Here is a 70,466-nt window from a genome sequence, read left to right on the forward strand (position 1 = left end):
GCTGGGTAAGAATTCAAAATCCGCGGGTAAGTACCCTACACTTTAGCGGACTCTCAATTCGCGTTTACAGTGCGATATCACTAACAGTCACCTGTCCAGTTTAATCGCGAACCTCGGAGCGAATGGTCGTATCCCAACTCGTTCCCTAAAAATTTCGCGTTCGGTAGTTTATACGCTCCCCTTGGACGCAGCGTAGTCGCGGCTTCCGCGCAAGAGTACCGCGGCGAGACCACCCTTCCTAGACAAGGTTCAACATTGTTTTGGTTGCATTGTTTGAGGTAGAGTAGGCTTCTAAATGTATCTTTTGATTGCTACTTATTATTGTGAATTATTTAAACGTATAATTTAACTGAATATGTGATATTTTAATTAGATTAGGGTCGTTTTTTGAATATAATGTCTAAAAGAGGCGTGATTAAGACTCAACGCCCTGTGTCCGAGATTTTTAACTTTAAAATTTTAGGTTTTACTTGTCAACGTCACAATCAATAATAGGTCCATTTGCCAGAGGCACTAGTGAAATTGGATTTTACCATGAAACTCACAGCACGGAAAAAACAAAACACGACCCTAAATGATTCGATTAAAATCGCTAAAAGCCGTTCCTAATACGCAAGCGGAAAGCGTATTTGGATTTCGTACGGTACCAACACACACGGTGTATAATAGGATTTAAAAATATATGAAATTTCGGGATCTAGGTAGTATAAGAAGCTTAGCAGATTGTGGAAGATTTCTAAGAAAAAATACTTAAGCTTTACAACGTTGAAAACTTTAGAATTTAACAGCGTATGATATATTTTAGAAAACTGTTATACATATTATGTATGTATATAGGGGTATATATAGGCGTGAGGTTATGTACATACAGGGGTAGGCAGAGACAATGGAACGCCAATTATAAAACTGAACTTAAAACTGTTATATTGATAGAAAATTGTGAAAATTGCATTAATTGAAATAATATGCAGAATAGAATAGTTTTGTTTAACCTAGAATAAATACGAAGTAAAAGTGCAAAATCATTAAACAATTCACGGTTGGAGCGCTGGCTGGGGAACCGGCTACCACGTAGGTAACATGTAGCTAGCGGGTTCGATTCCCGTACGGACCAACTCCACCAATGTTGTCACGCATGTAAACTTGTATATTTGTAAACGCACCCGACACAGAAGAAAATCCTAGGGTGGGGCAACGATTTTTTTAAACGAAACCTATAATTCCCAGTTATACCGTGTTAAATAATATTTTATTTTTAATGAAAGTAATTATTCCCTTTATTCTATTTCTTCTCAGTCTTAAATCCTGCAAATCAAAAATCAAAGTTTTGAGATCACTCGCAGTGGTGTTCAGATACGTAAAACTTTAAAACTTACTTCATCTACATTGCTCATCAGCATCTTGTCCTGTGGTCTTCGCATCCATCATTGTCTGTCTGCCACACTCAGAGACAATTAATAATTACTTAAATTCCTTAGTAACGATTTTGTCCAGAAAACAAATGCTTTTTTTTTTTTTGAGGGCGGAGAATCATCCAATGACTTCTCCCGCCTTGGGCGAGGCGAGAGGGAGTGTCAGACTTACTGACTAAAAACCACCCCGGTCCTTCTCCTGCTTTTCGAGCCGGAGCCCCGGTAAACCCGCTAGATAGTCCGCAGCTCCGGATCAGGCATCAGCCCTACTGGGCCCCATCTGTGGTGGTCTGACGTGGAACGCGACGCGCCGCATGCACGAGTCTGGTTCTGTTCGGGCGGTGAGCTACCCTTGCTCGCCGTCCGCAGGCCCGTACTTACGGTGGCCGGAGTTCGTCGCGCTATCCCCGTCGCCCGGAGTATCTCTCGCGACGGCTGGGGCGTGAGGAGGTTTGTTCTCTCACGCGCCCCGCCTCCTCCTTAGCTAACATGACTGCTTCGCAGAAGGAGGAGACGGCATCCCAGTCCCTCTCGCTCCGCATCATGGACTGAACCAGTGCCGGGCGCGAGAGGTCGCCGTCGCCGACCACGTCCCTGAGGACTTGGCGGTGCTCAGTCCACGCAGGGCATACCGCCACTGTTCCACCGTGTTCTCCGGGCGGTCCTCGCAGTGATGACAACCGGGTGTTTCCTCCCGCCCAATAAGGAACAGGAACCTACCGAAACTCCCATGTCCGGTCAGGCGGTAGGTGAGGACGCCGTGGCGCCTAAAGAGCGGACTTACCGCTGCGATGACAGCGAGCCCAGCCCTCGGTTGCGACAGTCGTTGCTGCCATTCCGCCATGAGATCGCGAGAAAACAAATGCTAAGGACTGGGTTAAGTAACCATTAAATGACTCTGAGTGCGGCGGTGTAGTCAGCTATCCCGAATATATTCTAGAGTTAACCATACATTTTTTTAAAGTTCTACGTATAAAAAAAGTCAAAGAAAATATATCTATTACTCGGTAAACTGTAACCACTTTCAAATAAATTAATATAGGCAATTATACTTTCGAACCGTTTGGGGTTGAAACTTTAGGGCCGTGGGGTCCAAGTGCACATCTCCTTTACAAAGATATTGTAAAGAGGATGGTTGACACTTCAGGTGACCGAAAGGCTGGCTACTACCTTGGTCAAAGGTTAAGCATTGCCATTCAACGTGGCAATGCTGCCAGTCTTTTGGACACCCTACCTCACGACTCTGATGAGGATTAATTATTTTTCGACGTTTTAATTTAGTTTTTTTTATTTCTTTTTAGGTATTTTTAAGTTGTAAATATTTTGGTCATAGTTATTATTATTATTTAGTTAATGTGATTTAGTATAATTTATAATCGTTATGATTTTAATTCATATTCATAACTACATGTTTTACATAGTTCATTAATACAAAGTTTAAATAAAACAATACCTTTTCAATCATTCTAATGTTGTACAGCAATTTTCATGGGCAAGGAAATAGGCACCATGTTTTAAGTACCATAATTTCCTTACAATTCAATATGAAATAGTCAGCCTGCTATCTAGATTCTACCTGTATGATATTGACCGTGTCTAGACATGACGCCACACCACATTACTTATAACTCACCCGATACCCACAAAACAACCCCTTTATGAAACGAGGTATTGATGAAGAGCTGCGGTTCACAACACTCGGTAAACATTCATTAAGGGTCATTATTTATACCACCTTTCATTCTGTATGGAGACCCATTGCTTTTTAAATTGTAAGTAATAAAAAAACATAACTAATGATTCAATATTGAACGTTACTGTAGTTAATTACGTTTTATTTTATTTAACTCGTCTAACTGCCTCACTCAGAGTCATTTAATGATTACTTAAAGTATTTCTTAGTAACGATTTTGTATGGAAAACAATCGCTAAGGACTGGGTTAAGTAACCATTCAAAGTCAAAGTCAAAATCATTTATTTCAAATAGACCAGAAAGGCACTTTTGAACGTCAAAGCAAATATAATAATATTAATAACGTCTGTCTGTCGGTCAGTCCTCTAGTGAAGCTATTTGCTCGTTCCAAAGTGTAGATTCCTATGGAGAAGAACGAACAAGAAACTCCATAGGTTACTCCTTTTCAATCAGATTTACAATACAATTCTTGGTTACATTGTTTTGATTACTTCAACTATGTGAGAACAATGTAAAACTAATATACAGTCAAAGTGACAGAAAAAGAAAATAACCTAGAGGACAATAAAAATTAATGCAGTCCGGAGCTGACCAGTCCCAGTTGACAGCGCCCGTTCACGAACATGACACGTACACCAGCACCGCCCAACTCAACCATGTTGCAGGGAATCGAGCGATCCAATGCCTGTGCCACCGCCAATGAGACCTTTGAGTGAGCATGACAACTCCAAGCTGACATAAATGCATTCTACTAGTCTAATTTGATTTTAGTTAATTACAGGGCTCTCACATTTACAATAATTGTATAACGTACAGAACACATCGAAATAACATGGTTATATTACAGAAATTTTTCGTTATCCTGTGGAGCCGGACCAGCTTGCCTCCAAGCATTTTTATCTTCTATGTAATCATTTACTTTGTAGTATGCTTGTCTACATAACGTTTTTTTAATACAAAGTTTAAATTTTGATTCATTCAGATTCTGTATTTCCATTGGAACTTTATTATAACATTTAACACAGAATCCCATAAATGACTTACTTATTTTTGACAATCTAAAAAATGGTTGACTTAATCTATCCTTATGCCTAGTTTGATAGTTGTGTCTGTCAGATACTTTCGCAAACAAATGTAGGTTTTTTCTAACATACATAAGATTTTCATAAATAAATTGACATGGAACGGTCATAATATTGATCTCCTTAAACTTTTCTCTGAGAGATTCGCGACGACCTAGGTTGTAAATAGCTCTGACGGCGCGCTTTTGTAGGATAAAGATAGAATCAACATCAGCAGCCTGTCCCCACAGCAAAATACCATACGACATGATGCTATGGAAGTAACTGAAGTATACTAATCTTGCCGTGTCTATGTCAGTTAGCTGTCTGATCTTCCAGACAGCATAAGCTGCAGAGCTCAATCGTCCCGCTAGCGATGTAATGTGAGGACCCCATTGCAATTTGTCATCTACAGTGATTCCTAGGAAAGTAGTCTCTTTTACAAATTCTAATTTCTGACTATTTAATAATACATCGCATTGTCTTAACATTTGGCAAAACAAATCTAATACATTTTGTCTTTTTATCGTTTAATACTAGGTTATTTGATGTAAACCAATTTTGAACCTTCATTAGGGCATTATTTACGTCGTCATAATTATTTTTTCGTCTATTTATTTTAAAAACTAATGATGTGTCATCAGCAAATAATACCATCTGAGGTTCATTCTGAAATAAATGGGGCAAGTCGTTTATATATGCCAAAAATAGGAATGGGCCTAGTATTGAGCCCTGCGGTACGCCCATAGACATGCTAGCACCCGGTGAGTTTATTTTATTTACTTGTACTTTAAGTTGCCTATCCCGAAGGTACGACTCCAATAGATTTAGTGATATACCCCGAATACCATAATGTTCCAGCTTCAGCAATAGAGTCTCGTGTTCAACGCAGTCAAATGCCTTCGAAAGATCACAAAATATTCCGATAGCATCCTGTGCGTCTTCCCACGAGGCGAACACCCGCTTAATTAGAGCTACTCCAGCGTCAGTTGTACAGCGTCCCTTGGTGAACCCGTATTGTTGATTGTGAAAGATAGAATTTGTGTTAAAGTGATGCAGCATTTGAGTAAGCATCAGTTTTTCAAACACTTTACTGAGCACTGGTAAGATAGAAACCGGCCTATAGTTATTGGGCTCCGCACTATCACCGGATTTAAACAATGGAACAACTTTACTATGTTTCATTAAGTCTGGGAAGATTCCTTGATCTACACTTTTATTAAAAATTAAAGCTAAGTAAGGTGCTATAGTCTCTATAAAAGACTTACACACCCTAACCGACATTCCCCAGAGATCTTCAGTTGACTTAACTTTAATATCTTTGAACGCTTTTATCACTGCTTGGGGGTTTGTGTGTTGAAATCGAAAATCTATTGAGCATTTCTCGACATTCTTTTTAAGAATATCTATAGATAGTGTTGGAGATGATTTCAAGGCTTCCGTAGTTTTAAGTGGAATATTTTTAAAAAAAGTTTCGAATTCCTGGGCCACTTTTATATCTGTAAAAATGCGTCCATTTTCGGTATTTAAATTAAATTCAGAATTACGTTGTTTATTATGCCATACTCAGAGTCAGTCTCTTTAAAATATATAGGTACCTATACAGTAATTATTTTTCGATACACGAAACTTTAGTTGCATTTCAATTTATAACTATACTACATTTTTATAGTAAAACTAAAAAATTGACCCATACACACAGACTACATATAGCGTAGGCTTAAAAAGTAATAAGTAAAACAAACAACAACACATCAAAAGTGTTGATAAACCGAAAACCAAAATTCCATTTCAATCAAATACACAAGTCCCTCTCCATTGAATGTAACAAACGCCTGAGGTTCCGGACCCCATACTATCCCCTATCATAACCGCAGAATCACCGGACATTTTCGGCGCTTTTGATTTTCCACTAATGAATTACCTACCCCAACATGAGATGGACGTCCCAATACCTATACACAGGTACTATGATGAGGGCTCATATTGAAAACTCAAAGGGAAAATAATTGAGTGGGGTGAGCAGCTATAATTAAAAAAGGGTCAAACCGCGCTTCATTTGTTTGGTTTCGACTTTTTGTTAACTTTTTAAACTTTTATTTTTTTGACAACTTCTGCTAAAGGCTTCACTCGGTCCCGTGGGGTGAAAAGTGTCCTAAGTGTTATTCCAGACCATAATATGCCCCTGTTCCAAATTTCATTCCGATCCCTTCAGCCATTTTGATATGATTGAGTAACAAACATAAACACAAATTCACAAACATTCGCATTTATAATATTAGTAAGATTTTTAACTTTACGTAAGTACACGACGCAAGCGGTGTTTCACGAAGGTTTTCTGTGAGGCCGCTGTATCAGTGTTCAAAAAAGTCTTGTTGAAGTATGGATTTTCCCGAAATTTTGGAACCGACATGATGACCATTAATTATTAGTGTGGGAGAGCCATACTTCGGCACGAATGCGCTGGCTCCATCGGACGGATACAACAGTTTCACAGAAAACCGACGTAACCGTGTTTCGTCGTATGAGTGAGGTCATCGGAGGTCCAATTACCAGTTCTCATCCAATTTCCAAATCCCCAACAATCCTCAAAATCCTAACCCCCACAAACTCTTAAGACTTCTCTGATGTTTCGCATGTCTCTATCAGCTCCATAGCTGATTGCTCACTATCATTACCGCATGCTCGTTTACCGGCTTATCTATCTCATAAACCTTCATCAAAAGGCAGCAAAAACTGAAGAGTGAAGGAAGTCAGTTCGGTGTGTGGGATATCACACAAAAATATTATTTGGGAAAAGGAGATACATAGCTACTTGCTATGATTTGCACAAAACATATATACTAGAAATAGGCACTAGCCCCCTTAACTAGAAAAAGTTAGTACTGGGATCTAGCTTATATGTCGGACCTGGCATCCAACGCCCCCCAATTAATACAAAACACAAACATCATCAAAACACCTCAATGCGGATTAGCGTTTGAACAAGAAGGATAGGTTCACTTTGGGTAACCTGATGACGTAAAAGAGGACGATCGAGTCATAGTGGAATAGTTACTTGGAATAGAAACTTGTTATAGCGTATTTTGATCCAATCAGTCCCTTCCCCTTCCCTTGTTATCTTTAGCGTGAGTTTCATGAATGAACATTTTACTCTCCATAATTTACTACGTGTTTATCAATATTTATTCTATCTAAAGCTTCTTATAGATAAGTACTTAACTGGCTCAATAGAGATATAAAAATAACGTTATTTTATTCATATTAAGAGAAGCTTTAAATGCGGGGGCTGTCTCGTCTTCGCTGGTACTAGGAGATCATAAAATAGAGGAACATTCCCAATTGTCCAATGTCTGTTCAATACTTCGACTGACGTAGGTTTTACTATAAAATTTATGACGTATATAAGTCAGTTAGAGACACAAGACCATTCGCTTTAGAGACATGTGGATTAAGGATCATGATTTCTCTTGATCTCTTGATTTGTCTGTTTTAGGGGGACACCATAAACCCACCCTTTTCACAAAAATGCTCTCCGGTTCTTTATGTTACTCGTACCGTCTTCCAAAATCACCCAGAAGAATGATAGTGCTATACAGGAATACTTGGACGTTAAAATACCATTTTCTATCTAAATATATAAATTGACAGACTAACATAGTGATCTATCAACGCACAGCCCAAACCACTAGATGGATCGGATTTGTTTGAAATGCGGTACAACGATGGTTGAGATCTGGGAAAGGACATTGGATAAGTTTTATCTTATGGGAACGGGCACTCTACTACGCGTATAACCCCTGTGGGATGGTTTATTTTTTATAACTAAACCACAGACATAATATATTACATTTTCAGGAAACATACTTAAATATCCGAATCGATTCTGATAACGTTTAGTACAACCGTAGAATAGTATAACTTGGAATAGACTAATTCAAAAACCCAAATTCTGCCAGAAATCATTAATCCACGCGGACGCACGTTCAACTTCAGTATTAAAAAACATCTTACATTACAAATAACATTTAAACAAAGGCACGAGAAAGCAATTTTCATGTGTTTTAATTTCACTATGGCGAAGATTTTATAGTTCTTCTAAGAGATGCGGGGGCTGGATTCTATGTGCTGGTACAAGGGTATCATAAAGTGTAAGAGATGTTCTTCGTTCGTAACAGCAAAATAAATAAACAAAGGAACCAGACTAGGTAAAGGACTCGAACGAACTTGTAAGTGCCAAGATTTATCATTCTTCTAAGAGATGCGGGGGTGGGAATCTCTGTGCTGGTACAAGGGTATCACACAGTGTAAGAGATGTTCTTCATTCAGAAATACTGAACTCGATGTTTCATACGGTCTATCCGATCAATACATATTTTTCTAAGTTCAAGCAATTTTAACTCGCAAAAATCAGTCTTTATGGTCCTTTATGAGGACTAGAAGTACCTTTGATCCACTATGCAATTCTATTCGCAAAATATGCTTTTCAGAGCTTAGTGTTAATCCGGTGTCCAAAATCATCCAGAAGAATTTGAGTGTTACCTACGCAGGAATACTTGGACGCTGCAGAATAAATCTAATTCATTAAAACAAAGATACCAGAACAAGAAAGCAATTTTTATATATTTAAATTATAATGCCAATGATTTATCGTTCTTCTAAGATGCGTGGGCTGGTTTCTCTGTTCTGGTACAAGGGTATCATAAAATGTAAGAGATGTTCTTCATTCAATACAATATATTGTTCCAAGTTCAAGCAATTTTAAATCTGGTTTGCTTATTGCTCCAAAAATCGTCTTTTTGGAGCAATAAACAATTTTTATTAAGTGGCCACTGCTGACCAAAAGCCTGTCACATGGAGAATAATGGTTTAATAATAATGGTTTGAGCATTACTCAACTACTAACGAACTTATATCAGTTTGCTAATTGCGCCCAAAATCTGTTTTAATGGTCCTTCATGATGAGTAGAAGTATTTTTGATCCGCTATGCAATTCTATTCGTAAAAGATGCTTTCCTGAGCTTAGGGTTAATCCGTCGTCCAAATTCATCCCGATGAATTTTAGTGTTACCTACGCAGGAATACTTGGACGCTGAAAAACAATTTCCTATATAGAATAATGCTTATAATCCGTATAAATAGTTCGGTAGGACTAGGTGAAGGACTCGAACGAAATTATAAGTGCCAAGATTTATCGTTCTTCTAAGAGATGCGGGGGCTGGAATCTCTGTGTTGGTACAAGGGTATCATAAAGTGTAAGAGATGTTCTTCGTTCGGTATTTCATACGGAGTTTTTACGATTAATACATATTTTTTCCAAGTTCAAGCAATTTCAACTCTAGTTTGATTGTTTGTTTGAAGTTCCTATGATGCGCTATCCCATTCTATTTACAAAAGATGCTTTCCGAAGCTTAGTGTTAATGGTCTGCGGGGGTGGGAATCTCTGTGCTGGTACAAGGGTATCATAAAATGTAAGAGATGTTCTTCATTCAGAAATACTGAACTCAATATTTCATACGGAGACTACGATCAAGCAATTTCAACTCTAGTTGCTAATTGCACCAAAAATCAGTCTTTATGATCATTTATGAGAACTAAAAGTACCTTTGATCCGCTATGCAATTCTATTCGCAAAAGATGCTTTCCAGAGCAGTCCAAAATTATCCAGAAGAATTTTGGTGTTAGGTACTTATGCAGGAATACTTGGACGCTGAATAACAATTATCTATAGAGAATAATGCTTGTTTAGACAAGCATTCATTAATCACATACATTTATTTATTGATTAAAAGATAACCTTTAAACAAAGGTACAAGGTACAGGTTTCTACATATCGGTATGACTCGAATGAAAATAGAAGTGCTAAGTCTCTTCTAAAAGATGCGGGGGTGGGAATCTCTGTTCTGGTACACGGGTATCATAAAACGTAAGAGATGTTCTTCATTGAATAATACCTAGCTCGGTATTCCAAATAGAATCTGTATGATCAATACATATTTTTCCAAGATCAAGCAATTTCACTCTAGTTTGGTAATTGCATCAAAAATCAGTCTTTATCATTCTTTATTTATGATGAGTAGAAGTACCTTTGATCAGTTACCTCATTTTATAAGCAAAAGATGCTTTGCAGAGCTTAATGTTAATCTGTCGTCCAAAAATCATCTAGAAGAATTTTAGTGTTATGCAGGAATGCTGAAAAGCTATTTCCTATATTGAATAATGCTTGTTTAACAGCTAAATAAAGAAACAAAGGTACCGGACTTAGTAAAGGTCTTGAAGGAAAGATTGATCGTTCTTCTAAAAGATGCGGGGGCTGGAATCTCTGTGCTGATACAAGGGTATCATAAAATGCAAGAGATGTTCTTCATTTAGAAATACCGAACTCAGTGTTTATTTACGGAGACTACGATCAACACATATTTTTTCCAAGTTCAAACAATTTTAACTCTGCTTTGCTAATGCACCAAAAAGCCGTTTTATGGTCCTTTATGAAGACTAGAAGTATCTTTGATCCGCTATGCAATTCACAAAAGTTGCTTTACAGAGCTTAGTATTAATCCGTTGTCCAAAATCATCCAGAAGAATTTTCGTGATAGGCAGGAATGCTTGGACGCTGTAAAACCATTTTGTATATTGAATAATGCTTGATTAACAGCAAAATAAAAAAGCAATGTTATCGGACTAGGTGAAGGACTCAAATGAAATTATAAATGCCAAGATTTATCGTTCTTCTAAGAGATGCGGGGGCTGGATTCTCTGTGTTGGTACAAGGGTATCATAAAATGTAAGAGATGTTCTCATTCAGAAATACCGAACTCAGTATTTCATACGGAGACTATAATCAATACATATTTTTGTAAGTTCAAGTAATTTTAACTCTAGTTTGCTAATTGCACCAAAAATCAGTCTTTGTGATCTTTATGATAACTTAAGTAACTTTGATCCGCTATCTCATTCTATTCAGAAATGATGCTTTTCAGAGCTTAGTGTTAATCCTTTATCTAAGATCATCCAGAAGATTTTTGGTGTTACCTTAGCAGGAATAGGACGCTGAATAACAATTTTTTATATTGAATAATGCTTGTTTATCAGCAAAATAAATATACAAAGGTACTGGACTTAGTAAAGGTTTTTTTGGAGATGCGGGGGCTGGAATCTCAGTGCTGGTACAAGGGTATCATAAAATGTAAGAGATGTTCTTCATTCAGAAATACCGAACTCAGTATTTCATATGGAGATTACCATCAACACATATTTTTTCCAAGTTCAAACAATTTTAACTTTGGTTTACTAATTACACCAAAAATCAGTCTTTATGGTCCTTTAGGAACCTTTGATCCGCTATGCAAAAGATACTTCCCAGAGCTTAGTGTTAATCCGTTATCCAAAATCGTCCAGAAGAATTTTAATGTTACGCAGGAATACTTGAACGCTGATAAACCATTTTCTGTATTGAATAAAGCTTGTCTAACTGCCAATTAGATGTATGTATGTCATTAAAAATAACCTGTTTTTTAAACAAAGGTACAAGAAAGCACTTATTATGTTTCAATTTGACTCGAAAAATATAGGAGTGCCAAGTCTCTTCTAAGAGATGCGGGGTCTGAAATCTCTGTTCTAGTACAAGGGTGTCATAAAATGTAAGAGATGTTCTTCATTCAGAAATATCGAGCTCAGTATTTCATACGGAGACTACGATCAATACATATTTTTGTAAGTTCAAGCAATTTTAACTATAGTTTGCTAATTGCACCAAAAATCTCTTAATCTGACATCAACAGCCTATAGGTGGCCACTGCTGACCAGACGCCTCTTCTAACACGGAGAAGGTTTGAGCATTACTCACCACGCTTGCTCAATGCGGGTCGGCGATTTCGAACCTATATCAGTTTGCTAATTGCACCAAAAATCAGTTAGTACTTTTGATCCGCTATCCGATTCTATTCGCATAATATGCTTTCGATAGCTTAGTGTCCGTTAATCCGGTGTCCAAAATCATCCAGAAGAATTTTAGTGTTACCTACGTAGGAATATTTAGACGCTGAATAACAATTTTCTATAGAGAATAATGCTTGTTTAACTGCAAAATAAACCTATTTCATTAAAAAACTAAGGCACCAGATTACCAGAACACGAAAGCTATTTTTCTATATTTAAATTATATATACCATTGATTTATCCTTCTTCTAAGAGATGCGGGGGCTGGTTTCTTTGTGCTAGTACAAGGGAATCATAAAATGTAAGAGATATTCTTCATTCAATAATACCGAACTCGGTATTCTAAACGGAATCTGTACATTCAATACATATTTTTCCAAGATCAAGCAATTTCAACTCTAGTTTGCTAATTGCGCCAAAAACATGTTTTTATGGTCCTTTATGACGACTAGAAATACCTTTGATCCGCTATCCAATTCTATTTACAGAGCTTAGTATTAATCCGTTGTCCAATATCATCCAGAAGATTTTAAGTGTCAGAATACTTGGACGCTGAATAACAGTTTTCTATAGAGAATAATGCTTATTTAACTGCAGAACAAATCTATTTCATAAAAAAACAACATTCAAACAATGGTAACCAGAACAAGAAAGCAATTTTTCTATATTACAATTTATACGTGCCAAGGATTTATCCTTCTTCTAAGAGATGCGGGGGCTGGATTCTCTGTGCTGATACAAGGGTATCATGATGTGTAAGAGATGTTCTTCGTTCGGTATATATCATACGGAGTTTGTACGATCAATACACATTTTTCCAAGTTCAAGGAATTTGATTCAAGGAATTTGAACTCTAGTTTGCTAATTGTTTTATGGTCCTTTATGATGAGTAGAAGTACCTTCTATCCGCTATCTCATTCTATTCAGAAATGATGCTTTCAAGAGCTTAGTGTTAATAAGTCGTCCAAAATGGTCCAGAAGAATTAAAGTGTCACACAGGAATACTTGGACGCTGTATAACCATTTTGTTTATTGAATAATGCTTGTCTAACTGCCAAATAAATGTATGTTTAAAAATAACCTTTAAATAAAGGTATAAAAAGCAATTTTTCTATATTCCAATTTGACTCGAATGAAAATAGAAGTGGCAAGTCTCTTCTAAGACATGCGGGGGCTGAATTCTCTGTGCTGGTACAAGGGTACCATAAAGTGTAAGAGATGTTCTTCATTCAGAAATACCAAACTCAGTATTTTATACGGAGATTACTATCAATACATATTTTTCCAAGCTCAAGCAAGTTTAGCTCTGGTTTGCTAAATCCACAAAAATCTGATTTTGTGGTCGTTTATTATGTACCTGTAATACCTTTTTCAAATCTCGAAAGACCAATTTTGATCCGTTTTTAGAGAGACTTAATAATTGTGTTTTCATTGTAACTTTCGTGAGACATACTAAATTAATTATTATGTTATCGGCTTACTCACGTAGTGTTTCGACAATCGCCGCGTCGTGTGTCGCGTAATGCTGCATGCAATGCATTTTCGGTTACAATACCTTAATTTATATGGATAACCAATCCCAAAATCGACAAGTAGACGATAGGCCTACCAGTATGAGACACGCACAACAGTATCAGATTTAAAAATAAACCTATCAAGAACTGAATATGGACAATCTGATCGAATTTGTCTGACTAAAATTAACAAGTCTTGGATAGTGAACAAACAGTGAGAGTTTACGCTACCTCTTTGCATGTCATGCTCTTCTGGTACACGTGAGGGAAAATACCGCCCCCGTGTTTGTTTTTACAGTTCTGTAAAATATTAAATGCTTACATTAAAATCCAAACACGGGGGCGATATTTTGCCTCGTGTGTACCAGAAGAACATGAAATGCAAAGATGTAGCGTACATTCTCAGTTTGTTCAGTATCAAAGACTCACAGAACCTTTTCGTCTGCAACGCCTTTGATTTACAGTTGTCATCACATCTTAATAATTTGTAGAAATTGACTTCAAAATACCTTCCTTATACACGAGTAGACGATGATTGATCCACTCATTCGTATCAGATTATCACACAAATATCAGATTTAAAAGAAATCTAAGAGCTATTGTAGAATAAAAGTGACTTTTAAATAAATATATTATGTTATTAATAAATAGCAACGTTAAAATGTAATAATAAATTAGAAGCAGCCCATAAAAATCCAAATACGGGGGCGGTATCTTACGACATGTACACCAGGATATCATAAGGTTCGAGGAGGTGGCGAAAGACCTTCAAAGGGTGACTTTAAATAAAAACATTGTTTGTGTTGAATAAATAGCAACCTTCAAATAGAAGAAGCCACCCATTGCAAAATCCATAATCACGGGGAAAGCGGTATATTGCGATTTAAATAATATGCAATTTCCTACACCAGGACAAAATGGTAACTATACGGAAAATGATTGAACTTAATCACATGATGTTTTGATAATGATACATTTGTTTTAATAACCACCCATTAAAATCCAAACACGGGGTCCCTGGGTACATAGGAGGTAGCGCAAATTTAATTACATGGGTTCGATACTTTGCAGAGTCCATATCATCAGTCATTAAGTTTTTGTTACGGTATTAAGATAAGGCAGGTTTATATTTCTACGGATTAAATCTACCGGTGAACTGCTTCAAATACTTATATTTATTTTCTTTCTATAATGCCTCTAAGAGTATTGGTGTCACAGATGACTTCAAAAATACTTTATGGACTAAAGTTCCCATTAAATTCCTTACTTATTTCTCAAAAGCATTAGGTCTACTTTCAAGAAAGTGGTTCTATAACATTAGGAAGATATATCACTAGGAAGATTATTTGGATAATCTTCATTACTTAAGATTGCAATAAAGAAATTCCTTTACTAATAAAATAAAAGATGATAAGTGTCGATTAACAGATGTTAATAATGTAGCTCAATATTATTAAGTATATTCGGCTGGCAAATATCTAATCAACACGACCCAAACACATGTTTGTAAGAAAGATAATGTAAGAAATAAAGAAAATCTTCTTAATAATGAAAATGCGGGGGCTGTGTAAGTCCTGAAGGTACCAGGAGAATATGAAGCTCAAGAAGGTTTTCGATATCAATAAACAGTATCGGATGTGTGTGTACTACCACACACACATATACACACAGATATAAAAGAATATTACGATGTATTCATAGTAATCTATTTCATTGAAGAAAACGTGGATACTTGAGACTGCTTCGAGAGACTCAAGAGGATCTCCCAGACGTGGGGGATCTTTAGGGAGGAGAACGTGTAGTAACGTATTTTTATTATGGAAACATTTTTTTATTTTGATGTTTAAATTCGTTTCTTTTGTTTGGTTTACTGGCCTATTTTACTACTGAGCCATGGGTTAATTTGTTGGTAAAGATGGTCTTCCAAAACTCTTTTTCCCACACAAAATCTCCTTAATCAAAGGATTATCATGCATGGCTGATGACTGTAATAATGTGACCATCTAGAGATCATTCCTTTCTCATCTTGGCCTTGACATTCCTTTTCCTTCAAAGCTATTGAACTAACAAGAAGGTGTCTTGTCTTTTCTTTTATTGCCCCACTTTCTCAGCTAAGCCCAATCGAAATAATCTTACAGATGTTTTCTTCACCTATATTATTTTTAACTGCGATAAAAATACCGAAATTGGTCTTTATAAAATTTCCAATATATTTTGTTTTCCTTGAAATATTCGCGCCTGTTGCTATGCTGTTGATAAGTTCAGCGTTTAATCCTTAATCAACAAACGATTACAAATTCGTCGAAAAATTAGTATATACCTGATTTTCTTAGACAGAATAGGCGATATAGCCGTATTGGCTTCTTATTTCATTGAAAAAATATTTTGGACTTAATATCCTTGAAGAGTTTAGTTACAAGAATTTATTTAGTTTTAATTTGATAAATAGAACTGCTTTGTCCTAAAGCGGTTCTTATCCATATGGATTAATCTCTTCAGTGTCATAATATTAAAAATTAGTTTCTATATGACATACGAAATTACCAGTTTCATAATTTCACATTGCTTAATTAAGTATAATTTCAATATTTCGCATCAAATACCACTTACTCATTTTCAACTTTAGTGGGTCAATGAAATTGCTTTTGATGTATCATCAAAAGCATTATCATACCCATCCCTATCATGACATACCATTTTTTGTTTGCTCTTAAGAGTCTCTCTGATTCCCAAATCATAGTTAATCGTAACGGATTGATAGAATTTCTTAGGATTATCTTCTTCCCAAACGTCCACTATCATTTAATGTCCTCTTTCATCATTAACTCCAAAATCAATTTTTACTACATCTGTACCTTCACTAAGTCCTCTAAAAGCCAAACTTTTTTCCTTTATTCAAGCAACACCCACTTCATCTTTCTTTATTCCATAATTTCTATTTCTAATTACTTTTTTATTACTATTAAGGATACTATGAACACGTGTTGTTGTATCGTAGCGTAGTACTCTCCCCACTCCCTTACTTTAAGGCTCTCAGTCAATTAGGAGAGAAAGAGATACAACTACATAAGACCAAACGACTTTCTATTCACTCATGATACCCTGGTACCAGCGATATGAAATCAGCCCCCGCATATTGGATGTTGGAGAAAAATATGAATTTATAATTTATCGATTTATCTGTTAGGAAAGTCCACACCTATCCGATTTCTGGAACTTTCTTTGGTACAAGGGAAGGGATTATAGGATATTAATAGAGCCTCGTTAATTGGGTAACGTGAGATGTTTTCTGAAGAACCAGGAGTATATTTGCCTTATTTTTATTAATTGGGTATTGAGGGAGATTTACTTCTCGAGATTTATGAGAATAGTTTATATTTTCATCTTTTGAAGGACTTTAAGAGCATGCCCTCGTTACCTGGCCTTGCTTGTCTGTAAGCCACAAAGACGGTAGTCTAATTTCTTTTGTTCAAACTATGGGCTAATAATAGTTTAAACTAATGAACCGTGAATTATTTTACTTCCTTGTGGTCGTTCTGTAACTATTGTTCTTGCATCAAACTGTATTAAAAGTAGTATCCTGAAAAATTAGTACTGAAAGATTAAAAAATGTATACAAAGATATAATTTTAAAGTTGATCCCGTGCTGCGATAGCGTGCACATGTCGTTAGGAAATTAAACTTGCTAATATGTTAGGGATACGAATTTGGAGATCATATTCCGGAGTTATTAAAGATCATTATATCGTTCCTTTGTGTGATCCACAAATTGTTGTTTCGGGTCTGGTCTGTCATGTGCATGTGAACTTGTACGTTGGTAAATGCACCGTTTTCTGTGTCGTACAGGAGAAAATCCTAATATATTTTAAACGAAAAAAAAAAGATAGCGTAGGTTCGCCTTCAGAGGGAACATGCTAGAATGTTAATGTTAGTTTATTTTTTTAACCTTTCAGTTCTTAAATTTAAGAGCAAGCTAACCCTGTAATCCGTTTAGCTACTTTATTTATATAGTTTTTTTTTTGAGGGGGAAAGTCATCCAATGACTTCTCCCGCCTTGGGTGAGGCGGGAGGGAGTGTCAGACTCTTACTGACTAAAAACCACCCCGTTCCTTCTCCTGCTTTGAGCCGGAGCCCCGGTAACCTTTTACGTTGTCCGTAGCTCCGGACTTTATTTATATAGTGTGTATTGAATTTTGTATCCTATATGGGGGCTGACGTTTTTCTTTTAGAAAAAAAAACCTTTAGGAAAACTTATAATGTAAAGATTTAAAAACCCTTTCAGTTCTTAGGCTGTAGTTGTGTGTTTTATTGTAAAATATTTTATTGTTAAGATGTTTTGAAAACTTGTTCTATTAAAATTACTTTTAATTAATAATTTTGCTAATTAACGAATCAAAAAACAATTAAAGAAACTTATTAAGTCATTGCTACTGAGGTGAAAGATAGATTTTAATACTTTCTTATAAATATTTCTTTCTGTTCGCAGGTACGGCGCTCGGCGTATTAATTAAGGTGAGATGGCTATGCATGTTCCGTACTAACTGTCTCTGTTTGTGTTTGTCAAAAATTGGTATAACTGTGTATATGGTAGACTGCGATACACTGTATCAACGTTGTGTGTGTAAAATATGTGAGATTGGAGGTTTCGTTTGTCAGGATTATGTCTGAACTTCATCATTGCAATTTTCATTGGCGAAAATACAATAGGATTCGCAGCTTGATTGGTTTTTATTCGTCTGTAATCTTTTGCAAGTGGGGCTAAATATAAGTTTGTGCTAGCGTTGCTCCTATGACATAGGCTTTGAATTGAACAAACATTTGTATTTGTTTGACATTAATATTGAAGTGAAGGTAAATTATACATAGATGGCGTTGCTGTTGCTGTCGACGACGAGTATAATAGGTGTTTGTGTTTTTCAGCGTTGTTATTTACTGTTTTACTTACAGGTACATGAACGTATAGACATCGTTGTCGTTTTCAATGTAAGGAGTTTCAGTTTAAGGAAGTTTTGTTTACAGGTTTGCAATTTGGGATTGGGTAGGTACCTATTCCAGTTAGTTAGGAGCAGTTAGGAAAAGACATATTCAATAGTGGTTTGTTAATGGTGATCGATGATGAGTTAGGGAATATTGTGTTGCTATTTATCTAAATGCTTTATATACTTTAGATTTGCTGTGTAGCTGTGCTACGAAGATGTAATAGCTAATCTCTGAAACTATGTGACCGTTTGCACTGGTATTAATAAGCTATGTAACTGTGCGTGGAAGATGCGCTCGAATATGCGATGTATACATAGTAGGAAGCCATAGCACGCATCGATACCACGCATCTTTCCATATAAATAACATAGCTTAGCTGAGTCCGTTTCCACCAGTGCTATGCTATGTGTACCAATGAACATGATTGGTGGAGGCCATCCACAGTTTGCAACGTATCATAGCACATATCCGGTGGAAAAGCATCCCACGTGGTCTAAAGTGATTTGGGCTGCTAATGACAGTTTATAGATGTATTTACAATGTATCAAATGTTGCACTGTCTGTTTGATCCGTATGAATCTTGACTATTTTCGGTTTTTTAAAATTACTTAGTAGTAGCACGGAGTTTGGAATTGTGCCTAGTATATGGCAGTAGGCTCACCCCTTATTACATGGGACTGGTAACACAAAATGACGAAAAGTAGGTGTAAATTGTAGTGTGGCTTTAATTGCCGTGATTGGAACCTACCCCTTCGGGGATAAAAGGCGTGATGGCTTTTTTAACAATAAAACACAGATATCCTTAAATCGTATTTATTTAATACTGTAACAAAACAACCACTTCTATGTATCTAAAATAGGTAGGCTGGTACATAATACCAAATATATAGGAATGATATCCCATGAATAGTTCCATTTTAAAAGTATCTGTGTAGCAAATTATTATAGAATATTCAATCTCTTTGAGTAAATAAAAAAATATATGAATTTAGAAAATATGCTTCTGAATCTGAATTGACATCAACTATTATGTATTTTTTGTTAATTTGTATTTCATGGAACATTTAGTTACTAGAAGTCTAATTGAATTTTAACTTATATTAAATCACTATTAGGTATATCCCCAAATGCTGTGGTTACGTTAAACTACGTCGGAAGTCGAAAACATCTTCCTAAAACACATTACCCTCCTTATCGAGGAGTCGGGTAAAATAAAAGAGCCAAAACAGCGGGGATGAATAATACGTCCCTAGTTAACAATAATCATTTTTTTAAAGTTGGGTAAATAACCCAACTTTAGTTAGTTAAACACTTATATCTATCATCTAATCCAGAATGACTATCACACGATCATTTATTCATAATAGGTTTCTTTTAATCTTACATTTTAGCCATTCGTTAACATTCGCTCTGTTAGTATCTAAATAAATATTCAGAATCAAACTTGTACGAGGAACAACAGGGCCACTTCACCAATTAACACGTACGATAACATTACGTAATCAATTCAACTGAAAGTGCAACCCGTTTACAATCTTATCTTCTAAACTCTAGAGTTTAATTTTGAGACAACGAAGGACGATTGAGAATATACTTTTTGTGACAATAAAAAAATACAATATTATAAACCAGTCTTTAGGTACATATAATGTATCTAATATTGAGATTTTACCAACATTTTCGCCAGAGTTTTGTTTACATTCTATAACAATAATGATCTTGATGGAAGATCGTATATCTGTACCTATAGGTACGTAAGTATAGATAAATGCTTCAGTTCATAATTTTCCAAAAAGCTCGATATGAATATTTATACTACATAAGCAGTTATATACTTAATTATATGGTTTTTTTGGTAATGGAAATGTCATAATTATTATCACGAATAATGTTTCTACTATTGAACCCCAAAATTGTAATCCATTTTTACGATTCGGCAAGCTGTAGCCTAGCTCGAAAATTTTGCTATTACTTAGATATTAATATTGTCTATTTTCGAAACAATTAATTTTGTTTTTAAAAGTCATTTTTCCAATACCATAATGCCTTTTATTTAACCTAAACTTGTATCACATTTCTATAATGCACTAGACGAATTCTCACACGTTTACATAAAGTATATATGTATACATATAAAAGTAGATTTATCTACACTTCGCTTAAAACTAAAATGGCTACAGAGTTTCGGGGCTAAATAAATGAAAGTTACAAGAATACACAACCTGCTTCGCATCAACTAATTTTCAAATCAAAACGTTAAATTAGTAGGAAGATACTTCTAATCTCACGTTATACAAATTGAGCATTAAATACAATAACTCAATTCTACGAAGAAAGTATTAAATACAAATAACTCGATTCTACAAAGAAAATACAACTTTGCTATACAAAATTATTGTGGCGACAACCACAAGTAGTATAAAAATACTAAAAGCAATAATTAACGTTACTATAACTTAGGTCGACAATTTTATAAAACAAACTTTAGATGAGTTTTGTGCAGAGTTACTTTCAAACGTTGAAAAGTTATTTTTAATTATGATATGAATTCAACATGTAAAACCACTACTAGATATTACAAAAATGTTTTAAAATGGAAGCTAGGTATATTAAACCAATTTAACCCATCGAAGCCATTGTTACACTTATAAAAATCGGCCTTAGCTTAAAATCATATCTATTGAGCTTATTCTATGAAATGGTCATGCGCGTCTGTTCTTATTCCTCACCGTGGATTATATCCAAAATGCTAACATATGCTCCCGTTAAGAAACCAAGAACTCCGAAACAAACCAAGAACATGTTCTTCCAGAGTACCCAGTTGAAGCGACCGAGGCCATTTGGCCTGTCCCAGAAAGCCACAGTTTCGATAACAGCGGGGAAGATGAGGCCAAGGAATGAGAGACAGACAGCGCCTACCAATGAGATGAAGGGTCCAAGATTCGGGATAGCGATAGCGGTGGCCAAAGTCAGGATGATGATTCCAATACGGATGCTGTATTCAGCCAGGTTTTTCTTGGCTCCGAACCAGTGGCGAACATTTTTCCAGATAATTTCCATGGGCACGTAGAACTGAAGACTGTAGGTGAAGAAAATGGCGACAGCGATCATAAGCTTCACGCATTGTCCCAGCCTGTAAATAACAAAAAAAATAAACGTTAATTATGTCTACTTCGGTGCACTAAAGTCATTGCAACAGCAAATGCCTAATAAGAGATTTCGTGTTCGGTTTCTGGGGTGAGCAAAGTATTTTTTAAATTCTTGGTTAATCTTCTGAAACTTCAGTGTTCCCTCAACATAACGCTTTGGAGATTTAAATATGTACCAATGTATTTTTGCAGATTTTAAAAACTGATTGTCGTTATTTTCCAAAAATTATCATATAAATGTGATTAGAGAATGAATACTTACGCTTCTTCTTGAGGCAGATTCAGGGTGATGCTGCTCTGGGTGTTCTCTCCATACTTCAGGTAGCCAAAGAATCCAGTAAATGCGTACAGAGATACCACGAAGAACATTCCAGTGTTAAGCACGCCAGGGCATCCGATGAAGTGGGTGGGGGTCTTCATGTTGTTTTCCAAGGGCATGACAACACCAATTCCTTCAAGGGCGAAGATGGCAGTTCCGAAGAAGGTAGGTAAGCGCTCAATACGGGTGAAGGGCAGACGTTCGCTCAGACTGGGAATGTCTTGGAAGAGATAGTAAAAAGTGATTCCCATTCCAGTGCCAACCAGCAAATTCGCAATCATTGAGAACGGCGCCAGGTATTTCAGATTCCTTATCAAGTTCATAAGAATGAGAAGAGGAAGTAGAACTGCCATGTAGACACGGACATCTACGCCGTACCAGTCAGTATCCTTGGCATACACGTCGACCACTTGCTTGACATTCTTAGCGACGAACACAATGTAGACGCAGCAGCAGCCCAGTAAGTCAATCACAAGGAACCAGTTGATCATAGCCCTGGAAAGATAGTAAAGTAATGTAAGTGATTGCTCGTTGTAAAGAAACATTCATCCATGAAAGATTACTATCACGGTACTTACTTGGCAAGTCGTGAAAATTTATGCACAGCCGGTGGACCAGACAAGAAGGCAGCTTCAGCAACTTCAGCGAACCCTAACGAGGGTTTTTGTATCCGCCTGCACAGCTCATGTGCAGTCTTCACCAGTACATGCACGCAGTACGTGCAAATACCTCCGATGGCAAATGTGGCTATTAAGCCGAAGTAGAGACCAGCGTTGCGGAAAGCCATAGGCATAGCCAGGATTCCACTGCCGAGGGATCCTTTCAGCAAATGGATAAGCGTATCCATATCCCTGAAAAGAAGATGGTTTAAAATTATTTATTGATCAGACCTTAATACTCGTAACTGAACTTGTCTTTCTTCTGTTTTTTGACCATAATTTGGTGTAACGGACATTGTGACATAGGGAATTTTAAATATGATGCCATAATTTTTAGAAATTGGAAGTTATAAAGTAATTGTATCTAAAGTACTTACGATGTAGGATGCGCCAGTTTCCTATGCTCGAAAGGATTATAGTCCTCATCAGCCTCAATATCCCTGCCTGGGATCTCCATGAGGGGCAGGGTGGAGCCCGCCTGTTGTTCCACTGGGATCTCATTTGGGTCAACTTTGTACCTGTAAAACATTCCCCGGATACTGTTATAACAAGTGCATTGGTGTGTGTTATACTACGAACTAAGTAAAGTGGTGTTGATAGGTTAGAAGTGAGGTGGGTAACAAAGTGTAGTCTCAAATAATTCATTGAATTTAAAGCAGAACTATGTAATGGTAGCGAAACACATAAAGCGCCACATCTCAAGCTACAATGTGATCGAACGAGGTGTGAATGTCGCGGCCGCGGAATCGAACGAGTTACATGACACTACTCAGACTAATCTGTGGCTAATATGAACTGCTCGCGAATGATCAAGATTATTTTCTAATAATTATGCTGCGTTACTTTGTGTGAGTGTTGTGGTGTGAAGTGTGATACATTCATTATGGTCTCCAAAATAAAGTATAATATATTTTGTTTGTGTGCGCTTCACTCTGTTAAGACTCGGCATTTACAAAAATATGGCTCAACCGTTAAATTCAATACAGCTTTACGTTGTAATCAAAAATATATTAAATCTATAAACTTAACGGACAAAGTTGGCAATTGGACAATTGAAAATATTAAGACTATACATACATCAACTGACTGAATACAATTAATTAATTTACAAGACTTTGATACCTAGGAATTTGGTTTTATTCTTTCAAATCATATCTCTAGAAATATAGAAATAAGAAAGAAATAAATGGAGAAACATTAAAGAACATAAAGCTAAATCAAATTTGTACAAATCGCCAGTTTGCGAGCCAATCCCGAGCCTGAACAGAGATGGCGCACGAGCGGCCGCCGCGCACGGCCGGCGCGAGCGTCGGCGCAGTGGCAGCGGTCTCAGCCACTCTGAGTACGCAATTCTTCAAATATTTTACCATTACCAAACAAAACAAATTAAATAAACAAAATTGAAACCATAAAATGGAATGATGTACCGGTGTATGAGTCCATTGCAAGATGATCAAGGTCGACGAACGACATATATCTCGTGGAAGCAGCACACGTCTTCCCGGATCGTCTCCGTACAGCTTCGAGCAAATTAGCTCATTTTAAGGAGCGAGTACTTAACAGTCAACATACAATATAAAATACCACGTCAAAACATTAATTTATCAATAAACATTGATAGACAAATCGAGCTATGGGGTCCAGGGCTACGGACGGCATAGGTGCCGTCGCTTGGTACGCCGAGGAGCACCGCATATTGTACTTCTAATTGCTACCGATTTATTATATTTAGCCTTGATAGTTATATCTAAAAGGTTTACATTTTCTTTTCAATGTCCTGTTGAAACAAAAACGTCAATATTATTAGGTTTAAGGCAATTCTAAGAAGATATTCCACAATTAAATATCAGTTTGTTGAATAGAAACAAAAATGAGGTAAGCTGTGAAGCATGCTTTAATGTTGATTTTAATTTCTAAATAAATATTTACTAAGCATTACAACATATAATATTTGATCTCATGTGGCACCAGATCAAACTGAAGGTTTATTATCGACAAAACATAAAATTTGCAATCAAAGCTGATTCAATGATTGTCGGTTTAGTGGCTTCCTTTCTGGAGAACATATGGAACATAGTAACTTACTTGACCATAACGACATCTGATAAGTCATTTTTGACTCCTTTTTTCTTGGGGTCATATTCAACTATCATCGGCCGCATTTGAGGTTTCTGGAAAAGAAGAGAGACATGTGGTTAGTATTGTTGTTATTATAGAGAAATTGTAAATAAATAGAAGGACACTGTTCCGAGAATTGAAGGTATTTAAATTCGCTTTCGTCAGGCGACGCGGTGCCAAATTTTGGAATGTACACAAGTTTCATTGAATGTGACGCTGCGGTGACGTCAGGCGGTGTTCGTTGCAGGGGCTCGATCTGCGGCCATGTGACCAAGCCATTGCTATTTTGAGAATACACAAATAGCCACCGCGGCCGCGTAAGTACGAAACAGATCTCCCGCAGGATTTCTACCGTTGGTGAATTTTTACTTTCCTACTCTATCTGACCGCTTTTGCCGAAGTTCTATTTTAGGCCAAGATTTTTTCGACTCACGTAAAGCGTTTGATATTGTACTTTATTTGCGTATGCGCAGAGTTTAGTTTCTTTAACATATTTAACGAATATTCTATTAATGTCTCATTATTATCACGTCCATGGGATCTAGGACATTCCTAATAAAGGGTTACCTTGTAAGCTACAACAAAATGAGTCATAAAAGTATTGAATGCTTTACACTCATGCGATTCAGTTCCCCTAATTTTATTCAGCCTAATCCTTTGACCAGCAACTTTAAACTCTACTGCATCAACTTTAACGTTTATTTTGCGTTCGTTGATGAACTATAATGTATGTATGGACTCTGTTTGCCGACAAGACAGATTGCGAGTGATACTGGATTAAACTGGTTTCGAAAATAAATTTGGAAGAAACCGGTCGTCGGGTGGACTGCAAAAAAACAGTTAAGCACGAGTTTTGTAATAATAATGCGCCGGAGGAGGTTCCGCGAGGAAACATTACTTTCTGATTTCTAGTTGATATACAATTTTGCACAAGGCAAAGTGTACCTATGTATAGTATAGAAAAATGGTATGGAGTTTTTTTCGTATCAAATACACTGTTCATCATTTTAACTTAAGCATGGTAGTTCTGGTACTAGGTTACCATAAGGGTATACATAAGGTTGTGCGTACACAACCTAAGTGCTTCATATTTAGCTAAAATGTTATTATTATAGTAAAATCAAATAAGACGTCACCTATGACTATCATCTACAAAAATCGTTTTCTTTAAAAAAAGAGCAACTGAATTTGTTCTATGTGTAGTTCTTTGTTGCTTATTGACATCTTTAGTTCCTACAATGTATCCTGCGCTGTATTTCGGCTGTGTTAGTGTGTTCAAAGGTCAATAATATTTAAAGTGATACGATTTTTATTAGCGTTGATTGCCGTCTGAGTTATTGTACCTATCGTTTTTACATTCGCGATGCGTAACCCAAAAACATTACATTGTTTTATTATTTATGGGTTTCGCATATTTTTACGTCGCAGACGCATTGTATTGTTTGATAACTTTACAAATTTGAATTTTATAAGTAACTATCGACGTGTGTGAATCTGTGAATGAGGACTATAGTTTATTTCCAACTTTTTTACGGAATAGATCGGCAACCGAACAAACGGATCTCCTGATGGTAGGAAATCGGCGCCGCCCATGGACAATCACACCACTAGTTGTGTATATAAATATTTTAATAGTTAGTACTTGAGTCCATGCCACTTAACCTTATGGGCCATTCAGAAGATAGAACTTTGAGCATCCCCAGTACTTAAATCTCCCAAATATCAATTTTATTGTAGCTGTTATCGAAGATGATTGTCTAAAGGTTTGGCTCAAGTAAATTTTCTATTGGGCAACAAGCCTTACACCTTACTAGCGCCCCCAACGAATACATAAGCGGTAGTCCTCAATGAGGTCTCTATTGTTTTAATTTTATTTTCACTAGATATGTATCGAAATAATAAAATGTATGAAGCTCCCTAGGATGTTAAAGAACTTTAATGTACAAGGTGTGAACGAAAAACGTATACAAAAATCGCTCTGCTCTGCTTAGCTAGTAGGAAAACGAAAATAATACATTATGTAAAAGAAGAGTATTGATACCACTCATTTAATCAGCATACGGCGCACTGAGAACGGTTAGCACTTCAAAATATTTATTATTTACCCTCTGACGATTGACATTTACCGTCAGCGATACGAGGAAGTAAAGATATAAATTTTCTTTTCTACTTCTTTCAGATCAATGAATAAGAAACGTTTAGGATTTTCCATTCTATATCTACGTTGATTCTTTTTCTCCAAAATAACTTCATAAGCCATAATGTCGTTACTTTTTAAATTAATACTAACTTTAATCTTATTACCAGGTAGGTAAACACATAAGATAAGTTATTTGAACTGCGCTGAAAGAACAGCCAACTCCCAAAGTATTTTGAAGGTGAATTAGCGCTTCGAAGCGTCAACTAAGTAAACTATTTCATTCTGAATTATGTGCTAAGTGCACCAGTATCATAGATTTACAGCCTGGCCACTTTGTAAACAATTAACATGGAATACAGTTGAACCATCATGTTCTTTGTGGATAACACCATAGTGTCAATATTTGTGACAAATATAGCCAGAGTCAACACCGTGACACGAAGCTATTATGATCGTAGTTTTGCCCCTTCATAATGGCATCTGTTGTGGACAGTCACGATGCTCTATTAGTTTAAACACTTAGATATGTGACGACAAATGCTTATTTAAAATATATGCGCGCTTCCACGGAGATCACGAGTCAAGGAGAGGTTCTTGTTGAGTGCGTTCCAGAAGCGACAACCACGCCCCCTGTGACGTGGTCGTTGCAAAACATTATCATTTGTCACGAAGATTAAATATAAGCTTTCTTAGTTATTTACAAGTCTTCAATCGAGGTGTGACTATCGTGTTAGACTGTTTGTGGCGACACCTGACGCTGCAAGGTGGAAATTCCGTGCGAATTAAATGACATAGAATATCTAAAACGTTATTTTGTACTGTTCGCTAATTGATATGTTGTAGATCTGGTGGAAATTATCACATTTTCACGTTGCATTTAGTATTAATAACATCTTAATATTTGATTTTTATGTTCAAGTAATAGTTATTTATGACATTTAAGTCCAACTTTGGATGCGTAATGAAAAGAAAAAATGAAAGATCACAGAGACCAAAGTACTCAACATCGTTTTGAGAGTCAGCTGACATCTTTACATGAAATAGTGATTCTCAGCCGATGTTTGTATACATACGAAGGATACGTAGGTTTATATACATACACACATCACAGTGTTTGGCAAACACCCAGTAAAAGATTTTGTTTTGTAAATCGTCTATTTTTACTTACTAAACAATCATAATCACCCGTTTCTACGTTTCTCATTTATCAGTCGGTATTGGTTAAACGAACCTTGCTTTTTTTAAACATGTCACCTTGGATGTTTCAATGTATGTAGGTGTGTTATGAGCAATCGTAAGCGCCTATAACTAACTAAAGATGGGCACCAGAAGTCCTTCTGAGAAAAAGTAAAATTTTGCGCGCACGTATACGGTATACGATAGGTGCACATTGTATACATGCTGACGTTTAGACTAAACGTCAGACACGCAAAAGTTTATCTTTAATATCACCGTTCGAAAAATGGCCTCTGCTATCGAATGCATAAAACAACTCGAATTTAAAAATCAGTTCATCACATTAGTCTCAAGGCTTCCATGTCCTGTCAAGATGATCTGACATATCCAGACATGTCCAAAATAATGGTACAGTTGATGAATGTATAATAAATAACTACTGCATAATGACTAGCTCTATTGTATATCAATTGCCTGAAATTATTGCTAAAACGACAGATACGAATTGAAAGATATTTTCCGAAATAAATAAAACATTAAGATACAAAAAAATCGAAGGACATGCTTTATTTATGAACCTATTTTAAATCAAGGTAATAAAAAAACTGTAGTTTTTTTCTGGGGAACACAATATCAATATGATTTTTAATTCAAATACCTACGTAAGTGTTATATTATGAGCTATCAGTTATTCGGCAAAGCACTAGCTATTGTTACACAGTTTGTGCCAACACGAGATATGAATAACAACTTCTTAGTCAATAGATATTATTCTTTTATTTCGTTGACCTCTTATTTTATTTCTTGCGTCTTCCTGCATAACAAACTAAGTGAGCATGTAACGAGACTGTAGAACTCTTCAATGTGTGGAACACGGTTTAAAATAACCTGTTTGTCCGACGTCCTTATTTACACATAATGTCGAGTCCCGAGACACAATTGAATTGAATCGCAAAATTGATTAGACTTGTGCTAAGCCGGATCTGAACGATTTAGCACTTGAAATTGTCTGTGAACTGAATGGGGGAGGTGTGACTGTAAAAAGTTGAGAGGAATCCTTGAGCACGCAGCGAACCGCGACCTGCTTTCCTAGCTGTCACTTTATTGTGACCGTACTACAGTACCATTGGACACATTTATCCGCTCGGCAGCAATAGGCTTGCGTAGTTCAACTAATTCGGCCGCATTCAACCTAAATGTTAGGTTATTCACAAAGTTCATGAACTGAAACGAAGTGTGCGGTTTCATCACAAATTAACTTAGGTACAGTTGCAACGCGGCGTCCTTTCATAAAATTCATTCATGCTCAGAATTTTAATTACTTGTATGTGTGGACTGAATAAATGTAATTTTGATGTACTATTTTTAAGGCAAGTTATTTGTCATATGGACCATGTTTTCCTCAAAACGTATGTGTTTGTGTGTTGTTTTCCAAAACACACGTCAGTACCATTACATTTTGAATTTCTGATTCCTAAACTCTAAACCCATTGTAACTGAGGTTTGAGACTTAAGTCTGGCAGACATGCCTCTATGTAACATTGAAAACTTTGGACAGAAGTCAAGATTCCGTATTAATACGTATATTTAGGTATTATAGCTTGTCAGAGAGTGTTGGTTGGCTCGCTGTACCGCTGGGCGTGTAGTTCATTGAGTGATAACTCGTGAGCTGCCAAGAGCACGTGTGCCTTTGACTGACTCGTGAGTTCACGTGCACTTTTAGCAAAACATTCACGGGTAAACATTGACTAATGGAAGGATAAGTACCCACCTCAGTTTATAATGATACGCTCTAGAGATTAAAAAATTCCTTGCCAAGATAAAGAGAACTCAAATATTGAACGAATCTTGCTTGAAAACCGCTAAGGAAATACTTGAAGTATATCTACCATTTAATGTGAACGTTCTATATGTACCTATTGTATAGTTTATTCTAACTACGATAAGTAACTTGGATGTTATTATGTCATACCTGGACACGTCCATTGTTTACGACGAAACCGAATGACATTCATAAAATACAATCGATTATTGTTTAAACCTAGACCAAGATTGCGAAGCGGACGTTTCACGTTAGCGATTATTTAACTAAAAGAACAACAGCTTTACATAAACTGCTAGTTACTAAACAACTGTATAGTTTTTAGCTAAATGAATATCTTTATTTAGGTTACCTATTTATTTCGACTATTCATGCTACTTCAATGTCAATAGGAGCCTAAGTGCCGATATGGGGGGCGTCGAGTGGGTCGAATCGTTTATCATATGAAATAGTGCAGGCTGGGCCCTCGATGAACAATAGGCAGTGTCAGTCAGCTGAATGGCGCGACCTTGCTCCGGCCGGAAGAAAACACTTACGGTTGAGACAGATTTTTTTCAAATTAGTCCTTGTAGGTCAGTCTTGTAAGAGATCCACTGATATATGATACAGTGCTTATGAAGACACGTTTTCCTGTGCGTTTATTTAGGAGCAGCTCTGTGTCCGGTGACCGAGTTAACTGATTATAATTTGCACACTGTATTTTATGAGCAGTGCAATTTTTCTTCTTGAATGTGGATGCGGAGTCTGAAGATGCACTATAGAGTAGCTGGATATTGATTGATGGAGATAGAGAAGCCGAAATATTGAAAAAAATGCTTTTTTACTTTTATCTATGTTTTATTACTTATTATATTTTAATGTTAAGAAAAATCTAGACAACTTTAAATTATTCCTATCATCAATGCAATTCAAATATTTTTAATTTTAAATGCGAAATTTTCCAATCTTGCTATCCTGTTTACACATCTAAAATACCTAACATTCCATGGGGAAGCAACATCAAATCCATTCCCATATATATCAAATTAATAAATTAACTAAACAGTGTCAATTGCACATAATGTAATTGTAAAGTTACACGCAGGTAAAGTGAAACTATTTGCAATAATACCTACGTGCTGCGTGTGTGCTATGCACGTGACCAAAGCACCTGATGTAGCTAAAAATATAATACATAGAGCTATGCCTACATTCATGGTTACAAAATAAACTATGTGTTGTTATAAAGTTTTGCGACGTTACGGATACTGAAAGGCGTGGGTTGACACGGGCAAGATTAATTATGTGACGCACCTAGTCTCTAAAATAACAATGGTCACGATGTTTACATACATACTAACAAACTTTACTAAACTTTCATCCTGACCCTGAAGGCGATGGGACTTGGAGTTATGGGTTTCTCAATATTTATGTTTTGATTTGACAAAATAACAACTCATCATCTTAGTATCTTGCCAATGTTTTTAAGTTTTAACGTGGATGTAACTAATCTTGTTGCAAAACATAATTGCGCGTTTTATTTTGACAGGGTATTTATAATTTTAAGTCCGACAACACATACCTAGTGTTGTAAGCTATCTACATGATTGATAGGGTAAAAGCCAGTCTAAAGTTGACACAAACTCTGCTGGTGTCAAAATTGTAAATATACGAAAATAACGTGTTGTTTTACCCATCCATTACCTACGTAGATTACTAGGAGATCATAAAAAGTGAACGGTGACAATGCCATGGTGAAAATAGAAAGGTTAAGAGAGGGGAGACGGCCGACAACTATAGATTTTGGCACGCATTTGCATTCTTTTTTGCGGAAAGAAAACGTAAAACATTATTTTTCTACTGATGTAAATACATTTACATATATGCATGTACAACACGACCATGCGCCGGCGTTTGTCCGTCATTGAGAAAAAAAAGAAAAGCTCGAAGAAAAAACATCATTAATTTTCTTCAATGCTGTTAGACTTTTTATATTCCACCGGTTGCCAAATTGTTTGGTAGTTTTTGAATTTAAAATGTCATAAAATTAAAATGCATAGAATTTATTTGAAAAATAGTTTTACTGCTTTGTAAAGCAACACAAAACAATGTGTTTCAGCGAACGGCTTGTTTGTAAGTTTGGAACAAGAACCCGTATATAGTATATACCTAGTTAAGTACTCACTAAACAATTAAGTTAACATATTGCATCATCGATTACGTAATACTTGATTAGCTACACATGCCTATTTCTTAACTGAAACGTACTGAACAGAATTACTTGTCAAAACGTGATTGAGATGAAATCTAAATAGCCTTGAGGAGGAGCGCTACAATTTAATCAATAGAGTTTTTTATAGTTTGTCATTGTGGTTGATTGATGGTGGTCATAGTGTCACAGTGTAGGTATCAAGTCTTTGTGGTGCTTCCTCGCTCCTTCGCGACACGAGCAAGGCCGTTCTAATGATTGCGCGCGACTTCACGCCAGTCTCACGGCGCTTGTGATGGCAAACTAAATGGGCTTGTAGGTTACGTTACTAGATGATTGCGTTCGCGCAACTAGCGTGGAAGGGAATCGCTGTGACATATTAATAGACATAGGGACTCAGTAGGAAGTAAATCGGTGCCCAAAATAGACTGTGATGTCTCTCGACCGCGACGCGTATGGAGATTTATATTGTTGTCGGTTTTAGGTGTTCAACGAAGGTCTAATCAATCTAGTTGGTTGGTAAATACTTTGTCACATGCTGTGAGATAAGCAGATTCATCACCAGCATTATCCGTGACAGTTCAAAGCTGGACTACGAGGCTCTTTATGAGATGGTTTACCACAATTTCCTGAAGATCGCAGTTCATAAGTTTTTAATAGGATTGTTTGGATTCAAAACATTCAAAGAAAATAGCCGTTGCGAGGTTCAATACAGGATGCTGGACAATCGCGTTTATGAACGATTCATCAACAAGGAAACCAAACAGTGTAGGTAGAGAATGCTTCAAATTAGGTACCTACATACTTATATATAACTGTAACCAATTGTCGCCCGTTGCGAACTATTAAAATGATCTGTCCGCAAATAGGATTAATGACAACATTATTAGAAATAAATAACAATTACTGATTCAATATTTAGGGAATCGTGTTCAAACTTCAACTTTAGGTAAAGTGAATTAAGATTTAGATTTGATTAAATTACATTGTTAGGTACCTACCTAAAATGTTAAAAGCTTATTTTGGTAAGTAGACACTCACTTAATGCGTCTACCACACGTGCATGCTTGACCGCAGTTTTACTTGCGCATGCCAGCTTGTACACTGAACACTGTGCGTGTAGTTGGTTAGCATGCGCAAACTCCAATGCTTGGCTTGATGGTTTTTAAACTTGCTTGAAATTCTGGCATGCGCAAGCTATACTTGTACAAACTTGTCTGCGCGTGTGGTTGGTAGTTCAGTGTTCAAGCCGCTCTCAGTTTAGTCGAGTGGAGTAACTGTACGCGCACGGTCGTTAAAAATGAATAATAATAATAATTAATTCCGCCAATCGCTTGGCCCATCTCTTAAATCCTTGAGTAGATGTATATGTGAAAGAATTTTTCTATTCAACAGCCATTTTTTTGTCCACTTTGATCGTTTACACTTTGACTTTTGTATTTTCTTTTTCACAAGCAAACACTTGAAAAATAATAGCAGAAGAAATAGTTCTTCATTGGGAAACATTGTTTCCACGCCGACGATGTCGACAAGAATGTGGCTTGCGCGTACTTAACTGTGCCGTGTGGTAGACACATCAGTGTTCAGTCTTTTCATGCGACAAGCATGTGCAATTAAAATCAGGCATGCACGTGTGGTAGGCGCATAAGTTTATCGCTAATTATAAGATTAGTTCCACTTCTTACGGCCTTCAGATTTCCGTCTAGTTTACCATTACTTTAATGTCTAGACAGCAAAAAATCTGTATAAATCTAGATATTTATACCACAGACGAAATGCCTATTTTAAAAAAATGGTAATTTAATGAGCGTAGTTTTGGCAACCTGTTTAGTACCTAATCACATTATTTTTAAACATCCTATAGCTTGGAACTTATACCTAATTGATTTTATAAGCCTTTAATTGATTTTCAGCTTTAATTCGATTGATATTAAATTGAAAATCTATTAAAAGAAGTGAGACAGATCGAGAATTCTTCATATTTTGGCGCGGGCGCCCAAATTATCAGATGCACATTTTTTGACGTCACACTTTGATATCCAAAGGGATATGAATACATACCATACCCAGCATAGCGTACCTACGTACTAATATAAAATATAAGTAACATTTTCCAATTACAGAGATTATTACATGCGTCTTTTTAACAGTAAAAGCTCCATATACGTACGTAATAGGAGGCAAGAAATGCATTATTTATATATTTTTCAAAATCTGAACTAATAGAAGTTCACCATATTCTATTTGATCAATCCAATCTTTCTATAACGTTATTATTATTAAACATATATCTAATTCGTTTACATAAGAAACCTACATTTAATACAATCTGACGTGATATTAGAGAGATAGGGGAGGGGGTTAAATGCAATCTTAAGATATCTCACCAAGAGGGGGTGTGAGGGACAAAAAAAACCACACAAAATTTACGTGTCGTAATGAGCACCTCTGCCTACCCCTTCGGGGACAAAAAGCGTGACGGCTTTACGTAATTTATGGTCACCCCCTTAGTAGATATAGGTAGGTAAAATCATACTCATAGTATGTATTTATGTATGTACCATTGCACATACATATGTACATACCTATGTATGTATGGTAGGTATTAAGGTATGAAAGACATATATTATTAAGTACAGACAAACGTTACTGCTAATGAATTTCACAATGAAGTTATTTAAATAGCAAAAGATATAGAAATACTGTGGCCACGAGATTAAAACGTGACTGTATTGTTACAATGTGGTAATTTTATCGTCAAAGTAGGTATTGACAATACTTGTACTATATGTATGTAGTATATACTTTACATATCCCTGAAATGATATAAAAATAGATGGATGATCGATAGTGTGATTATCGAGCACAATATCTTGATTTCGATTAGCAAAATTTTATAATAATGAAACTTAGACTAATAAATTAAATTGGAGTGTCAGTTTGTAATACTGAAATAATTGCCTTTTACTGTATGCTTATGAATATACATACGATATATATGTATACCCAAATCACATTATTTTCAATTTCTGTCTGTCTGTCGGGTTGTTTCCGCTAATCTCTGAAATGGCTGGACCTTTTGACGGGAATTTTATTGATAGATAGCTGACATCAGCTATCTATAAATGATGTACTTACTAAGGAGTAAATTAAGCTACTATTATATATTATTATTATTATTACAAAAATAAATTCTCTGGGAGTTAGGAATTTAAGGGTTGTTGTTCGGGAATTATTACAAAAATAAACTAAGAAGTCATTATATTACGCGTACGAAGTCGCGGACAACAGCTAGTATGGTATAAATCGTAAAATCGACGTCTTATGAATATTATTACTAGTGTGTATATCTATTATTTTTCCCATGGCATAATATTTGCCCAAATTACATTTCTTTGATATATGAGTATATGAGTATTGTCATGTCAATGCAATTCAATACTCTAAGTAGATAGCCAACGTTTATTAAAACTAAAAAAAAAAACAATCAGATGGCATCCCAAACTTAACTTGTTACGTTTACGTTTTAAACCGTTGTTGCTAACTAGCAAGATCTCAGATTCGATTCCAGAGTCGGAATAAGCGTTTTTATGGCCAAAACAAAAGTCAGTTCACAATATTATGTGCAAATTAATAGTGTTGTCGGCATTTATATCATGTGGCCTGGCCTTGGTACACAATGGGAGAAAACGAACGTATTCAAATTACATGGTAGATGGTACATGAAAGTCTCGCAGGCCGTAATGGTAATTTTCATTACCATATTACTTCGCAGCTTTATTTCATTACAATTGGTTGAATGAATTGTGCTTAACGTACGTTTCTATGCTTAGATTTAGGTATGAAGTTCAATAGATAACATTTTTAAAGTACACTACAAAGGTATAACAACCTTCAAAGTATAGACATTAAGTTTATTTTCCAATACATACTAATTTTTGGCTACCCGTATATAAACATATCGATTTTAATGTTCTTGTATACTTGTATCAGATATACATTCAATGCCGGGGTTTCGGTGTAATACATGGGAAAGCATGTTTTTCTCATGACGTACCTAACTGTCTGGACGCCGCCCTCCACTGGCGCCAAGCTTGGCACCCAGAAGACCTCCCCTCTCCCACCATTTCCCTCAGTTACGTGACGATTGCTGCATTGAATGACGCGTGTTACGCAAAACCTCGATTATTGGTTCATTTATCGTAATATTAAAGTGATATTACTACAGTATTATATGCAACTATGATAGCTCACTCGTAAGGAATGCAGTAGCAGGTTTGGTCACCGTCTCAATTGTTATTGTTTTTGGTTGCAGGAAAATTGTTTTCATTGCTCATCTGCACGTTTGATGCAAGAACTAGAAATTCTTAGCGCAAGACTCTTTGATGCTAGTAGAAAGTGCGGCCGAGACCCGACCTTCCTATTCAAGATTCAAGTATCATAATAAACGCTATGTAGGTAGTAAATAGCAACGCTACAGGAATTCTAATACTGGTCATATAAGTTAGTGGCTTCTCCATTAAAATATTATTGATATCTAAACATAAAACTCTAGTTTTATAGCGAGATACTCGCCATCTAACGAATACTTTAAATGGTTGTAAATAACTTTCAGTGTGATCACAAACAAGTACTATCGCGCAGTTTGACAAGCGAAAGGCCATTTCAAGTGTTCGCCAAATAAAAGGTATCCTTGACCCTAAAATGGCAGCATGCGAGAATATGATGGATCGCATTTTACACGTGCTCAATTAGACAACAAGTTAAGTACATTGTAATAAATATTTTTCATAAATAGATAGGTATTGCTCTGAATTGGGTAGTATCCTCGGTCAAAAATAATCACACTCTCATTCATAAATTTGATGAACTACTTAATTTTTAATTTTTTCTAGATAATTTTCTAGTAATAAAGTCTGCTATGTTTAATACAAAATTCATAGAAAATATCGTATTTGACGTTTCGAAAAAAGTATTTGAACATGAATTTGACTAGTAGGAAACTAGTCTATTATGGAACTTTTACCGATTACTTTAATATTACTGAATGTTCAATGAATACTGTATTGTTCATAAAATTCCCTCCTATCCACATCTAACTATGCGGAAATCCTCAGCTTGTTATGTCAACGAAATGACGTTCAATTCTTTATTAGAAGAACGTCATAATTTGACCCCAGACCTTGTGGTAATGAGCATGTGAACGCCGACTAATTGAAGTGTTATTTTAAGAGAATACAATCCGTTAGGTAGTTAAACAGTTTTAAGTAGAAGAGTAGGTTAGGTGTGTTAAGACGAATTTCACACCCAATTGATTAGTAGGTACCTACTACTTTTTAACAGTATTGTTAATAAGCTATTAGAAATAGCACACATGTGTATTTTCTAAGTTTCTTTGAGTTAATATTATAAACTTTTATTTTGTTTATTCTGAAGATATGTCCATGTTTTTCTTTTACACTGAAACGTAATTCATTAGGTTATCAAAGAATGAGTGTTCTTTGGGAAATATTAGAAATATATACATTATTGTTCATATTGTACGAATATCATTGGTTATTTCTTCGCTTTCCAGTGGAGGTTGCACGAGATTATTTTAAAACCACAAAGTATGCATTTCAATAAAAATGTATGCCAAGACTTCAAATCTTACTTCTCTGCCATTCATTATAATATTTTTTAACACGAATTCAATTGTAGGTTAGCTAAGCTATTTAATTCTTAAAAGCGGCTTGCACGGCCCACCTACGACAGTCAAACAAATAATTAATCGGGTTTAATCGACTGTAAATTGTAACTACTTAGTCGTTTCACGCTACAATTGACACAGTCACTCACTGGCCAATTAAGAGTATCAATCGTTAATCGAATATCGACTTTAAGACAGTTTAATGAGTGTTTTATAATTATAAAAAGACCATTTTTTTTTATTTACCGTTTACATTCGGTACTACAAACTGTACTTATTGTTTAACTGTGAAATCATGAACGGTGATTTACTCTTTTATTATCTTATTATCTTATGTTAAACAAGGAATAATTGGCATTAACAATTCCTAAATCTCTTTTAAATTGAAAATTGTTTTGTAACTAGCGCGACATTTAAAGCTACATATAAAATAAAATGAAAAACTAATAAATTGAGATATTAATATCTTTTTTCGGTGACACAGTTTACGAATCATCGCAGTAGAGGACATCTTCGAGAGCTATCTTCGTAGCATGTAAAAAATATGCGGAGTAGAGAAATACGTAACAAACGCCATAATATTGCGTCCAGTCCAAATTTGAAAGAGAATTTTATAAAATGCAAGAATTTTGGATTACGTGTCTCGATAATCAGCGACATTTCAAGTAACGGCTCCGGTGGGGCTCGAAACTAGTCGGTCCATTCTCGTAATTTGTCTTATGACGTCAGTCACAAGAATATTCATAACATGACTGTCCATTAATCGAGATTACTATATACTGAGGATAGATTCTCAAATCGCTATACCTAGTTCTAATAAAGCGCTATAATTGCTCGCGTGAATGGATGGAGTACAATTGCTAATACACGTGATGTTGACGGCTTCCGCAATGAAATGTCATTACTGAAGTCGATTTGCACCGTGCACAGCCAACTAGTGTGATTTCTGACTATAGTTGCATTGAGCATAGGTGTCTATCGTGACTGATTTCATCAACTATACTTATTGGCCATCAGATTGTACCCATGCGATGGGTTGTTAGATTTAATAGTCGATCTTTAACTGAGTACAAAATGGTACTCAATTATACATAGTGTAACGTTACGCCTTTTATCCTCGAAGTAGTAGCAGAGACTACACATTTTGGCATGTATTGCCAATGTACAATATTGTACACCCACTTTTCAATGTGTGTTGGCTGTCTCATGTAATAGGGGGTGATCCTATTGCCTTATACTGGGCACATACATATTTGTATTTAATTTTATATCTAAGTACTCCAGTCTTTTAGATATGCATTGTTTATTATCCGACTGTTTTATTAATTTACATGAATACTATACTTACAGTCTTTTCACGTTTTTAGTTCCTGCTAGTACGTGGAATGTCCAAAAACTTGAACTAGGTGTCGAACGGAAACTTCATGACACCTTGCTCTGCATTTCTTGTGTCATGGAATCGTGTGACCTTCATAAGGTCGTTACTCCACCTTGTGGAGCGATTATTAGAATAAATTTACATAATTTAGCGGTAATCAAAAACGTATAAATAAAACTTAAAGTTTGTTTGTGCGTTTTTTGTGGACCTCACTTCAAAATGGAAATCAAAAAATGTATTTCCCTCATATTATCTTTTCCTACTTTTTTTCGAAATCGGTACATGTTCAACTTGTAGTAGTTTGATAATTTTATTCTACTGCTCCGACCGACTTTTATTATAACTTAACGATAGAGTTGAATGAGGGTAATGGTGTTTGGTTTCAAATCTTAATGTTATACAATATTTACTCAAGGGTGCTTTTCTCCCAAAGATGTGTCTATCCGTTCAGTAGCTTTTAAATGTATTGCAAATAGACAGACAGATAGACGCGGCGCTGACTATATTTGTTATAATAATAAATATTTAAGATATGTAAATTAATGTAAATAAGTGTTCCTGTTATAAAGACTGGTAAAAAAAGTCAATGGTCTTTTCGTTTTCCGTAATTTCTTTCAATTTCTAGATTCTGTCTACGCTGAATACGTTTTAAGGGTTGATAGAGCGTCCGTGGCTGTAAGAATCCACAGCATAAGAAGGTTGGCAGTAATCTCCATGCCTGGCAGTTCTTCTCCATGTTAATCAGAGAGCTGGGGGTTTAGATCGATATTGTGAATGTAGTTTCGTGGATATTGAATGATCTATATATATTCCTTACTCTAAATGCCAATTGCCACCACTGCGAAGCTATGTGTACCAATAATTATGATTGTAACGTATTTCTAAGCACCCAGTTCACTTCGGTTTTTCAAATATGTAGTCGGGTCTTAAATACTCGTGAAAAGTATAACGTTGGTGATAAATAAATTAACCGTCACCACTTGTGCATGTTTATACAATTTATATTGAATACGCTATTTGTTTGTTGCGAATAGGTAAAGTAAGAACAATAATGTTTCATTGTTTGGCGACTAACTATGATCTACGTCACATCCGGGATTCAGAGATTGGTCAGATTGAGCAGACAGTTAGTTCATGCTTTACGGTATATCTACATCCGGTATCTAGGTAATCTAGGTATAAAAATAACTAGATTGTGTGTATTTTTAAAATGGCTACAATCTTGATTACCGTGCTTATTTTTGTTCGTACCTGGAGTTTTTTTATGAATCGCCGTACATTTATAGAGAGATATTACACGTTTTTTAAATAGTTAAAATGGATGTTAGAGTTTAGTTAGATAAATGTTAAATCGAATTTATAATGAAACGCATAAAGAAGTTTATTTCAACGGCACTGAGTGTAAAATTAATAGTTACACCTAAAGTAGAAATCTTATCGGTTAGTGGAATTTTAGTATTGTCGATAAAGTGCTAACTGCCTACTGTATAGTCACATACTATATGTATATTTTCAGTATAGTTACAGTTTTACCCGCTGCTTAGCTCCTATTGGTCGTAGCGTATTTTTCTTTTTTATTATCATTAACTGTAAAACGTAATAGAGTAAGCTGTAATGTTGTATATGTAAAGTAAATTAATGCTTCATAACACAAATGGTCAAAAGTGGGTGTACATTGTATAGCGGCATTACGTGCTGTAATGTGCACCTCTGTCTACCACTTCGGGGATAAAAGGCGTGATGTTGCAATGCTTTATAACTTATAACCTTCGTCGACATATGGACTAATAAGGTTTTTTTTAATTCTAACAAAGTTGATCTGGAGATTTGATTAGCAAGACCATTTCTCAGCAAAGAGACAATTACAGACTGATGATGATTATGATGATGGTAGAAGAATCTTTCTGAAGAGTAGACAAATAAACAAACTCTTCAGTACCGTGTGGATTACGACTTTATCATGGAATTTATGAACTTTACTTGAGTTTCCATCAAATTTCAGCAGTCATTAAGACATGTTTGTGTTCCACGGTCATGGAACTCGTGACGCAACATAAATTTTCCACTGTCCAGTAGAGTTTATAGTGTAATTAAATCTATATTATTATTACTTTCATTGCCCGTAAGTCAGATATTAAATGTGCACTCAGATAGATTTCACTGTCTGCAGAAGTAGAAACCGCATTTCTCGACATGACCTCAATTTTAATCATTTTATATTACCTAGCCTAGTATGGGTGTAAAGGCTATGTAGGCTGCCAATACGATGAAACAGCATAAAAGTTAAACAATCAAACAATCGCATAGCTATGTATTTACCTATTTATAAAAACTTTGACGTTACAAAATATTTTTTATTTCTATTTTAATTAAGCAGGTCGCAGCCACGTGCGAAGGTATTTCTTCGTTGTGTGCAATTTTAAATAGCGTGTAGCGGCGTCCGCGCCGTGACGCGTCGCTTCGCTTTGGTTTGTGCGCATACGCAAGCTGAGAATGGCCTAGATGAGTGCGAGTGTGCATTTGATGAGATTGTGTGTGCTACCGATACGTGCGAGCCATACATTTCCGCTCACTTCCTAACAAATTATTATGAAACGAACGTGCAGTTGTTGTAAAGATTGTATTGTTAAAGTATTTATGAAGCATTATTTTATCAATATGTTGGACGTACAGTCGTTCAATGTACAGCACATTTAGATTAAAGTCTCATACTCTTCACTGGAACAACTATGTGGTTTTAATAGGATAAATTGGTAATAGATGTTAAATTGTTTTGTTGCTATCATAGGCACCCACTCGGTTGGCTTGAGAGCAATCAGTCGGATCTTGTTCCGGCGCAAGAGCACGCTTGATCGCACACAGCACGCGGTCACCACGTGCTCCTGCGCACCTATCAGGGCTGCCTACATTTTTTCGGCAGACTCACGTATCAAGTCGTTAACCTACTGGCTCAAAGGCTCAAATGGATGTAGTTTTATTATTTATAGCTCCTTAATAAAATTTAATCAACGTGTGTTGATGACGCATACCATGACAGTCGTTTTGGATATAATCTTTCTTTAATATTGATGCACATGTTAATATGTTTTACAGAATTTAACAAGGTAGGAAATAAAATGTACAAAACTAAAGTGTCTGGTTTCAGTGGGTGTCACGGTTGCGGTTGCCAGCCCTACCAGGCCACCGGCGGATAGCCGATTGCATTTTAATCCTGTGGTTTTCAAAGACACACTATTTGTAACGTTTTGGCTTACATAACGGCTATAAATAAGTGACTAATATACTAGTGTCGATTATTTTAATACATTTTCCGTAATTTATTGTTGAATCTATGTACATAAATGTAAACTTGGTAGCGTGCGTGACCATGTGTTGTACACAAATTAAAATGAAGAAGCTAAGTACATATAAATAGACACATTGTTTAAATTTTCATGTTAATTATTATCGATGACGTAATATGTTACGAACAAACGTATATACTGATATATTAGTATTTCTCTTTAATTTTTTATATTGAAAACGTGTGCAATGAGCACGTGTTTTAAACTTATAAAGTCTTTTATTGTTATTAAATGATATTGATATTAAGTTCAGAATTTCTTGGTGCTCTGATTGGCCGACTGGAATAAATCAACCAATCAGAGCGCCGAACTGTGCTCTCGTTTACCCGTAAAACAAACTTATACTAAGGGTACTGTAGCTCTAAAAAGCCTTATTTTTCAGCAAGCGACGTCACATTGCAAAACTATGCGATTATTTCAAGGACCGTACTGTAGTTGATGATACATTAAACACTACCTATTATGCATTTAATTATCACAGTAACATTCCTTTTAATTGTACGGCAGAATAAATAATGAGGTTTTTCAATACGGTGCCAACCGATGTGAATAAGTCATTATTTAATAGTCATCTATATACTATATTACATACATATTTTTTTTCTTCATCGAAAAGTTAGAAATAATATAATTATATTAATGAAATAATTACTGAATATAATCAATTCCAATGTTCAATGAATTACGTATAACGAAGTGTTACGTCAAACTTTGTGGTCATTAATATGCCCTTTTAAGAACCATATTTTTGTAATATAGATTACTATAGTAGGCTATTGGTCGAATATTATTAAAAGTAAATACAATAAATATAACAGTTATGCATCATCAGCCTATAAGTGGCCTCTGCTGACGAAAGGCCTCTTCTGACACGGAGATGGTTTGAGCATTAATCACCACGCTTGCTGAATGCGAGTTGGCGATTTCGAACTTATATAAGTATGCCAATTGCACCGATTGCATCTTTTTGGCCCTCTATGATGACTGGAAGTACCTTTGATCCGTTATCCCATTCTATTCGTAAAAGATGGGTTGGCGATTTCAAATTTCTAATTAGAAAATATAAGCCCAGGTTTCCCTTCATCGTTTACCAGTGGCGTCTAAATAATCTTAGGAAGAGCATGTAACACAGTACATATAACTCGGAAATAGTCATATTGGTACTTGCAGTTGATAGGTTTTTAACCTGCACTCCCATACATGAGAAGCGGGTGTCTTAAATCTCCGGGCTACCACGACCTTCCTCAGTTATGCATAATACTAGTTTTATATGTTTTAACCGTTAGTTGTCTAGTGAGGACTTGCTTAGACACGCGTCAGCCGCCTCGTTAATGCGATTAAAGAAAAATGCGAACTCAGAACTGGATTTTTCTAGACTTTAATAGTACTTATAATAGATATTTTGTAACGTTAGTTCTAATCTAGAAGTATGAAGTTAATAAAATCTTTGTTATTATAACTTTTAAGACTTGTTCGATTCAAAAATTTTAACAAGCATTTTAGGATCACCCTTTAGTAGAAAGATGGTTTAAAAATGTGTTAATATGTATATATGTCGCCTGTAAATACATCTTTATGTATATGTAAAGTCTCTATCTAAGAAACTCATATGTAAAGAATTTTTTTACAAGACGTTCTTCAAATATCCTTGATGCGTTTATAAATTTTAAAGCGAACTTAAAGTGCTATATATTCACACCTATCCGAGAAACTTATTAGAATTATTTGCACAAAACTCTTTAGGAAAACGTGACAATGTGACGACGTATTGGTTTTCCCGTTTCATTTATTTCTCTATCTACTCGTACCTAACATTAAATAAAAAAATATTACATAACATATTCAAGCCTTATCTTTCCCCCTACGAAACAAGTGAGTACTTTAGCACTCAGTTTTAAGTGATTGACAATTAGCAGTGAGCTGTTACGTTGACAGTAAACCTCATAGACAATGACAGGCATACCCAAAGTACAGTCAAGCGCTAAACGTCTTCACTGTACTTTGGACAAGCTTCATCATCATGATAAATATTAGGTTCAAGACATCTACTGCTTTACATAGATCCCCCTATTAATTCCATCTTCCTCTTTTTTTAGGGAAATAATCATTCAATGTCATCTCCCAGGTGAGGCGAGAGAGAGTATCAGACTCTTACTGTCTAAAAAAAAAAAAACACCCCGTTCTGACTCCTGCTTTTCGAGCCGAAGGCCCAACAACCCGTTAAGTTCAACGTGGCTCCGGATTAGTACCCTGTGGTATGGGTTTGCTTAACGTTTAAAGTAACCAAAACAAAAGCGCGTTCGGCGCTCTGATTGGTTGGTTTATTCGAGCCGGCCAATCAGAGCGCCGAACGTGCGTTTCGATTACTTTAAACGTAATATAAAGCAAACTTATACTAAGGGTACGGATCTAATGTCTTACGAACATTATCAGGTTGTCTATCTGCTTTATGGGTGGACTTTGTACAAGCTTCAACGTAACTAAGTTTTATCAATGCAGTATTACTGATAATTTGACACCTTCGTTTCAAATCGTCGAACTTATCAACTCATTGGTACATACATGCTTGCACGTTTGCATGACACATTGCAATGTGTTCTTGCGGTTTTGTATGCATTACTATGCACATAGATAGTAAGTACCTACGTAGTAAATAGCTAATATTGCTTTAAGTAATGTATGTCGGTACATTTTGCCTATCTTTTATGTTAATGTTGAATTTAAGAATGGCCAAATTGACGGTCACCAAATTCATTTTAGTCGTTGTCGCTAAATAGAATTTAAAAATTTAATTTAATTTACAAATATTCTAGCAAATTCATACCTTTCCTATGTCATTGGATTATGTATCTACTCCATATTTTACAGAACTATAATATTATAGTAAGCTCAAAATTTTAGAAAAAATCTATGATTATTAACTCGGAAACCATTTATAATTTCCTAGGTATATCTTTTACAATAATATTGTTACGCAATAGCGATTCGACATAGGTAGGTATCCAACTAAACCGAATGTTCTATCTTACACAGAAAGTAGGTACACCCAAAGTACTGAAGACGTTTTTAAAAATTCTCAGTAAATGACTAAAATAATCTTTAAAAGCAAACACTAAACGACTTATCCGCTTAAATCTGAGAACTGATTGTTGGCTCTATTTGGTCCGTTTGTTATACTAAGCTATGCTGCGCTGTGTCCGAATTATACTTTGGATGACGTTTTCACCTCATTATAGAAAAACTATTGAATAATTTGATATTTCCCAGAGGTTTCATATGCTTTAATTGTATCTACTGTATATCATGGCTTACAAGAGTTGCAGCGGTTGAAGGAGATTGTGGCGGACTTGTCCCATTAAAAAAATAATGCTTTACTTTGATAGAGTTTGATGTTTTCAAAGATATATCTTGTCTTACTTCACTCCAATCTACTGTATAAACGCCACGACTGTACCAAACTACCTAACCTATTAACTAAGGTTTTCGGTCAAAATAACCACATTCATACATCTCAATGGTCAGTTATAGAACAATCTACATAAATAATAGGTTTGGTCACTTCAATACCTACCTAACTACGTACAGGTACAAATTAAAAATAATCGTTTCTCGTACGCAGTTAGTTCGCTGAATACAGTAATTTCTTCACATCACAAAGCCTGGATATGTGATTGTAATGTTTCGTTCTCACAATATAGTTGGTACCTATTTATAAACTTTGGCTTCGAGAGTGTTAACACATGAAGCATTACTGCCGGTAACCAGTTCACGTTTGTATTGTCTCATTCAATTACTGCTTTATTTTCTGCGCTTGATTATGGACGTGGCGGCGTTAAGTCATAATTATAGGTACGAATGTTAGAATAATGTTCAATGTTTTGTCTTTTACCTATTATGGTACAAAAGTAGGATTATGAGGTACGAATATTGATTTAGCATTCTAATATACATATATGAAGGTATGTTGTGTTTAAGCGATGGAAAATGTGGCGCATGATATTTTAACTTGTTAAACCCAAGCCAAATCATTTGAAGAATAGGACTACGTTGCTTAAACTGTGTACTGTCAGTATATAAGAAACTCTGATTTTCAGAGCGGACAATTATTGATTAGTAATTATTACGGAGTATTATTGATTTTAGCCAAAATAAATTTATTGTAAAACCGATTTGAAAATTTATCTTTTAAAATTTTGAATTTACACTAAAAATAGAGACTAAAAATAGCTAATATATTTTTGTTAGCAAATCTGTAACGTTGTTAATGGCCATTAGTGTGCCAATTGGTCCATTGTTCAACTAATAAGGCACATGTGTGTGTGGCCCTTTCAAACGAGTGACAAAAGCAAATTCTACTCTATACTGTTCAATAGAATCTTAACACATTTTAATTACCTATTTCTGTATGTTCTATCTCAGTTTCTATAGACACGTGATCCTATGTTCCTATTTCCTACTCCATTTAATCTTCGGCTACGTCATTTTACTCAGAAACGTGCTCGTCATACGCCTAGATAGTGATTTCAGCCTTTATCGTAACTCCAAAATGAATGGGTATTCGAAAATAACTACAATAACTAATAACGGAATTTTTCCAAACCCTATCTTTTCCTATATCTTAATTATGATTCATGATACAGTCTCTGAAACCAGTTTTAACTATCTTTTATCTGTATCCAAAACAATCTCAAGCATGATTTCCGCGGTGCATCACTATCTTATCGATATTTTAGCTATCGAAAGATAACTATCGATATCGGTGTGCTTTATCTACATCACTATACCTACTATTTTGTCTATACATGATGCGTCATTATACATTTTTGTATATTTTATTGATGACGTTTGCAAAGGCTATAAAAATGAACTCTGATAGCAATATGAATTGCATTAGATATTATATCAATACGGTACTCATAATAATTTATACTTTGCAATTTATGTGATAAAGTCAAAGTCAAAGTCAAAATAATTTATTTCAGTTAGACAAGGAAGAAAGTAACCAAAAATTATAAATAAGTGACGCTATGTGATCATTCCAAGGGATAGATTCATATGGAGAAGTACGACACAAGAAAATCGGTTTCTCTGTTTCAATCATGTGAGAATATTTCATTGGTTCAATTATGTGAGAACAATGTAACACCAATATAAATGCACTATATTGTCATATAATTTCGAATAGTGTATGTTATTAATCGAGACACGTCCCGTTTACGACTTAATATCAATAAATTATAAGTAAATGAGTTTTACGAGTAAATATATCAACATGAATAACAACGATTTACTACTACTTTATTATTGAAACTGAAATATAGTGATTTTATCATTGAAAGTATCATTTCATTAATTAACTACCTGCTATTTAGTGTTTACAACACAATATTTCAAGTTAAAAACTTAAGTTTTTGTTCTTTAACTATTCCCACAAAGAAATCTAACTAGGAACATAATCTAAACACGAATTTACTATTATACAGATATATATCACTACAGATATTACGATTGTACAGAAAAATATCTGAGTAATTAATCCGATGATCGAATTTTTCAACAATTTTTTGGCGTTGTAAGATGGCGCTGTTGAAATTTTAAGGCATACCGCCGTAGAGTCATTTAATAGTTACTTAACCCCTTAACCCAATTTTTAGCAATTAATTTCGATACAAAATCGTTACTAAGGACTAGTTTAAGTAATCATTAAATATCTCTGTATATATTGTAAAAAACCCTTTTTTTTTAAAGAGTAACGATGGAGTTTCTTGCTCCTTCTTCTCCATTAGAAGCTATACTTTGGAACGAGCGCCTAGCATCACTGACGGACAGACTGACGGACAATTCAATTTGACGTTTCAAAAATGCCTAATTTAGCATTAATTGAAATAAATGCTTTGAGTTTGACTCTGAGCGCGGCATAGTCGAATACAACTTGTGATAAAGTACATTAACATCTACTTATTGTGACGCGAGTGCTCTCATTGCCAAGGTACAACAATACGTCATTACACAGTTTCTTAGAAAAAAATATTATAAAGTAAGTCTTGTTTTTTCCCGATTACTGTCCAAAGTACTTGCTAGGTAAACACGCATAGAAAATGACTAGCTAATACTATTCATTAATGAGGTTTGTGAAGCATGTGATTAATAGGTACGGTAATTAAAGATTTCAGTTAGCAGATAAGTATATAAAAACCTTGTATAACACCGTCTATGATTACGTAACTAAAGCGTGATGGGACATTTTAAGGAAATATTTAGTAAGACTCAGGTATTGTTTATAAAATTAACAGTATTATCGAGTTATATTGTTGCCAATTTCCTGATAAAACAACATCGGTTTGTGATGACAAAATTGGCAATAAACCCTGGCCTGCCGCACCCACTGTGACACACGATATGTAGGAGTGCCGTTATTTATATTGCTATCGAAATAATTAACTGAAACCGAGGAAAAAACCTAACTTACATCATTTTCAGCCCAATTACTATTTAGCGTGTATTTTAGAAATTTCCTAGACAATATTTTATACATTTTAATATTTTTATCCTAATACTATCTCCGATTAAAATTAACGGTCGCGAAAAAAAAATCTATAATGTCTTTGATTTGTTTTACTCGCAAAATAGGCGCGAAATTTATTTTCGACACGTAGCGTTAACCATTTAATTCTAATTCCAGATTTAAAAAGCTTACAAGTTCGTTGACCTCCGTTTCCCTGAGAAATAGGCACATCGTGCATCGACATTTAGGTTTACAAAATGGCCGATTATATTCTGTTAGAAACGCTTAGAAAAGCGTACCTTTTTACCTTTCAGGCCTAGGTAAATTATAAACTGACTCTGTGATAATAAGGTCGCTTTTTCTCTATAGCCGATATGTATATAAAAGTGGAATGGATTAAACTTTAAAACGATGCAATTGGAGACTTTAAACCATGGAAAGATTACTATTACTATGTATTAAGTACGGAAATGTTGCATGTTTTTTTTTTCTAAATTAAAAAGAGGGTGTTCTATTTCTTATTTTTAACAAGCTTAGACAGACTAAGTATTAAATTTGTCAGCCTATAAAGTTAACTGAACGTTTTGTTCACTCGTTAAGGCTTGAAACGCGATTGCTCGTTAGTTTTTGCGATAAAACAGCACTTCATCGTTGTTACTACTATTGAATTTGTACTTATAGTTGCTGGTCATCCGTAAAAGCATTTAGTGGTTTTAGATTTATCTATGTGTTCTGATAGAGCTGTGTTTAATAGGCACATAGATAGAGGCTACTCTAAAAAATATTCTGTAACTTTTTATATGGTATTTTTTTAAACATTATGGAAACTAACAAAATTTAGTAAACATGGTAAATATCCCGTTTTAAGTTCTAATGATATTATGAGAGGGTTTAAAGTAATTTAACTGGCTAACACCTAGTTCTATCTGAAAGTTAATAGCTAAATAGCTAGAAGCGGTATAAATGTAATATCAGAGATATTGTAAAAACTTTTTTAAAAAGAGTAACGATGGAGTTTCTTGCTAGTTCTTCTCCATTCGAAGCTACACTTTGGAACGAATGCTTAGCTTCACTGACCGACAGACTGACGGACAATTCAATTTGACGTTTCAAAACTGCCTTATTTAGGATTAATTGAAATAAATGCTTTGACTTTGACTTTATGTCTTCCATACCGCATCTACCTACTAAAGTACAATCGACCAATTTGCAAACTGACTCACTGCATTAGCTAATTTTCATACTGACATTTGAATACAGTTAAGTTGACATATCCGAAGACAAACTTTTTCATTTTAATTAATACCTACTTTAATAGATTTTATTGTGGTTGTGATGAGATATTGTAGTGGAAAATTATATGTCCATTAACCGTACTCCTTCAAAACAAACAAAGGGATGCATGTGCTAATAACAAAACGCGGTGCCAAGGACAACTAGCCTTATCTTATCGAGCCACGGTGCGCGCTTATGGTTTAATCGATGGCGTCGTAAACTCTTAACGCTCGGATTTTTACATAAATTATTATATACTACAAATTATCCATACTTAACGCTGTTTTCCTAAGATAACTTTATCTTGTATCTTTACCTAACTAATCTTATTTGTTTACCTTTTTAAAAATAAATCGCTACTTTCGTTTTATAGTTGAGGTGTTTTTTTTTAATCTGTCCATGCAAATTCATTGCTTCTTTTGTTCAAGGAAGTGGTGCAATCGAGTACCAAGTGCAAGCAATGTATGTTACTTACAAATTGTATTAAAATGAAAGCGATTGGTGTCTGAAAGTGTCTTATGTAACGAAATGCATGTAGCCTTAAAAATTGTTAAACTGTAATTACTAGTTACAGACTTGTTCAGTTGTGTTTGAATTTGAACTTTATATCTCTGTATTAAGTTCCGTTTTCTATTAACAGTAATATCTTGGTCTTAACTGGACATAGGAAATGCATTTCAGTACACAATCATAAAAGAAAATTTGCTTCAACTGGAAAAATATGAAGATAGTATTTCGAATCTATTATGAAAATAATATAATAGCACTTGAGATTCAGAAATGGGGCAGATAAAATGGAATACATCATTTATTTGTCTGGTAAACGAGTCATTAAGTTCTGGGTCAAGGAAAATTACCGGGATTGGCGACTGAAAACATGCAAGTTATTCGTTATTCGCTATCTTTGGGAAATTACTGAACTGTTGGGCGGTGACCTAATTGTACTTTTATACACACACACACACTTACTTTATCTGAGTCATTTCAAAAATAACGTTCTACTACAAATTCTAACGTTAAAATGCGAAAGCAATTATTACAATTTTATTGTTTTCTTTTTACAACTTATCGGCTTAACCAGTCTTCTTTAAGTTTTGCATAGATAGATATATAACTATAATGTATAATTTTGAGTACCTACAGAAAAGGTTGCAGCGCCTTTTTTTACTGGGTCAAAAGTGCAAGTGTGCGATAGTACTAATTTAAAATATCGCACATTGATAAGAAGAGTAACCAAAAAAGATATTTTTTTCAGTAGAAGCATTCAAAGTTTTACCAAACACTATCGTTGTAACTGTAATAAATATTATAGTTACAGCGATAGGTTAAGAGAAGGCAATGCTACCAAAAAAAGTAAATTTTTCGTATAGTGACGGTATTCTATCAGTGTGCGATATTCTAATTTTTCCTTCTAATATTGGTGCAAGCTATTTCAAACTTGTTAAGGAAAATGTGTTATTTGAATGTAGGTAAGTAAAGTTCATTTTGCTCATGTTTCATGCCTTGCGTCCAGTTATTATTATCTTTGTATAACAAGATCGTGCGCAAACGCGTGTTACTGAGATTAAATTTACAATTTCACGGTAAACTAAGACCGCCAACGAAGACTAATAAATCTACAGTGAGACTAAAACTAAGAATTTTTAAAATTGAGTTTCTATTTGTTTGGGAAATTTGTATCCTTTTTATAGGTACACAAGACACATTTTGGCTAGATATTTAATGTTAAAATCAGTGATTGTAATTTTAAAACTTAGTTAATAGTTTTATTTTGTTGTTTAATTTGAGAGATCGTTCTCAAGTTCTCTTAAGTTATCAGTACCCTTAGTATGAGATTGCTTTACGTTTAAGCTAATTGAAAAGAAAGCGCGTTCGGCGTTTTGATTGGCCGGCTCGAATAAACTAACCAATCAGAGTGCACATTAAGGCAACAGACTCGTTTACAATTACGATCAATACCAACATACTATTTTAGTATATTTTGTATTTAATTTATAACGCGACCTTAACTAAAACAATGTATAAATTAATTAAGTAGGTAACAATGCAGGAGTAAATTATCTGTTTACTTTAATTACTTTAAGGTAAATTAAAACAGTCTCATTACATTTACTTATAAGGCATGTAATACATGTTTGATCAAGCCACGAATAAAAGTTGCCTACAACTTACAAATTATTTAAGCATAGTTCGAGTTGGTTTTACGTATACCAAGGTAACGTGATAGAAACGAGAAACGCTATGGTTGGTTGGAACTTTGGATCCAGCCTTTGTATGATAAATGTTTCATCAGTTTTTATTATCTTTCAGACTATTACAGAGCCCTTCAGATTGAACAGAATTCGGACGAAAATGATGACGATAGAAATTAATACGAGATGCTGAATTCAACAACTACCTTTATTCCCATATTGAAATCTAAAAGTGTTTACAGCCTCTATGAAAATAAAAATCATTCTTATGCCTACGCCTAAACCTGAACCTAACCTATGATATGAATCAATTCTGCTGTGTCTACTCATAATGTAACTATACTAGTATTAGGCATGTATTGTCTAAGTGTGCATGACCAGCTTAGGTTTCAAAGCGATGCGCCAACGCACCGCCCGCGCTGAACCACCGCCGGCGTCGCTTGCGCTGCGCATATCGTAGAAGCCGGTTTTACTTAGGCTCTTTTTGCAAAACTATTTAGAAAACTAACTTAGGTAGTTAAATGTTTGACAGAGATTTCAGTTCTGTTTTCTTATGTTCTGCTATAATAAAATTGTAAATATTTATAGTAAAAGATAGTTAGACACTTTTTAATGGAAATCATGATTAATCAAAGTCTTTCTTTCTTTCTTGTTACTGTTAATAAAACAACGATAAGTTTAATTGGCATACAAGAGAGTCGGCGGTATTCTCCATTAATATTTATTGGTATCATGGCCGAAACTTGGTTCATTTAGCTACAGCATTAAGTGGTTTATTAGATCTAAAGATGTTAAAGTAGGTTATTCACGAAGAAAAATCTGATTAATTTGATAAAATCGCGACGAGAAAATGGCAATTTGTGTAGAGATATATCTTGTTAAGTAAGTCTAGTAAGTATCGGTTTATATAGAGATGCATTGGCTTTATAATATGTGTTTCTATGAGACGTTTAACCTCGAGTTGCGTTTGCAGCCCACCGTGAGACTTCGACCTCATTAGTATTTCAAGTGCAGTCAAAACAATAGTCTGTGAAAGCCGCGTAGGTAATCCGCGGCCACATTACAAGTACTACCACTCACCCACATAGACAAACGTGTGGTATTTATGGTGTGCAAACTTTAAATCATTTGTTTCATTTATTTGGCACTTTAACAAGACGCCAGAGATACATTGCTAACGGTATCGGAAATGGATGTCTAATGTCTGTCGCCTGATGCACGTTTCTCGTCGTGTGCGCACAAACATTTTTGCGACCATAGTTCTCTAAGTAGACATCAGCACAGAACATGATGCCAGAATATTTGAATCGCCTTTAAATAGAAATTGTTCACCATTCTTCCCATCGATCCCGATTACAATAAATTCCGTTCAGTTTTCGAGGAAATATAAAAGGTGTTTCAAATGCATATTTTTATTTGAAGGCGCATTATTTATTAACGTCTGAACCGCAATTTGAGTCTGCATCCCACTGTGCGAACACATCACACGCAGAACAAGGCACTACATCAAAATGTAAACCTGAATTGACCTTTGTAAGTAACCGCGAATCTGCACCTTAAAGTATATTGAGTTTAAATTGCAATTTTGCGTGCGGCACATGCCTAAGGCATTTAGCAATATCTTTCTCTAAATCAACCTTTTGCAGTTTCGCCGAGAGTCTTTATTTTAGTGCAATTTTTTGCTGATATTTTTTTAAGTGGGATTGTGAAATTTTTTGACGATTTCAGTTTTTTTTCTTATTACGGTCCGTGCAGCCTAACTGGATCTGCTTTGTAAGAGTTTCCGCGAATCGTTACCTATTTGTGGGGTAAAAAAGGGGGCTAAAAGTAGAGCTCTTTGAAGACGACTGAAGGTTAAAGTATACATCATTGAACAAAACGCTAACTGCTTATTGGTTACCAAGAATCTATAACAGGTACATACACAAACAGAATACAAAAGTATCCGATTCGGTAAGTCGCGCCGTTTTTTTCTTCAGCGCAAACTGCGGGCGGAGGCGCGTTTGGCTTATCAAGTGACACGCTTTAATCTTAATGTTTAGACGTCTACTAGCTATAAATGACCTTGATTATTTCCTCTTTACATTCTTTTACTTTCTTAACTTCAGCAGTTTTTCTAAAGCCATTGAAATGTCTACAATAAAAGTTAACAAAAAACAAAACCAGTTATGAGCAGTGTTTATCAATGATCTTTTATGTCGTTTTGAATGGCGCGGACAACAAGCTGGAGCGGTTTGTTGTATAGAACTATAAAATCCTTTGATTCCATCGAAGGGGAGAGCGACTCGAGAACGGTATTCGGGTATGCGCGCGAGTGGCGCGGGGTGGGGCAGGTGTCGGCGACGGCGGAGCGAGGAGTACCGACAACGTCTCTAGAAATTTCCATTGCCCAAGCGCCGTTGTTATAGCGTGTACACTTACACACACTAAACCAAGCGAAAAGGCTAGAGAGAGACGCACGGTCATCGCCTCTCTTCGCCAACTACACGCGTGTAATGTCCAGATAATCGAAGCTGACTTATGGTTTTCTCTGACTGCGTTCGCGATAATGTTTTATGAGACTCAACTTGCAAATTTGTTGCTAGTTTATATTTAGAAGGTTTTGAAAATATCAGGTTTCAGTGCGATGCAAGTTAGAAAAAATTTAATGTAATTCAGTATTAAAATTCAGTACGTACGTAGGCAATACATTGGAAATAACCCGAATTACTAATGTGTGTGTAAACTTAAATATATTCAGAAGCGAACAAAGTTGGAAGCCGGAGCGTTCCGCGGTCGCGACCGCCTCCTCTATACTCATGGCACCAATTTGGAGGCCGCTCCGCGAGCAAGCACGCGCAACTTTCGGCTCCACGCTTCAGTAATACAGAGGCCAGCCTTGCCGGGGTTATTAGCTATAGACTTGGGGTATACCTAATATCTGAAACTAAATTGAACTCTATCAGAGTGCATTACGCTTCATTTCACTCTGAACTGTAAACGTTAGACAAACTTGTATATACCCGTCCTTGTCTAAAGGCATCCCGTTTTTGGTTATTTTCCATTGGACGGAAATGGAGGCGGCCGACGGGCAACGCAAGCGCTTCTATTTCTAGACTAATCTTAATGTGCTAGTAGTTATTGGTACTAAGAATTTGTAACGCAATTTTAATAAAAGTTAATTATAAAAATATGTAGACTATAGGTAATAAGTAACTACATCTGGAAGTTATTCAAATTTTCACGTTTTCATTCCACGCAGTTTAATTTTAATAAAGTCGCGTTGTGTGGCAAACCAAAGAGGAAATAGATTGTTGAGGAAAATGCGTTATTGTTACGATTATGAGCGTGTCAGTTGTCCATCACAAACAAATAACATGTAGGTTTTCCTCTGAAGTATAGTCGCGGGAGACAAACGCGCGACACTACCCTATACTGGCATACAGGCAAGTGTCCACTTGCACCGGATCGTGTAGACAATACCCAATGAGCACCTGACACTGTTGATGAATAAAGATACGAGAATTGTTATAACATTACGGTGCCGACAGCACATTTATCCATTGCCCAGTATGTTCCATTTTACTCGCTACCTGACGTTCTGACAGACCACTGACGTAGCCAGTAATTATGAAAACAAATTGTTTTCAATTAAACGACCGTTATGAACTTTCAGTTCAAGAAACCAGTTAATTATGTTAATGTATAAGAAGTTGATTTTATCTTAATAAGTTGTGAAAACAATGCCGTACATTGATTGAAATTATTAACCGACATAAAGATTAAAAACGTTGACAAGTACAAAATGGATCTAGAAGTTATTTTCATGATAAAGAAGACGAAAATATATAAATCGCCGGCTCAGCCAGAGTCGCGTCTGAAGATGATAATAAGGAAACTTTAAAACATTACCAACTTAAACTAGAAATTACTGGAATAAACTGAACTGTAAACGACGGTATAAAATGCATGCAAATGCTCAATCTTACCCATGAGCATAATACTAAAGCATTCCAGTTTTGAGAAAGTATACCAATGGGTAAGACAATGGAGTTACACAAAGTGCAACATAAAATACTGCCATCAGTATCCATAAATATATTAATGCCAATTATAGAGGAACCACACATGAGGATGATTTTATAAAATTTTCCAAGAGCAATTGAGGAAATATTTGATTATTACCTTGTATGCTACTTTATTGGTAGCTGTTTAGGTACTTCACACTGAAAAGCTACTGAATACTTTTATGACAATCGTGTAAAAAGTTACACGTGGTATTAAATGAGTAAATATACTGGTTTTTGTTTAAAAAAAATACACCGCTTGCACAATGTCTTGAAATTGTTTCTTGAAACTGATTAGCTACTGATGTGATGTGATGAGCCACATCACGAGGTGATGAAGTGATCAATCAACATTTTTTACATGTGACTCGGATTTTTCTATACTTTTATAGAATAAATTCCACCACCAAGAGCTGATTAGTCATCCATATTTGAGCATGAAACTCCCTCTATAGGCAATTAGGGTTCAACCGACAACTTTGAATGAGTGACGGTCTACGATTGACCTGTCGGTAACCCTTCCATAAGTTAATATGCAAGTGCATTTGAAATAACTGCTTAACGTTTAGAGGCACTCCAAACCTACAATTTAAGGGCATTTCCATGCCATTTAATAATTTTCTACTGTTTCCTGGTTTGTGGTTTTGCGTCTATAAGTCGCAATCGGTCTAGTCTGGACTGGACTTAATTATTTATTTTAGTACCAGGAACAAAATCTAGCTTTGGCTTCGTTCTGTATCGTATCGTTTGGTGGCTAAAATAGTACAAGCAAACCGGTAGTACAAACTCATAAGTCACCTCGCAAATATGTCATCTATCATCTCAAGAACAACATACAATGACAATCTTTGGGCAATGACTTAATGAGTAACACGTAATACGTGTCTCGCAAGCTTGTTTAAGTTATCAACAGTTTTTATTCCATTATCATCCTCAAGTATAAACCATGTAATTTTATTGTAATGTGGAAATTTTAGCTGACGTAAAGTTGTGATCTCAGAGTTCAAATATCTGTTAAACTGAGCCCAAAAATTAGAGTATGAATGATATTGTAGCCGAACACAGAGATTGTTAAAATGGCAAAACGGACAATGACGTTGCTTGAGATTATTTAACACATTATAACAAAACAAATGGGGCACAGCCATAACGCGCAGGTAACGTCTCCGAGGTAATAATAAATGGTGCAAATGAGTTCAGTCTACAGCGGAGAATTGTTCAGTAATGTATTCTTCTATTTTGCATACAAAAAATTAACGCTGACGCGATGTCACCATGCGTGACGTGACGCGACGAAACATTTGTATTGGCTCGTGGAAGTCTTGCTTTAGTATTTACAACATTATCTTAAACTTTTGTGTCTGCATCATTCTCTTCTTCGAGATACATTATTGATTGGATAAACACGTTCTCATTATTAGCACGTGCAAGTGATGCATGTGATCAGATTATTTCACATTAAAAGTTCTGCGCGTTAGAAAACATAGCTTTTTAGCGACAATAAATTTTGATCGCATGCAACGAGTAATTAAGGACTTGCGGTTTAATTATTAATAAATTATATTTTTTATCGTTTACCGCTGACTTTGAATAAAGTTAATCTCATTAGAATAAACTAATTAAACTTCCGTAGTAAAGTTTATAGGCATTTTTCCAGCGTTTTAGTGGATAGTGGACACGTATGAAGCCATCAATGTTTATTGAATGTAAAATTCTATGATAACATTCTACGTTTGAAATGTTTGTTTGTTTTAATTCTTCATTTTTGTGAAAGTTTGAAGAAGAAAACAAATCAATGCCTCCGGCATAGTTTTAGTTTCTATCGCCGAAGTTTTTTCCGCCTCCTTTGTGTTTCATTTACTTTCACATAATAACGTTATTTGTCAACAACCTCTCTGTTATATGTAAATATGTACTACTGGATTACTGAAAAGATTTCTAGTGTAGGAAGATCGTTTACATACATTTTTAAGACTACCCATTGTTGTTTGCCATTCAAATAATATAGTTATGTTTACTAAATCATAACAAGAGAAGGCTAAAATGGGGAAACTGTTTTCAAAAGCATTTTCTTAAATTACACGCAGTAACTTTGTAATGCGGTGATGATGTGAGTAAGAAAACATCAAAATTACATCATGACGATGTGACCACGCACGGTGGCGATTAAAAAATATGGTAATAGCTACGTATCGATTCTGTAGTAGCTATTGAAAGAGATGCTACTTGACCTAGTGATCTGCAGAGCTCAGCATCCATCCGGATAAATACATGCAAATCCTCGATCACCAAACTCCTTAATTACTACTTTAATAGCCCTAAAAAATATATACAGTTTTGAATTGCATGTATCCATCCTACCTTTACCAGAGAGTACTGATTTCCTTGTGCTGAACATTGGTTAAAAAATGATTGGAATAGTGAAAAAAAAATCACACTTAATCTAAAGCGATTAGGTACTTCAGTATCGGCATGTGAAATCAGTACATACTGTAGTGTAAACGCACAGCTGTGTCGCACTTCTGTGAACAACGCTCAACGCTAAGGAATCGGTGAGACCGAGGCAATTATTCCGCTGCATTCCCATGTTTCACAACGCCTATGAAACTTTGTGATACTTCAAAACTATCGGAGCCGACGGTTCCGTACTCCCAGAAACACAATGTGACAACCTACATTATTAATATGTTTTTTTATATAAAAAATCCAATTATTACTTAAAAGGTGACCATCAAATATGTCGCAAAGCAATTTAGAAAAAGTAAACCTAAAAAAACGGAACAGTATCCTTGAAAAAAAAAATAAACATAAAATTCGCCATAAAATAAATAGAAGAAAAAAAAATTAAATCTTACCTTAAACACCGCCGGAGCTAACGGTATAGCCGCTTGGTTGTGAAGATGTTTTTTCGACATTTTCGGTACTTTTTCCTTCCACGCCTCTATTTATGAAAATCCTCACAAATATTCAGCAATTGATAAAAATATTACTTTAAAAAAACAATTCTATAGAAATCGTATACTGAAAACGAGTAGCGTTCTAGTCGCCGATGACTAAAATTGCGATATAAAGTTTTCGCCGAGCGAAAACTTCGTTGGTTCGCCGTATTTGGCACTATTCGTGTTTATTTTCAAAGAAGAAAAATATATTTATACACTATTCGGGCACTTGTTAAAATGTGCCAAAAAGTTAACTTTAATTTTATTGAGACCCGTCGTCGGTAAAAGTGTACCATACGTCGTGCCACTGTTGCGGTCAAGTCGGCAATGAACGGGTGAGACGCGAGTGAGCGCGCCAAAAGGAGTGAGTCGCGCTGAGCCGCTGAGCCGATATGCGATGGGCTCGCCTGACGCTGAAGCGGAGTGGAGGCGCCAAGTGACGTAAGCGTGTCTCGCGCAATACAGGCGACTGAAAACCACGGCCCGCCAGCTCAGGAGCTCTATCTACTAGGTATGCTTGCAAACTCGCAGGTTTTCACAACTACGTCAAATAATATAGCATGAGAACTGCCAATACAACACGTCTGACCTTCAAAATACGTGACTCACGAGCACATTGTCCACCACACCAAGCGACTACCGTGAAACGTAGCTTATCCTTAAAAAGATGATACCAGTCTGCTAGTTTTCTATTTCGGTTCGAATTAGGATACAGGGTGAGGAAGGTATGTTAAATTAAATTAATTATAAATAGCACTCATCAACCTATTAGACGTAGCAGTCTCATGAAAAGGGTAAGCCCATTGCTCTACTATACACGGGGTCTACAATGCTTCTAGACTGCAATCCTCGAACTGTTACCAAAATCGAAAACTTGTTGTTGTTGTTTTTAACGTTTGACCAATATTATTTAGGTACTCTAACTAGCTATAAAGATATATTCTACAAAACTGTCACGTCCCTTATCACCTCACTTATAATTCAACTACCATTTGCTACCGACTTTGTCCACTTGCAATAACTACTTTAGACAAAATTCAGATATATTTTTTAACTTGATGTTCACCAAGGTCAACTATAGAGAGATCTATAGAGATGTATCAATTTAAACAAAATTGATTCAAAGCCTTTTAAAGTTTTAGTGATGTACCTAATATAAGGTGCTGGCTGCTATTTATAATTCTATCTATTAATGCTATAGGCATTAAGTCCGCTTTTGAGCTCCAAATTGCAACGTGCAAAAAATAATAATACAAAATTGTGTTACTTTTTTACCAAAAACAATTCCGAAGAACTGCGCTACCCTCTTACATAATAGTCATACTCAGTGGACAATATTTTGTACTATTAAAATTATTTATTTATAAATTTAACTTAATTTTGTAAATTTTACAACTCCACTAAGCACGGTACAAACAGATAATTTAAGAAACTGTCTGCAAATTCGAAGATTTTACTTTAATCTAATTTAGAGACAAAGTGCGAAAATTCTGCGTCATAACGTATGATACAAAAATCAATGATCTTATTGCATAAATAGAAGAAATAATAAAAAGAAAATGTATGGAGATATAAATAAAATGGACAAGAAAAATACAAATACACTGATTTATTATTGCAACGGGAAGTACAATTGCATTTTTTCTTCTGAACAACTGACCTACATATTTTCACGGTCGTCGCTTGGACAGGGACGATCTATGACGTAGACAGACAAGGAATGTAGCACTTACTTCACTGGTACAGTATCAGGGAGCACCCCCTTGCTGATGACGTAGACAGTTGGCTCCCGTGGCGCACTCATCACAAAGTCTTCGTTAGATCCTTTCGTCCGCAAGTCCAGTTCATAACTAGTGCGATATCTTCTATGGTCTAAACTACTATCTTAAGTGCTACACTGATTGCAGCGTCAAGAGAATTATAAATCTTATAATCCTTTTCCTCTTGTACACATTCATTATTTATCATGCACCTATTTGTTGTATACTGGGCAATTATGTACTCGTCATTAAATAGGACTTTCCGGCGTGCAGATCTATAATGTCAACACTAAAGAAAATCTTTTGTAGGAAGTTGTATTTATAGAAAATATGACGCTATTAAGAATCGATTTTTATAGGGCATTGTTTAAAGAAATAATCGAATTTTATACGGTATAGGATTCAATTAAATATCGCGAGTATTTCAATTTACGTATAGTAGCGCCCCCACATTGCTGCAACCGATAGCCAAGGTCAATTTCAAAGTCAAAATTATTTATTTCAAATAGACCAGGAAGACACTTTGAACGTCAAATCAAATAAAATAATATTTAAAATGTCTGTCTGTCAGTCAGTCCTCTACTGAAACTATTTGCTCATTCCAAAGTGTAGCTATACAGTAGTCAACCATGTACTTATTTATAAGTGTAGCACTCGTAGAAAGGTCGTCCTTACTCGTATTAAAATTGCAATCATTTAGATTTAGCATTGAAGATAATTCAACAAATATAAGACATGTTGCTTCTTTGTGAAAAAATCTTAGTTTCAAATCTCTATAGGTTCAAAAATCAATTGCTGATCGTTAGTCTCGCTAAAACTCTGGAACGGCTGGACCGATTTAGCAAATTTTAGTCTTGAATTATTTCTGGAAGTCCAAGCTAAGTTTAAAAGGCGAGAAAAAAATATTTTTGAGGTGGTACGAAGTTTGCCAGGTCAGCTAATAATTGATTAAAAAATACCTAATTTCACAAAACATCTTGTCGGTTACTTCCAGAACTGAAGAGCGGAGATCTTCAGGCCGTCGTGATCGTGAGAAGTAGGTAACCTAAAGTTGTTTGACTACAATACTGTTTGCCTAGCCACGTGTGACATAAATCCCCCGTTTCATGAGATTGACAATTAAACGGAATAATGCACACAGTCTCTGTACGGATGAAAACGATGATATCATTTGTGCAAACGTAGGTAAACATACGTCTATTAATTTATTATTTACAAAATCTACTGTAAAAACTGTCTAAGATTATCAAGTCTGTGTCCTACACTTTCTTCTAAGGCATTCAGTTACCTCAAACAACCCTGGGGGTGGAAAGTCGGTACAAAGGTTCACAGATGTGCCAAATTGACCAAATTCGTATTATTTAACATATGCCATCATCAGGTATGTTTTGTCTTTTTGCATCATGTTTTTGGAGGTATCCAATAATTTGGACTCCTCAACCACAAACAGCTGTCCTGCAAAATGCCATACAAAATTGCGGTTTACCAAACATGTGCTAAATTCATGAACCAAAATATTCCAAGAAGCCTACAAGTTATCTATTGTCTTATTTTCGCCACATTTGTAAAATGTAAGGCATTTAATAAATTGAAAGAAACGAAACTGCACTCAAAATTATGTATTTAAAAAATATTCGCAAAACATTTCGTTATCTTCTCACGTTCCAAATCAGGGGACTCCTAAACGAAAAAAAAAACATAACAAAAAATCAACGGGTCCTCGAAGCTTCAACGATACCATTGTATTTATTGAGAATTTATCTGAATGGGATTACAATGGGCCCTGTTCATTCTTAGAACAGGTAAAAAGGGAACAGGTTACTGCTTGTTGTAGTAAAGCGGCACCTATGTCCCATAGACACCAGTCCACGACACAAACATTAGACGTCACAAGGAAAACCATATGCAATAATATAGACGTGCGTGGCGTGTAAACGCTTTAAAAAACCTCACGACCACCGTTGTGGTTCGCCGGAGTGTGGCACCTACAAATCGAAACTTGAACAACTTATCTTAAATACAACTTATTAAATAACAACATGGATAGGTTGACTATAGGACAGTTGAATCTCCACAATGATAGGGTTGCGACGTCCGAATTAGATAAACTAATAGTCGACTATCAACTTGACATAGTACTTGTTCAAGAACAGTATCAAAATGCCCACTTAAGGCACAGGGTAGTGCAGCTGAACAGTAGGTCACGAGCTGGAATTTACGTCACGAGATCACCTAATTTTACAGTAACATCTATAACTAATTTAATGACGTCACACTGTGCCGTGGCGGAGATTGCTTCGGGAAACTATAAACTTTACGTTGTGAGCTGTTACTTTCAATATTCTGACTCAGTTACTCCTCACATTCATCACCTCCGTAATGTCTTGCAGTCACTTTCCGGCTCCAAAATTATCATTGGCGCCGACGTTAATGCGTCTTCATCTTTATGGTATGGCAAGGTTAGGGCTACTGACATGGAACGGCGTTGTGCCGTTGAAGAATTCATTGCCGAAATGAATCTCTCCATACACAACACCCCTGATGCACCACCTACTTTTTGCAGCCAAATGGGCGAATCTTGTATTGACGTCACACTTTCTAGTTCGGACGTTAGCTTGGATAGGTGGCGTGTCCTACCGGATGCGTCATGTAGTGACCATCGCCTGATCGTGTACGAATTTGTTTCGGGATTACCCCAGGGTCCAACACTTTGCAGTAGTGGCTTTAGATATAAAACTAAGGGCGCGGACTGGAACTTCTTTAGCTTATTATTTGCATCTCAGGCCACAGACTTCACTCGCGGAGATCTATCGGCCGAAGAAGGTGCTGAAATCATGTCGGATACTTTTACTTACTGTGCCGACATTGCGTTTGGTCGGGGATCCTTGACCAGTACGCGGAGATGTGACTGGTGGAATAATTATCTGGTTGAACAGCGTAAATGCTTCCGTAGAGCGCGTAAACAGTTAAATAGATTAAAGAAACGTAAAGTCACAGGTTTTGCATTTGATGAAGCATTGATTGCGTTTAGAGTTGCCAGGTCACGCTATAGGGCTTCAGTTGAGAAAGCCAAGGGTAACCTGTTGCGGAGAGTAGTGCAGAGGCTGGAAAGCGAGGGTCCGTGGTCGCCTCTGTACCATGAGTTCAAAGCCAACAGATCCGTCGATCTGGCATTCGTACAGAACATAAAAGTCAACAATGTTCACACCACTGGTATTGAGGAGACAACGGAAGTTCTACTCGATGAACTCATCCCTGACGATGTATCCGAGACAGACAATGATTATCATCAGCAGATTAGGTCGTGGGCAGCTATACCGCCCGACTCACCGGTGTCTGATCTTCCTACCATCAACGAGCTCGTAACTGTTGTTAAAACCTTGCCTTTGAATAAATCGTCTGGTGAGGATAAGGTTTCAAATAAAATGATAATAGAAGCGTGTAAATCTGCGGCTGATGCGATCCTGACCGTGTTTAATCGTTGTATAGCGGAGGGCGTCTTTCCTCGTATATGGCGACGTGGATTCATTCGCATAATACCTAAGAATGGAAATAAACCACCCGATGACCCTAAGTCATACCGGCCTATTACGCTTTTACCATCATTAGGAAAACTCCTTGAGCGGCTTATCGTTCCTCGTTTAATGCCCGGTGGACCGAAATTTCACAATAATCAATTTGGCTTCACTGTAGGTAAATCTACTGTTGACGCGGCTCTCTCTGTCCGAACCACGGTGAATTCATCTGAGCACAAATATGTAGTAGGTATTTTTCTGGACATTTCCGGTGCCTTTGATAACGCGTGGTGGCCAATGTTACTCCTAAAACTTAAAGGGCGTGGCTGTTTTAGTAACATATATAAACTAATATACACGTATTTTCTTCACGGTTCTGTAAAACTGAAACTTGGTCATTGTTCGCGGTCGAAGTCATTGTCGATGGGATGTCCTCAGGGCTCGGTTATTGGCCCGTATCTATGGAATCTAGGGTTTGATGATTTGCTCGCGATCCCCCTTCCTTCTGGTTGTACATTGACTGGATATGCGGATGATGGCCTTTTGTTAATACAGTCAAATACCCGCGCCGGACTGGAGAATCTAGCTAAAGACTGCCTCGGTGAGATCTCGCGTTGGGGTGAACGTAATCGATTAACTTTTGCACCACATAAAACTTACCAGCTATTGCTTAAAGGGAACTTAAAATCATGGCCGTCCATTAAATTCAAAAACGTTCCCGTAAAACGAAAGGAGTCGGTTTGCTATCTCGGTCTAGTCTTAGAAAAAAACTTTTCTTTTATTGAACATATTAAGGCTATTAGTGAGAAAGCCAAAAATAATTTCTATGCACTCACGCGAATTTCGAAGGCTACCTGGGGTCTCTCTTTTCTTACGCTCAAAACCATATATGGAGCAACCTACTTGGGATGCGTGTGCTACGGGGCACCAGTATGGGCTGATAGGGCCACAATAGGCGCGGTACGGCGGAAGCTTCTTCAAGGTCAGCGTCTAGCCTTGATCTTTCTGTGTAAGGCTTATAGGACGGTTAGCACAGAGGCCCTACCTGTGCTCGCGGGACTACTTCCAGTCGATCTTGAGGTGCAGCGACGTGCTGCTATGTATTACAATGCGAGACCTAACTTTTCCGCAAACTTTCTAGCACAACGTGATCGAAACAAAATTGCTAGACTGCTTAAGCCATTAACGGACGTCTGGGATGAGCTTCTAATTGAATGGCAGTGCAGATGGGAATCTTCTACCAAGGGCCGTCACCTTTACCAGTTCTTTCCATCCGTGCATGAGCGACTGGAGAGGACATGGCTGGAGGTGGATCACTGTGTTGCCCAGTTTCTTACTGGCCATGGCAACTTTAAAAGCAAATTGTTCTCATTTAAACTCGTTGATTCACCATGGTGCCAATGTTCGACAGCGGAGTTGCAACATGAGCAATCCGCCCATCACATACTCTGGGAGTGTGGTCTCTGGCAATCTGAGCGTAACACTATGTTAGATAATTTAATTGTTTCATCAGGTGTTGTCTATTATACGGACCTTGTGGAGTCTAGAACGAATTTCCGTGCGTTTAGGCGTTTTTGCCATACCTATTATTGGAAGCAAGTATAACAGCTCACACATAGGACCCACTTAGTTTTAAGTCAAATTTCCGTGGTGCTTGGCGACTGGGCTTCTCCCAGTTGTGGAGTCTCTTTGTGCCTTAAGGCTTAAGTCATTCTGTCTCCTGCATTGAATTCACCGAGGGAAGTGGAAACTATCGTTTTCTTTTCTTCTCCTCTAATAATATCTTCTGATTTATTTCGTTGCGGGATCCAAGACAGTCATTCATGTCCCTGGGACGCGCCGGACTTCAATGTTCCGGTGTTTTCATGGTTGTATCTACTGTAGATCCTGGCTTACAGGAGTTGCAGCGGTATGGGAGGTTGTGGCGGGCTTGTCCCATTAAAAAAAAAAATAATATAGACGTAATAAAAGGTGACCTAATCGTTGAAATGGCTGAATATCAAAATATACCACGTATAAGTTCTGTAGGAGCAAATAATAGTCAATAAAATCTTGAACATGAGGATGTAAATGGAGTTTGGGTTACGATAAGATCGTAGTGTAACCACATGCATAATGGCCTATGCTATAAGGATTTACGACAAGCATACATTACAATAAAAAAATTAGGCAGTCACAAGCTATGGAAATCTCCACACGGGCGGCGCCGCGCGCTCCTTCCTAAGAAGCGAATAAAGTCAATAAAACTGTAAGTAATGGCGAAACATGAGGATTTACCGTTCATTCTGTGTTCGTAGGTATTGTGATGAAGTAAGGAATGTATATACGGGGAAGTACTCGTACTTGGGTGCCCTGGCTACACTTGCCGTGGGTATGGTAGGTATCGGTGTTGATGGTTCTGGCCTTTAAATTCTAGAAGATAATCAATTTATTTACACAGTGATACCAAAATGTAAGATATAAAAAAAACACCACAGCACTGATGACTGATGAATGATCGATGATGACGATGATGATGATGATGACTGAAGACCGTTTAATGCTCTGCTTTATGCTGTGATTCGACGAAGGTGTTCATGGTGTTTTTTCCAGTTTCCAGGAACCTCTGACAAAAACAACATGCATTAACTGCTAAATTAAAAAAGAAATGTTTTTCGGCTTCCTCACATAACTGATTGATGAGGTACTCGACTAGTTTCAAGCCATGCCAGAGGCTCATATTTATAAGTAGTATTCTGCGACACACGAAGCAGCGACTATTGCGCTGCTAGTAGCAGTCTCTAGCATGACTTGAAACTTCTTGTAGTTCTTCGACAAACAGTTATGTGAATAAATTAATGTAATTTGTCTCACGAATGTTATAATAATGATAGATTCCTTAGAATCAATCGTCATAAAGTTAACTGAACCTATTACAAAAGTTACATAATAAAATATTATTATAATAAAATAAAACTAAGAATATTAACAAAAGCATAAGATAATTATGCAACAAAATCCTGACACACAGTACCTAATGAGTATTCATTGTCGTAAAATGAGTAATTTTTAACAGATTTCAGTTGCGTTTCATGGCTTAATTAATTGTTTGGAAACATATTTTCTTCAACAAACAAAACGCCATGTGATGACGCGAACGAATTAGTCAACTGACATTAGTCACCTCAAACATATTATGGAGATACTAAAATGATGCTCTGATTTTAGCTCTTATTGCAATAATCATGATGTCAAGACATCAATTGTATCTTTAAGTATATTTTTACTGCGCAATAGAGTCAAGATGATTCTGGTTTGGTTAATGACATGAAATCAATAGATGGGTAGGTACAGAAAAATCAAGTTGAGAATTGAAACGTCACACAATTTATAGAATCGTGCGAAACAATGAGAAGGCGAGCATTTATCACTTCTGTCAGTGTTAATGAGATGGTCAATTTTACGGTTTATACAGACAACAAACCTTATTCAAGTCATTATCGTATGGATGACTATACACCATGTTATCATCGATTATATCTTTATGGAAGACAGTCTGTTAAATTTGAATTCAGCCGTTAATGTCATGGCTACTAAAATAGATTTTATTGCAATCACGGTTGATGTGTACGCGATGATAAGTCTTCATAATAAAAATTGCTCGTGTTTTGTCGGCCGCAAGGTCATCGACTTTGTAATAAATAGATCCTTTCATTGGTAAATAATAAATCAGTGGCACTGTGACAAATATTGTGGAGTTTATTTCAAGTTAATCTGGTTATATGTTGTAATGGCAAGTGTGGGAGAGCCATGCTTCCGCACGAATGGGCCGGCTCGACTGGAGTGATACCACGGCCCCACAGAAAACTGACGTGAAACAACTTGCGTTGTGTTTCGTTGTGTGAGTGAGGTTACCGTCTCCAATCTTCCGAATCCCCGATTCCAACAACCCTTTAATTCCTAACCCCCAAAAGGCCGGCAACGCACTTGTAACGTCTCTGGTGTTTCAAGTGCCCATAGGCGGCGGCGACTGCTTACCATCATGTGATCCATATGCTCGTTTACCGGCTTATTCCATAAAAAAAATACAGACCCTTATCAAACAGATTTGATAAGTTCAGGAGGAAAATGGATCATGAATAATTGAGTAAACAAAGATAGGTAATGACTTTATTACAGCTGATACGAGTATCGTGATCACAGGCCGACTGGAACCACGATCGATCGGTGCTGTGAAGCTGAAATGGTAAACATAATATAAAAATTAAGTAGCGTTAAATATTGTGTAAAATTTAACTTAAGTTTGAGAAACTTGGAAGAATTTTTTGACTCCAGCTTGGCTATTCTGTAACTTTCAATTCGAAAGATCGAAGTGAACTCGACCGCGGTCCGTCATGTCGTTGGTTGTGAGAATAATCTCGACCAATGACGGGTGAGAATGCGATCGAGCTCATTTTGAAAGTTCGAATTGACAGCTTTACAGAAGAGCCTAGCTGGAGTTGGTGTAGTAGTTAATCTGACAGAATCTGGGCACCTATTTTCTTTAATACTATCTACGAGTATCTTCAATTTACTTAGCGTAGACAGTGCCGGTGTAAGGGCTACTGACACCCCGGGCGGAAATAATGTGGCGCCCACTTGAGGGAAGCAATATCAAGTGTCAGTAGTAGTTTTTAATTTTATTGGCGCCCCCAGACTTTGTCGCCCTGGGCCATCGGCCCATCTCGCCCCCCTAACGCCGGCACTGAGCGTAGAGATAGTACAATTAGTCTAATGTAGAAAAATCCCATAGTCCAGCTGGACTGTACACTGAAACTGGCTGTTGAAAACGAAAAGGTAATGCCATATTATTGTAGACGATTACGTCTCCAATCTTCTTAATTCAGCAGGTTTCAAAGAATTCTTAGGTAGGTCATTAGTGCTTATATTTTCCGGAAACACATACGATTATCGTTATTTCAACAGTTGATCATTGCGTCACCTTTAATGGGTCGGAATGGACATTCAGTGACTCATATAAGATATACTGATATTCCACTAGAAGTAATTAAGATTTCGTTGCACTTGGAACAATTCCACTGTGAACTAAGCGATTAAGGCGCCAATTGTAACAATAGTCAACAATTAGTTAAGTCAGGTGTATGTTTAGCCGTGTGTTTAGTTTGACGTGTTAAATAAATAAGCACTAATCTAGATTTTGTTGTCGAGTATAAGAGGAAAATAAGTTCTTAAAAAGGTAGCATCGTTGACAGTCCGCTGCAGTTAGGCTATTCTGTAACTATCAATTCGAACTTTCGAAGTTAGTTCGATCACATTCTCGCCCATCATTGGTCAAGATTATTCTCAAAACCGGTCAAACAAAACATGGCGCAACGCGATCGAGTTCCCTTCGATCTTTCGAATTTAAAGTTACAGAATGGCCTAGCTGAACTGTGATACAATAGGTTTTTTCGGCATGAGAAGATTCGCTATAACCTCCACGTATTGAACGGGTTGAAGATTCCAGGGTCGGGATTATCAGAGAACTCGGTTGTTTGATCGCTGTTCAATGTAGTCTCCTGCAATACCCGCAAAAGGAGTAGGTACGTGAGAGATATATTCTACCATGTCTTTATCACGCTTTGAGTAAAAAATAAACAAATATCTTTTCGATTCTGTGGTAGGTATGTCTATGC

The 70,466-nt window shown here is 36.1% G+C and overlaps 1 protein-coding gene across 2 annotated transcripts; it reads right to left on the reverse strand.

Moving 5' to 3' along the window:
• Positions 1–19,397: 19,397 nt before the first annotated feature.
• LOC118268686 (proton-coupled amino acid transporter-like protein pathetic) lies at positions 19,398–60,061 on the reverse strand. 2 transcript variants are annotated; one of them, XM_035583274.2, is made up of 6 exons: positions 59,454–60,061; positions 24,811–24,896; positions 23,103–23,243; positions 22,645–22,917; positions 22,010–22,561; positions 19,398–21,731 (listed from the first exon to the last, which is right to left on the reverse strand). In XM_035583274.2, the coding sequence occupies exons 1-6, from the start codon at positions 59,511–59,513 to the stop codon at positions 21,317–21,319; spliced, it is 1,527 nt and encodes a 508-aa protein (XP_035439167.2). In that variant the 5' UTR covers positions 59,514–60,061; the 3' UTR covers positions 19,398–21,316. The 2 variants fall into 2 exon arrangements, with proteins under 2 accessions (XP_035439167.2, XP_035439184.2); XM_035583291.2 differs by lacking the exons at positions 24,811–24,896; positions 59,454–60,061 and adding an exon at positions 24,153–24,502.
• Between the last annotated feature and the right edge of the window lie 10,405 nt (positions 60,062–70,466).

The sequence above is a fragment of the Spodoptera frugiperda genome, chromosome 25 (genome assembly GCF_023101765.2).
Source record: "Spodoptera frugiperda isolate SF20-4 chromosome 25, AGI-APGP_CSIRO_Sfru_2.0, whole genome shotgun sequence".
Classification (NCBI taxonomy): domain Eukaryota; kingdom Metazoa; phylum Arthropoda; class Insecta; order Lepidoptera; family Noctuidae; genus Spodoptera; species Spodoptera frugiperda.

Excerpts from the sequence above, each read along its gene's own strand:
- LOC118268686 (XM_035583274.2), bottom strand. The coding sequence starts at position 59,513 with ATGTCGAAAAAACATCTTCACAACCAAGCGGCTATACCGTTAGCTCCG. Across the intron at positions 22,918-23,102 it reads AAACTGGCGCATCCTACATC|GGATATGGATACGCTTATCC; the intron begins GTAAGTACTTTA and ends TCTTCTTTTCAG. Across the intron at positions 22,562-22,644 it reads AAATTTTCACGACTTGCCAA|GGCTATGATCAACTGGTTCC; the intron begins GTAAGTACCGTG and ends CTATCTTTCCAG.